Source organism: Pyricularia pennisetigena (assembly GCF_004337985.1).
Source record: "Pyricularia pennisetigena strain Br36 chromosome Unknown Pyricularia_pennisetigena_Br36_Scf_22, whole genome shotgun sequence".
Classification (NCBI taxonomy): domain Eukaryota; kingdom Fungi; phylum Ascomycota; class Sordariomycetes; order Magnaporthales; family Pyriculariaceae; genus Pyricularia; species Pyricularia pennisetigena.
Window position 1 is genome coordinate 11,794 of NW_021940934.1, and position 63,642 is coordinate 75,435.

At 50.7% G+C, this 63,642-nt stretch overlaps 12 protein-coding genes across 12 annotated transcripts; 6 read left to right on the plus strand and 6 right to left on the minus strand.

Annotated features, from left to right (window-relative positions):
- Nucleotides 1–941: 941 nt before the first annotated feature.
- On the plus strand, nucleotides 942–2,474 carry PpBr36_11400 (uncharacterized protein; the record flags this gene model as incomplete). Its single annotated transcript, XM_029898502.1, has 5 exons — nucleotides 942–1,395; nucleotides 1,456–1,831; nucleotides 1,930–2,121; nucleotides 2,186–2,332; nucleotides 2,393–2,474. 5 exons carry the CDS (start codon nucleotides 942–944, stop codon nucleotides 2,472–2,474), a joined length of 1,251 nt encoding a protein of 416 aa, XP_029743202.1.
- Nucleotides 2,475–3,368: 894 nt separating this feature from the next.
- On the minus strand, nucleotides 3,369–4,481 carry PpBr36_11401 (uncharacterized protein; the record flags this gene model as incomplete). The annotated part of the gene is made up of 1 exon (XM_029898503.1): nucleotides 3,369–4,481. One exon carries the CDS (start codon nucleotides 4,479–4,481, stop codon nucleotides 3,369–3,371), a length of 1,113 nt encoding a protein of 370 aa, XP_029743203.1.
- On the plus strand, nucleotides 4,017–4,667 carry PpBr36_11402 (uncharacterized protein; the record flags this gene model as incomplete). Its single annotated transcript, XM_029898504.1, has 2 exons — nucleotides 4,017–4,266; nucleotides 4,645–4,667. 2 exons carry the CDS (start codon nucleotides 4,017–4,019, stop codon nucleotides 4,665–4,667), a joined length of 273 nt encoding a protein of 90 aa, XP_029743199.1.
- Nucleotides 4,668–7,137: 2,470 nt separating this feature from the next.
- On the minus strand, nucleotides 7,138–8,024 carry PpBr36_11403 (uncharacterized protein; the record flags this gene model as incomplete). The annotated part of the gene is made up of 2 exons (XM_029898505.1): nucleotides 7,138–7,880; nucleotides 7,979–8,024. 2 exons carry the CDS (start codon nucleotides 8,022–8,024, stop codon nucleotides 7,138–7,140), a joined length of 789 nt encoding a protein of 262 aa, XP_029743204.1.
- A 1,619-nt stretch (nucleotides 8,025–9,643) lies between these two features.
- Nucleotides 9,644–9,962, minus strand: PpBr36_11404 (uncharacterized protein; the record flags this gene model as incomplete). The annotated part of the gene is made up of 2 exons (XM_029898506.1): nucleotides 9,644–9,877; nucleotides 9,930–9,962. 2 exons carry the CDS (start codon nucleotides 9,960–9,962, stop codon nucleotides 9,644–9,646), a joined length of 267 nt encoding a protein of 88 aa, XP_029743205.1.
- Nucleotides 9,963–15,592: 5,630 nt separating this feature from the next.
- Nucleotides 15,593–16,390, minus strand: PpBr36_11405 (uncharacterized protein; the record flags this gene model as incomplete). Its single annotated transcript, XM_029898507.1, has 2 exons — nucleotides 15,593–15,886; nucleotides 15,968–16,390. The coding sequence occupies 2 exons, from the start codon at nucleotides 16,388–16,390 to the stop codon at nucleotides 15,593–15,595; spliced, it is 717 nt and encodes a 238-aa protein (XP_029743206.1).
- A 2,415-nt stretch (nucleotides 16,391–18,805) lies between these two features.
- On the plus strand, nucleotides 18,806–18,940 carry PpBr36_11406 (uncharacterized protein; the record flags this gene model as incomplete). The annotated part of the gene is made up of 1 exon (XM_029898508.1): nucleotides 18,806–18,940. One exon carries the CDS (start codon nucleotides 18,806–18,808, stop codon nucleotides 18,938–18,940), a length of 135 nt encoding a protein of 44 aa, XP_029743207.1.
- Nucleotides 18,941–23,260: 4,320 nt separating this feature from the next.
- Nucleotides 23,261–25,076, plus strand: PpBr36_11407 (uncharacterized protein; the record flags this gene model as incomplete). Its single annotated transcript, XM_029898509.1, has 2 exons — nucleotides 23,261–24,247; nucleotides 24,972–25,076. The coding sequence occupies 2 exons, from the start codon at nucleotides 23,261–23,263 to the stop codon at nucleotides 25,074–25,076; spliced, it is 1,092 nt and encodes a 363-aa protein (XP_029743208.1).
- A 467-nt stretch (nucleotides 25,077–25,543) lies between these two features.
- PpBr36_11408 (uncharacterized protein) lies at nucleotides 25,544–28,224 on the minus strand (the record flags this gene model as incomplete). Its single annotated transcript, XM_029898510.1, has 4 exons — nucleotides 25,544–25,660; nucleotides 25,763–25,983; nucleotides 26,813–27,781; nucleotides 27,843–28,224. 4 exons carry the CDS (start codon nucleotides 28,222–28,224, stop codon nucleotides 25,544–25,546), a joined length of 1,689 nt encoding a protein of 562 aa, XP_029743200.1.
- Nucleotides 28,225–45,429: 17,205 nt separating this feature from the next.
- PpBr36_11409 (uncharacterized protein) lies at nucleotides 45,430–45,588 on the plus strand (the record flags this gene model as incomplete). The annotated part of the gene is made up of 1 exon (XM_029898511.1): nucleotides 45,430–45,588. A coding segment is annotated over one exon (159 nt), but the record flags the coding sequence as incomplete, so codon positions are not given.
- A 1,527-nt stretch (nucleotides 45,589–47,115) lies between these two features.
- Nucleotides 47,116–47,373, minus strand: PpBr36_11410 (uncharacterized protein; the record flags this gene model as incomplete). Its single annotated transcript, XM_029898512.1, is given in 2 exon segments — nucleotides 47,116–47,155; nucleotides 47,168–47,373. 2 exon segments carry the CDS (start codon nucleotides 47,371–47,373, stop codon nucleotides 47,116–47,118), a joined length of 246 nt encoding a protein of 81 aa, XP_029743198.1.
- A 6,671-nt stretch (nucleotides 47,374–54,044) lies between these two features.
- Nucleotides 54,045–54,596, plus strand: PpBr36_11411 (uncharacterized protein; the record flags this gene model as incomplete). The annotated part of the gene is made up of 1 exon (XM_029898513.1): nucleotides 54,045–54,596. The coding sequence occupies one exon, from the start codon at nucleotides 54,045–54,047 to the stop codon at nucleotides 54,594–54,596; it is 552 nt and encodes a 183-aa protein (XP_029743197.1).
- Between the last annotated feature and the right edge of the window lie 9,046 nt (nucleotides 54,597–63,642).

The following is a 63,642-nucleotide window of genomic DNA, read 5'->3' on the forward strand; positions in this document are numbered from 1 at the left end:
CCCCCCCCCCCCCCCCCCTAATGTGCCTCAACAGTATAGCAGTCAAAGTTTTGCACAGGGAAGCTTGCTAGATTCTGACTGTGGTAATTTTCCGTACTTTTAACCAAAGAGTTCTGGCTCGAAAACTATCTGTTTCCAGCGAAAGGTCTGCCATCTACTCCTTCTCCCACATCAATTTCTTTGCATCGGCTTGGCTTCTGTTTACAGACTGACAGCCGAAACCTGTTGCTCTCCGACGTTTCCTAGCTAACTGCCGGAATGCCACCCCAAGTTACCCTTTCAAAAGGCTCGGTGGAAGGAAAGGCCAATAGGAACGAGTCTGTCACAAAACGCGCCCCTGACCAGCATCAACTTTACCCCCAATCCTTCGTCATGGACCCGTAACTCGCAACCAACTTTGTGTTTGATCACATATGCACAGCGACCTGTTGGGGGTAGGAGATAATGGCAGCGCGCCCGAGTCCTCAAAGTATCCTTGCAATCTGTAAGCGAGGTGCCCACGCACTGTAGCTCCATTGTCGATGGCTCCCCAGTCTGCATCCTTGCAGCAGGCACAGTTCATCAGGGGGCCTCCTAATGAGTGCATCTGCGGTCACAGGCAGATCTTTACACATACTAATATGGTCGTATTGCTGAAGCTAGCCGGATAGTTGTGCCTATTTAGGGATGTTCGCTTACCTCTGCGCAATTACCCATGCCCAGACATCGCGTCACCGTCGTCAAATTGACATTAACGAGGGAGGTTACAAGCCAAAGGTACGTAAAATACATTGGTAGCCTGGTTGCCTACTTTCTTCTTTGGCAGGACTCCACTTCCCTTCTATAAAAGCTTCTTGCCCTAACCTTGCCCGCTACTAACTTTTGTCTCGATCCCATCGATTCCTTCTATAGTCGCAGAACAAAGAAAATTTGTCAATTCTTCCAACACCACAAACATCAACATGGAAGATCAGATCTTTCACAACTTCCGCATCACACATTCCTACTCTGAGAATCATGACGCTGAAAACACAATTACCGGCGAGAAAGTTAGCCTGAGGCTGAGTCCTGAGAAGCACCGACTTGAAGGTGAAATCTCAGCGTACAGATCACTTGCAGGCGGCATTGGCATCCCTCTTCTTCACTTGGGTTGCCCTGAGCTGAACGGTGGCCTGATTGTTACTACCAGGCTTGGGCCAAGTCTTCAGGACCTTTTCGAATATTGCGGTAGTCAGTTATCTCTTAAGTCGATCTTGCTCATTGCTGACCAGGTAATCTCTCGCCTGGAGCTTATGCATGGAAGATCACTTGTCCACGGGGATGTCAAACCTGACAACTTCTGTATCGGCATCGGCACACAAGGCAACGTCATTTACGTAACTGGCCTCAGCTCAGTTTCGGCTATCAACGGAACGTGTAAGAAGTAGTTTTTCCTGAGTCTCTATGAGCGATATTCAATTAACGTCAGTTGAACAGCTTGTTGCCACGACATGGAAGCACTGGGCCGGATGCTAGTTTACCTCCGTGGTGGCACAACGTGGTCGGAGTTGGTCAAGACTCCCCTAAATGCTCTTCGCGATCGGCTCCCAGATGCGTTCTTCTTTTATTCGGATCATCTAAGCAATCTAGGCTCTAAAGGGAAGCCTGACTATAAATTTCTGCGGCAAAAGTTCCGGACGTTGTACACTGACAAGGGATATCTGCACGACTGGGTCTTTGACTGGACTGCGAAGAGATACATTGGCCAGAGCAGCAAGACCGCGACGACTGGAGAAGGACTTGTGGAACAGCCCGACTATGGTCCAATAAGTCAGCAGGAGCTTCAAAAAGAAGTGAGGCGACTCAACGGCAGGTGTGTATATGCATGACCTGAGATGAATTAATTTGAGAGTGCTGCTACTCAAAACTGGAAACGACGAGCGATATTTGCTAACTCGGCTTGGGTTTCAGTCTCCAAGGCCTACAAGATAAGATTGAACAGGATTATAAGCAAAACCCTGTGGCCATCCACCCGTCGCAATTCGAGGAGCTGCTTGATGGATATCTAAATGTAATAGGGGCCCTCGATCGCTTATCTGAGAGACAACCGCGGCCCTCAAACGATAAAATAGCCGAAATAATGTGGACAATTATCGAGCAGATGTAGGAGTTCCATCTATTTCCTTCCGGCTCACATTGATTTTTGGTACTAATGAACCACCTTTAGCTTTGGCCGGCCTGAACATGGAATGAAGTCGGATCAGCAATCCGCCTTCTTTAGGTTAGCATACTCGACACTGGCGGTTCTCTATGTTACGGTACCTGCTTCTGAGACCATCTGGGCTCTGTATCTCAAGAAAATTTCGGAACGCGGGTAATTAAACCATTTCTTCAATTGACAACTTCGATTTTTCATATGCTAACAGTTATACAGAGCTGAGTTTGACAGCGCTTGCCGACAAGCATGGGACACAACCAGTGGAGAATGGGCCAGGACCTCAGAGTCACAAAAGTAATGCTTTTGCTGGCATATTGGCAAGCATGAATTGGTCAATCACATGATCAACACTGAAAGGATGAAGGCAAGGAGCGCCTTGTGGCTCGTTGACGTTTTGTTTCCGCTTATTCTGATCTAATGATCTTTTGGGGTTTTACTTGCACCTTTCCCACATTGCTTTTTTACACTTTTTTCGGTAGTTGGTAGTGTCTCGAATATTTTGCAAAACCTGAACGCCGATACGTATTTGATAATCGATACGCTATTTAGAGAACAATTAGAGTACTTTGCTCGAGTTTGTTTTGAGCATTGCCAGGTTTGAATTTCATCAGATGTCGTTGGTATTTTCTGTTCGTCATCTTTTGCTTTGGCCACAAAAACTACCTTATCTACCTTGGCAGATAAAGTCAGCCAATCACCATTTTGAATGGACAGAATATTATCCTACTAGCAAATCCTCCAACCCTTATCTGGAAACCTCTGTTAGAACGATAATAACGAAAATGGACCCATCAAACCATGTATTACGCCTCGAAAAGGACAAATAGATGTATAAGAACCACGTTGCAGGTCGACGAGCTTCCATTGACTGGATTGCATCCGAAAGCCCCGCCGGTGTGTTATGGGTGGCTAAGGCGAAAATCGAACGACACACGCAGTGGCCTGCTCGCCTTTTCGCGGCCGGCTTTCCTCCCAATGAACTTTATACAAGGCATGCATCACGGGCGAGTGACTGGGACGCCTAACTGATAGCGACTTGAAACACATGACATAACGTTGCAACTGAGAGAAAAACTCCTTGAGTGCTTTAGAGTGCACGAGCTAGAATACAGAAACTGACTCTGAAAGTTCGCGCTAAAGCAGGATCAGAATAGGCCATGATGATGGGTGCAAGGCACAAAATAGGCTGTAGTTAAATCGTCTCATCGTCAAAAGCTGTTCCAAACCAAGAACCCCTAATCTCACTTGCAGTGCCCTTAATTCCCTCCAACTCCTCTTTGTCAAGGACAATTCCAAAATATAACCGAATAGCCTCAACACGTTCCGCTTCGGTGCGGAACTCAAGGCTCAGTTTCAAATTCCCTTCCCTCCGCCATTTCAACCTATTCTGATATAGCACAATAGAGCCGTCCAGCTCGCCATCCATGACATCTTTCATATTCGTTCTCCCAGGTGCAGTTAGGGGCTCATTTGATGTTGTGAATCGCTGAAGCAACAATTCACGTGATGCGAAACATGTGCGGCTCATGCCATGCGTGTTTAGGATCTCGATATCCTCGGGCAGGAACTCAAAGTCCGAGTTGAAACAGCACATTGGCTGCCACTCCTCACCAGGGCCATGTCGGAACTGATATACCCATAGCCGCCTAGTCTGATCGACCTGCTGTGCAATCGCCTGTTTCACTACTCGCATCTCCGCTTGAGGTCCTATGTGCTGTAGACCGTTCGGTTCAATGCCTCCCGTTCCCTCGAGCAATGGTACAGGCTTGGGTGGACCGTATCCACCAAAGCCCACATCGAGCAAATAGTGTACGCCACCGATCTTAACAATATTAACACAATGCACAAGTCCGCCGAATCTGCCGTTGCAGGGCTCAAAGACTCGCGAACCTGCCAATATAACGTCGAATCCCAGCGACAGGAGGACCGTATTGAGCAATTGGTTCGTTTCAAAGCACCAACCACCGCGGCGGTGGCGGACAATCTTCTCATAGAGACGCGTCGGCGAAACACCGAGCCCTTTGTGCCAGGAGTAATGAGCCTGAAGATTCTCATAAGGCACGCTGACAAGATGGTGCTTCTTGAGAAGGGTAAGGTAGGCTAGCTGTTGAACAGATGTAAGTTTGCTGACGGAGAAGATTCGCTGTGTAGGAGAAAGGTGAATTCGATTGAAATATTCAGTTATTTCGAAGTTGGCGTATCTTGGCCGCTTGCATTGCTGAGCTTGTGCTGTGCTGATGAAGCGAGCCGATAATAATTGGCGCGACAGGCCTCGGAAACAGACTGACGTTTTAGGGGTGATCATTATTGTAGCTTGCTTGCTACAGAGGGATTTGATGTAAAGATTTTTTTCTTCATTCTAGAGTCTTCGGAAAAACTGAAGTTGGTGCGGTCAGTTGAAATATGTGACCACGGAATCAGTAGCCTTTATGTCATCTCGACTGCTTGCGTTAAAACATTCTCCATAGGCAGAAAGGCTCAAGACACCTAGACCGCCATGCGCTCCGTAGGGCAGATGAAAGAATTTGATAATCCTCTAGACCCTTGACATATTGCGCGGAACGTGTACGCGTTCAGCACCATATGGGATTTACAGCCCCAGGATTTTACCGTTAGCGGAATGCTGGGGCGTCACATTGCAACCTCTCCATGTGCTACGCATGTTGACGATTTAATGCAAATTTTTGCTCATGCGTGACCAGAACAGGGACAAGATGTTGGTGATGTGATGTAAATAGCTGCAGCGAGTGATGTTGTAAAATCACAACCCTGGACGTTTTTTTGTCTCCGTGATGAGGTTGAACTGGTGCTATCTTAATGCCGGCGATGAGCATTCGGCCCAGAGCCTCGGGTTTGGCGTGAAATTGGTGACGCAGTACAAATCTCATACGGTGACGCCGAAGCAGTTACCGTGTTGGGCAGGAAAAGAAGTGTTGGTGACATGATTCGAAAAAGTGGAGTTGTGACTGATATCCGTCTAAATGCTACTTCGCCGCAGGGGATTACACGTTGCAAAGTTGGTGATAAGGACCGAAAGGCTTGGGACCAACAAAAAGACATTGCGATCCTCGCGTTCCCACCTTTCTTCGACGTGACGGGGATTGTTGCAAAAAGATAATGGGGCCAAAACACTAGGCGTTGTGCCTAGACCGCTTGCGAAAGAGGAAAGGACAAAATGTGGGACGTACATTCTTCATTCAAAAGTCGGCTGTTTGCTCCACACTGGGTCGGCCACCGATGTCACTATTCGGTTTTGCAGCCGCGGATGTGGTTCATCTGAAAACTAATAGGTTCGCCCATTGGTCAGGAGTTGTGTAAAGTGCACCTTGCATCCCTGTAAAAATGCCGCGTGGGTTATTTTCGCACATCACCAACATCAACCAGAAGCAACAAGGTTGTTGTCACAGAGATCTCCAAAGACCAAATTTGGACCTTTTTCGCGGAACCTAACTAGGCGTGGACGAATAGGTACAGGAACACCCCTTGGCAGACTCAGCCTATCGAACATGCCTGAGGCAATACGTTGTACGCGTAGGACGGAAAAGCTCCCTTCCCTTCCCTTCCCTCCCCTGTGTTTACCTGTATTTACTATGACGGTCAAAATTATCGCCTACTTCTCCTCTCATTCCCAACTCCTGCCTTATTGGTATTGCCAATACCTAAGTATTTCCTGGGACCCAACCCAAAAGCCATTTGATAGGGTGAGTTGTATGTATAATAATTTGTAGTGTTATGGCTTTTCTGTCTTTGGTTCACATTGTTTAGTCGTGCTGGTACTGCACAGGCAATCCAAACAACATCGTCTGGCAATTGAATTCCCGTTTATCGTATTAAAATGATGGAATTCACTGGATGTTTTGTTAAAAGCGTCGAATGTGGGTCTGGGACATGGCCTAGTCGCTTGCAGGTTTGTTATTAATGTGCTTCAAAAGTACAGCAGTCAAATATTTTAGCACCAAGAAGCTTGCTGAATTTTGACTGTGGTACTTTTGGGTACTTCCGGAAAGGAAGAAGAGTTTTGTCTCGAAAATCATCCGGAGGTGGGGTTTGTGATGGGAAGCAAGCACTCCACAGTAGGTATGAGCCTCGACCCCAGCACAACTTGCGGCCAGGTGAACCAAACGGCTGATTATCAGGCTAAGCTGGAAACCCTGAAACGAGTGGTTAGCCTTTCGATAAAGTAAACAAGGTGTTATGTTAATACAAAAGACCTGTATACGAAACTACCATCCGATTCTCCGTGAAGTTTAAGCGTTTGCGAATTTACAACAGCACACTTCACACCCCGCGGGCTTCTTCAGCATTTGTATGCTTAAAATAACAGATAACTTTACGTAAATTAGGAAGCGAAATGGTTGGCGACAACCCTCCGTATGCCCGATTTGTTTTCAACCACAAATTTTCGGGGATGGGTACCCAATTCTTATGCGCAGTAACCCAAGCCAATGCAATGAAATCCTGTAAGCTAAATACGGCTGCCGTGCATTAGCACAGTAATCAGGCATACCTTCACGGAGAACCAGATGGTAGCTCCGTACGAAGGACAAAGGAGCCTATCACAGATTTGGCGGGGGCCTTGTGCAGGTAACCCCGCTATTCGGCATCCTGAACGCACATAACGTAGATATGCTTATATTCCCAATGCATAAAGGCCTCATGAAACCGTTCGCACAACCTGATGGTAATTAAGCTGTTACATATGAACGCCACTGCACAAGCAATTGAGATTTAAGAAGAGTAGCGAAATTCAGCATATTCCCCATAACATATGGTTTATTGAGAGGAGTGCAGCAAATTACAAATCCGTTACAATCAGGCCTTGATTTATGCTATGAATTACACAGCCTGACAGACGAAATTTATACCAAAACTAATTGGAAAGGGAAAAGTTTGGGACTTCTTGAAGTAGATACTTTAAACTTAGTCAGGGAAGGAAGGGCTCAGATCCAGCAACAGGTTAGTCATTTCTTGTTAAACCTAAGTCGGTGTGGATTCGAAAGTTCACCCTGCTCAACCAGGACATCTAATTTTGCCTTGTTTTCCCATCTGTCGTAGCACTGCAAGTAATTATCAGGGAGGAACTTTGCTATGGGATCAGCTAGACCACAACTGCGCTTGCGGTCTAGTTTTAACGATCCTGACCACCTTTCCATGCCCACTGGGTAGAAGCCTGCAAACTCCCAATCAATCAACGCTATTGGTTGCAAAGACTGCGGATCCATGAAGATATTGTGGGCCGCCAGATCGCCGTGCTGGAATATATACGCGTTTGTCTGGATAGGGACAAATTCCCACGTCGTTTTGCCCTTCCAGGGCGGCTGAATATCCGGGTTTAGCCAGGAAGGAGGCATAACGAACCCGTCAATACCACGAGCTTGAGACTTTAGGTTGCTTAATTGGGGCAGGACGGTGTCCTTGATAAAGTTGGTAGCATTCGAATAGGCCTCCTCTGGGCATTTTGCACAAGGTGATTCCTCGGCAATATGCCGCTGCTCTCCAGGCTTTGAGCAGTCTCGGAGTGGAAACTCGTCCAGGAGCACACCTTTGATTAACTCAGTGACAAGGTATCGCCGACCATCCGGAAGGGAGCCGTGGCAAAGGAGCTTTGGTACAGGAATCTGCGTCTTTTCAAATACTATACGTAAGGCCTTAGCTTCGTTGGTAATACGTTCGTGGTTCCTGGACGAAATGTACACATTGTTATCTTATGTTTGAAAAGAAGAGAAACAAAATTCGTTGTAATGACTGTGATTCCAGGGTAAAGGTTGACTTACAATCACCGGAACCAAAGGAAGGGCGTACCGTCAAATCGATGATCGGGGATTGGAAGCCGCGAGGTTTTCCACATAACTAATTTCTCCCGGTATATGCTCATTGTCAGCTGTGTAAAGTTTTCCAGTAGGGTTGTTTACTTGGCTACATGTGAATAATAATCTACTCACAGTCGTCTTGCTTGTGTCAGACTTTCTCCAAAATTGCTTTGAAGACCCGTTATACCTTTTCCCCCGGCCTCCCCGAGATGATTGAAAATGTTGAGACAAGGCCTAGTCCCTAGCAGGTTCGCAAATTCGATGTGCTTCGGAAGTATAACAGTCAAGAGTTTAGCATTAAGGAGCTTGCTAAATTTCGACTGTGGTGCTTTTCGGCACATTTAACAAAAGAAAAAAAGCATCGTCTCGGACATAATCCGGGTCGGGGTGTGTGATGGGAAAAGCGCGCGTCTGCCTAACATTGGATTGCCCCCCCCCCCCCTTCACCCTAGTCATCCTTTCAAAAAGGCTCCATGGAGGTGAAAACCAATAGGACCAAGCCCATTAATACTCCCTGCTCAAACTTAAGGGCGGAAGCAAATTCATCCGCTAAAACAGTCTTATTTCAAGGCCCCCTACGAAGTGGTTGCCCCATTTCGGGCGTCCCAGATCCGTTTGTGAATGTTGTGGTATAATAATGATTATAGCACTTGAAGGGATATTCCGACATGGAATAACACGTGCGGGCCCATGGATGCCTTGAACCCCTTTTTCGTGCCCCAGGACAGATTGCAAATAGCTTCCTTGTTACTTTAGAAGGCAGACAGATGATAATCAGATATAGCGATTTGCACTAGTTATTTGTCTCATACCTTAATCCCTACGCGTAGACAAGGTCTATGAACAGAATGCAAGATGCCCCCATTATAAAACGCTGTATGACCAACAAACTTCAAAGCCGGCTGTCTGCTCCACACAAGGTTGCCTTACACTTAGTTGTAGCGGGGTCCTCAACTTGCCAGGCTGCCAACGGTTACGTTTCGGCCAGCATTTTCCAAGTCCCATGTAACGGTAACCATCCCAATTGGCCCCAATTCTATGCCAACACAAACCAGATTACAACGATATTAAATGGGCTGTAGTTTTGGACGGTTGTAGGGGCGAACGGCGTGCTCGACACGACGCCATGGCAGCAGCTAGAATGGCAACCATGCCAATACCACATATGATGGGAAATGCAATAACAGCAGCTGACGATAGATTGGTCATAGGGACTGCTTTCCACCTAGAGGTGGAGCTTTGCAAGTCGCAGGTCGGTTAAGTGCGGAGGCTCCACACGTTGATAATCTCAATCACTTTTGTTAATGCCTTCTCAGTACCACGGTTATTAGCTCAGGCTTGGTGGGGAGTTTGTAAATATGGATCTTTGAGCCTTTTGGAATTCTCTTTGTGCTGAGCTATGTGGCTCGAAATCGTAAAGAAATATGCTGTGTTCATGTTGAGCATCGGTGTAATAGTTCTTGTAATGTCATTGCCAATTTAAGACCAGTGAGATCGTGCTCGAGAAGAGGGATCCGAGGTATGTACATAATCTTTTTTTCAGGGATACCATGGGATGCCGGCTCACCAGGATATTACATCCGAGCTCAGGCAAATTTTATCATAGAGGCCTCCCAGTGCAGCTGCAGTCACAGGAGAATTTTGCCAAATTACATGGTTACAGCGTTACGCTTATGTAAAGCTTGCCTCTGGCTACCACCTTTGCCATTTGGTTCGGATACCTGGTGCCCCCGATCACCTTGCTTACAAGCTGCATGTAAATATGCCACCTCGCATCACCAAACATGTCCAGCCTGCGGCAAAGCGGCACGACGCAGGAGTTGACGGCTGTGTAGCCAATGGCGATCCAGGTGAGCAGCTCGGCTTTGCCAAAGTCGGCCAGGATGGGCACCTGGATGCTGGGAATAAATATCTGCCTTTTAAGGACCTTTAGTACAGCCGACCATGTTTTTGAAGTTCCATCTGAGGAGCTTCATTCTGCCCATCGACAAGTTTGACAAGCTAATCACAAAGGACGCAGTGCTCAAAAAGTTGAAGGAACGCGGAATTTCGGATAGGGATGCTGAGCAGCTTGCACGTCAGCCCAGGATTGGATTGCCATTATGGTTCTTTCGCCAATTTACATAGTGCCCAAAAATAGCAAGTGGCAATACCCCTGAAAGATTGTGTATCCTCCTTCTCTCAAACTATACATCCTTGAGAAGCAGCTAGGGAGAGCAATATTGTAACGTGCAGATCCACGCAAAAGGACATCCCAGTTGAGTGCCGGAATACTACCGTAAAGGCTCCGTGGAGGTAAAGGCCAATAGGAATGAGCCCGTTACAAAATGCACCCCTGACGGCCAGCATCAACTTCACCCCCGACTGTTTGTCATACCTTGCTAAACCTCCCTGCTCGAAATCGGGGGCCAATAACTTCAACCAATTCTATTTTTAATCACATACGCAGATGGACCAAATGCCTTACAGACAGTGACCTCCTGGGGTTAGGCGATTACGGCGGTGAGCCCGGGTCCTTAAAGTATCCTTGCAATTTGTAAGCGAGGTGCCCAGGCCCTATAGCGATTGCAATCCAAAGACCGTTTGCACACCGAGTGAAGAGTATGTATCCCGGGGGCCTGGCGCTCAGGGCTGGCTGACGATGTACCACAGCGGCTGTGCTGTAGGTTTGCGAGGTACCTTGAGCTTTCCAGGATGCGGCAGTGAGATTTGTTTTGCTGTATGTTGGTTGCTCATTCGCCATGGCACTGGATTGGGTGTGTTGTTACCTGGGCCTACTTGATTTAACAACCGTCGTACACCCTCCGTTTAGCCCCTGTGGGATCTCGCTAGGAAACCTCGAGGCCTGTGTTTGATCGGTCCGAGTATAGCTAAAGGTATCATCCATAATTGGCAGCGGGAAATGGATGTAGATTTCCCTGTCAGTCAAACCCGAAATCGACGTCTGGCCAGCTATGCAATAATAACATGGATCTTATTCCAATTAGCTTCACCCATTTCAAGCGTGAGGACGCAAGTCCCCCCGACAACCTGGATATAGAAACCGGTTCCCTTATTTCCGAGAACGGAGGAGCCCCTGTTTGCTTTATTGTACCGTGGGAATAATTTACAGCAATAAATGCCTTGGGATAAGGAATGTATTAAAGCCGATAAAATTGTTTGTTTAAAATATTATTTTGGAGCGTATAAAGCTGATAAGTTTTCTTCTTTCCTCCTTGGACATATTTGAGTTTTAACAGCCAGATCCTTAAAAAGGCTTAGCTTCAAGTGTTTTGCCAAACCGACACCAGTCCCTTTATTAGCGTTAACGACCACCGTTACACTGCTCCTCATTCCTCTGGAGTTTCACCGAAACAAGAAGCATTAGTCATTGAACACTTGCTATTTTACGCAAATACGTCTCTCTATAAAAGCCTATTACATTTATTGGAAAGCAAAAAGTGGACCACATTGCTCTTCCCTTGATTACAACTGATGACGTGTCCGAGTCCGCTTTTCGGTAGCTGTAAGGCCAATACACGACCGGGATTTGTGATGGTCGTGCATGAGACTTTCTTCGGAACCCGGCTGATTTTGCGTATTGCCTGTCCGTGTCGAGTTGAGCCTGCAACCTGACGGGCGTGGAAATCTAAAGAGTTGATTGTTGCGTGATACTTTCTAAGGTTCGCCAACGCGGCTGTGCAAAGGTTGTGAAATTGCGACGTGTTACCAAAGAAGTCCGTTGCATATTTGCCCAGGTTTGGCTTACCATTATGGCTCTTTCGCCCATTTGATATTGTGCCTCAAAGATAACAAGCGGCAGTATTCCTCAGAGGCTGCATGACCTCATTTTGTCTATCTAGGCGCAGAATGAGATAAATGTTTGCTAGCTAAGTGCCGGAACGCCACCCCAAATAACTCTTTCTAGGAACGAGTCCCACACAAATCGAGGGCTCCTGCATTTGGTTACTCGACGGCTGTGATAAATGCCTGTCAAAGGAGCTTGCACCAAAGAGAACTGAAACCATGCATACAACCAAGCCATTCTAAGTCACTTATCCCAGCCAAAAGGGCGTCCATCACGATGCAGAAGGCCCTCCATCACCGTGGCACGCTACCTATGGGGTAGCAAAACGGTCTAGCGTCGTATGGTAATGCGTGACGAAACAAAGTGGGCGTTAATTATCCATGAACTGTTGCTTTTTGAATGCCGCTAGTGTGCATTGGAGCGTTCAACCCTCATAAACCATTTGCTCCTCTCGAAACGAAGGTTGTGGACGGAAGGAGTGCATAGCACACCTCAGGCTCGGTTGTTTTGTCCTGCGAACTTTGCGGGGAAGTTATGGATGTGCTACGTACAGCTTTGGTTCTAGACCAGGCCGATAACTGCAAGAGAAACCCCTCGTTCCTGGAATGGCCACCATAACTATCTTATCAACGACTTCAAAGCTGACATTACGGAACCGAGGGCCCCCACAATTGCATGCATGCTTCCTGCAAGTCCCGTGCATATTTCTGAAGCAAGAAAGCTACTGTAAAACAGCATAGAGCTGAAGATAGTAGCCTATAGAATTCGGAAAAGGATATAAACTAATCCGTTCTGCCCTTCGTGGTGTGGCTGTAAGGTTAGGCATAGGAAGTTCCGCGTTTCATCTTACCTCCCGATATACGGAAAGAAAAGTCTGCTCTTTAATCAACTTATACCTCCAGCCTCTATCTGGTCAAGCAAAATGCCTTCAACTACCGTCAAATGCGCATCTTGTGGTGTCGAGTACTCGTCCACCCAGTCTGGTTGTCCTTTCGCATCCACCCACAAATAAAGTGTGAGTTCACTCTGAGATTGGAAATCTGCAGAGTCCACTATCTCATCTTTGGCTCGATCATTTAGGAAAAGATCACTGCGGAACAAAGTTTTTTCTCGTCTGGATTGGGGCTATTTACCGAATTTGTGGTCTTGTTGCTCGAGACTATAACCCTACTGGCAATCCGCCGCGCAATTTTCTGTCTGTGCGAGGATTTTAGTATTTGTTTGAATGTATAGTCGCCTTTAAAATTTTACACTCGTCAAACAAATCGAATCTTTCAAGTGGTAGGAAACTTTGTGTGGCTATTAATGACTACTCGAGAAAGTTTCGGTACATACTCGAACTCTAATGTATCTATTACAGCTGCGCAGTCAGTTCCTGCCAGTGCGTGCATATAGTATGTGTGGAATAGGGAACAATGAGGCAAAGGTATTGCCAAATTGCCACGAGTGCGTACTGGTTACTGTACTGGCGCTTAGTAGTAGTAGTAGTAGTAGTAGTAGTATTATTTAACGCCGGGCTCGGCCCGGCTTGTTAGCCGGCCGTTAGCAACCTCCCGAGGGGTATCTCGGCGCGCGTTCTATCTTCTTTATCTACACAGGGGGAAGACAAGGAGGGCAGAGGCGGATCGTGCCTGACCGGGTTCGGGCCCGGTCCTGCTTAGGGGGGTTAGTTCACTGACGCGACCCCGTGCCTGAGGTGCACGGAGGGTTCGTCTGTCGGCTTGTGCCGTGGAGTATGGGTGAAAAGGCAATAAGTCTATTCCTCGTCTGAGTTCGAGTCGCTTACGATCGGTGTCCCTAGGCGTAAAGTGCGTTCGTGGCGCGCGGGGCGCTGGCGGGCCGCTCTGGGGCGGGCGCTGAAATAGTTGGTGGCTATCGAAAACGCCTCAAAGCTTTTCGGTTGCCCGAGGCTTGTCTGGAAGAATTTGCGGCGTTGGCCGCGGTCTGGCGGCCCGACCGGCCGCTCGTTATCAGGCCACGGCCAGTTTCTCCACACCGCCCGCGAAAAGCGGCAGTGCACCGGGTGTTCAGGGGAGGTCCGCTTCCAGCACCAGGCACACGAGGTGTTTGCATCCTGGTGGTTGAAACGGTCATGGTAGGCTTTGAAATCGCCGTGGCCGGTCCTCATGGCCAAATAATGGCCCAGTAGGGGTCTTGGCAAACGCAGTTCCTCGGGCTCCTTTCTCGGTGTGTATTGGAATTTCCATTCCCTATATGCGGGGGACCGTTCACAAAGTTCTTTACGCCACCAGTCCTTCTCTATATTCGAAAGAATGGTTCTGAGGACCGTGCCGGCACCGCTATACGTGGTTTGCTGAGCCCTCGGGTCTGGGTCCGGCGGTCCGGCAGAGCCGGCCTTGGCCAGCTCGTCAGCCCGGTCGTTTCCCGGGATTCCCTGGTGCCCAGGGCACCAACGGACCCGAACCTCGGTACCTTGTTTTCGGAGTAGATCGACAAGGTCATGGAACTCCAAAAAGGCCCATTGGGACGAACGCGGCGCGTCGCCTCTAAGACCCCAAATAACCGAGGTGCTGTCCACACAAATCCAGATCCGGGCGCCTGGCTGGGCCTTGGCTGCCGCCTGTAGCCCTCTTAGGGCGCCAATCGCCTCGGCGTCGAAAACGTGGCTTTCCGGCGTAATAGATGCGGAGCCTGCGGCAAATTCCAGGCCCGCCCTAAAAGCGGCCCATCCGTACCCTATTTGGACGCAGTTATTTTCGTGTTTTTCCGAACCATCCGTATATACCACGATATCGTCAGGTGATACCATGTCCAGCCATTCGATAAAGCGGCGGGCCGCTTCCTCTTTTGGGACTCCTCCGGTGGGGTCAGTGCGAGAATCCGGGGCATTGCGAGGTGCGCGCAACTCTAGTCTCCGGATCCGCGGGAGAAGTTGCGCAGCCGTTTGCAGGGTCGTGGCCGAATGGCCCGAGTTGCGGGCACGAGCTGTTTCACGCAGGCGGCTGACAAGGGGGTGCCCCTTGTCCGCGAGCCTTAGTCGGGCGCCGTATTTCAGGCGGGTGTAGGCCAGCGCGACGCGGGCCGAGGGTAGTCCTGCGTCCCTGAGAACAGTGGACGAGGGGGTGGTTTTATACGCCGGGAGGATTGCCCGTGCCGCTAAAACCAGCGGTTTGTTCAGTGCTTTGAGGAGTCCTCTTTGCTTGTGCGCTGGGTTGTACCATGCCTCGGCTGCGTAGGTGGCCGAGGAACCCACGCATGCCACCGCTGCCTTGCGAAGTGCAGCCGCAGGCGGTCCGTATCTTACTGCCCCAAAGCTTTTGAGGTGAGCAGCGACCGCCATTGCTTTGGCAGCCCTTTCGGCCACGTGGCGGCGCCCGTCTAGCCGTCGGCTGAACCAAAAGCCAAGCCAACGCATGCCCGGGTAACGCTCGGCCCCGGAGGCGCTTTGTCCGCGTCGACCGCCCGGTAGTTGGACCGGGGTAACCGTTCTACCATTAATCCGGATTTCCGGGTTGCGACCGTGCCTTTTCTTAGTGATATGGATCACCTCTGTCTTTTCCGCTGCAAAATGGATTTTCTCTTCCGCCGCAATTTCGTGCATATCCCGGAGTTTATCTTCCAGCCAACGTACGTTCTCCTCCAACGAGGGTGACGATTTCCATGTAAGCACGTCGTCTGCGTGTACTGGCGCTTAGTCAGGGCACGATTATTTATCTTCCCGTTGACCAGGAATATGGCACGGAATCTTGTGTTTTCAGACAAAGGGATAGGACACAAACAACCAGGTGAATTATAACAGGTTTTAATATTGTAATTCTTGAACGGTTACCCTATACCGCCAGCAGAAGAATCATTGCTTCACTTTGCTTCACATTTTTGCAAGATACCCACCAGTTTTTTCACATCGTCATCTTCGTCCTCCAGTGCAATCGATGGGCCTGGACGTCGGAAGTATTCTGCCTCGAATTGGGGCGGGAAGAACCCGGCGTATTCCCAGTCCAAAATCGCGTTGATTTTGAGTGTGTCCTTGTCAACAAGGATATTGTGCGTGGACAAATCATTGTGACAAAACACAAGATCCATCGAATCCCGCCTCTGCATATTCCATCGAGGACGAAATGTGTCGGTTATAACACGGTAAGGCGGTATTACCTATAAAATTTGTATGCATCAGCATATACTTCTGGACCTGATCGATTTCAACGAACGTATCTAGTTAATGAATCAACTTACAATACCTGAAGGGCCGCCCCATTCAGCCGAACATAGTTTCTTGAGAGTTTGCAGGTGAAACTCCACCTCCTTTTCCACTTTTTTGCGCTGATCCTGGTCGAGTTCATTCATCTGTACCCCTTCGACGTGCTCTGTAATGAGATGAACGGCGCCGTCATCCTCAAAGGAGCCAATCAGCTTCGGTATGGGTATATTTGTATTTCTAGCGATGTATTGTAGCGTGGCAGCCTCGTTCTGAAGTCGTTCTTTGCCAAATAAAGGTACAATAATGTTACCATTAACGGGATGAATTTGCCATTCGGCCGGGCGGAGGTTGCGTTTGATCCAGATATTGCCAACGCGGAAGTATTTGCGCTCCGTAGTAATGGAAACACAATCCTTTTCGCGCCGCTCATTCAACATCCAAAAGGTAACGGGAGGCATTGTGCTAATCTGCGTCGTTGTGAGTGGATGTAAGGATTTTATGTATGAGAATTGTTAAATCATTCAAATCAGAATTGTTCAGGTATTTATAACCAAGCCGAGACTTGCGTGGTTTATGCGGAGTTGGAACTTGATTGTGCGGGGTTAGTGCCCCACTACTTCGTATTTGGTACGAATAGTTTCCGTTGGAACAGCCCAAATCCATTCTAAGTATCGCAGAAAACGTAGAGGACGATTTGGAAAGGGGACGAAACGACGACGTGATAAGCACTTGGGAATAGAATTTACCCCCGCCCCAAACCAACTCCTACCGACGAGGCCCACACGCCATCATGCAACTGTAAATTAAATAAGCTTGGGTTAGTTCGAAGGTGCCTACAGGCCTTTCGATAAAGACAAACTTATACGGCCAGCAAAAACCGCGTCTGGGTAACCCTGAGACCTTGTGAATCAGCCCCTTGTGTATAAGGAAAGAAAAATATAATTATTTAGCTTCATCCAGGCTGTCGTCGATACGTTTGCAGCGTGTTAATAAATCTGCCCCACAATTTCCACGATTTGGGCTCCATATTATAGTTACCTACCGTAGTGCTTGCTTCCCCCAAAATTGCAGACTAACTTCCTGCATCGTGATGGACGCTCTCCTGACTGGAATAAGGATAAGTGATTATCAGATCGAATACAGGGCTATATTGACAGATTATCAAATCATGGTGGCAGGTTGCAAGCTTCTTTGACAGATATTCGCCACCACCGTCAAGCATACCTAATGCAGGAGCCCTGCATCGGCGCGGCGGTGAGCAAATTCGAAATCCGATTGGCTGGCATTGCAGAGTTGATTGGCGTAGTTAGCGTTTTTTACTGGGAATAGTAAGCGAATCAAGCGGACATTCGTAAACCCACTTTTGGCAGCGCACATTATTGGGGACCCGGCAAACCATTGTTGTATTGCAGATGGCTGATAGTGCATCAAATCGGACAGGTAGGCTGCTGCCCGACGATGGCTTGAGTGGGAAAAGAGGGGTAGCTGCATTTGTGTGCTGTTCACCAACCCCTCCTCGCTTGGCTTATTCTCAACATAGCGCTGGAAAGCCCGCCTATGTTGCCCCCTGTCTACAACCATTGTAGAAAGTGATACGGGTCTCAAGGGCCAGATGGCAGGCTGATGGCTGGCCAAGACAGGATTGCATGAAGTCTGAAAACGTGTATCCTCTTGGCTCACATTCTCAAAATTATGCCCATGAAAGACCTTATCGCGAACGAGAACAGTGTTTTAAGGGGGTTTCGGTGGCGGCGGTTTGGGCACACTGGTCGTGTCGTCTTTTTATGATCGTTGTTGGTGTGCCAAAAGGTGGGAAAATGGGCATGTAGCTGGCTTGGCTATTTCTGTGTATTTTGCTCGAGCCTATTGTCGAGTTCTTTGCATTCGACGAGCGCTTGTCTCGCGAGATGGCACATCTGAAGAGGATCTGGGATGGACCGACGAAGGGTGACTATGGTTTTAAGATGAGTAGTTCGATTTGCTGTTAAAAGATCATTGTTATCCTATATTACACCAGGCTGGACCATTTCTTACCTCAATGCTACAGCATCGGAAATGATTGCACACCACCCTTGTTGACGAAGGGGTGGTGAAAAGGATGAGAAACAACTTGCGCCGGATGATGTGAATTTCCCAGGATTTCGGTCAACAACAATTCTATTATTTTGTTAGTGCGGGTGTGTTTGATCTTAGGGGAGCTAATATCCGGATTATATTTTCTATTTTCATCTCATTAGTCAGGGCGTGCATTGATACTAGGCTCCAAAGCACATTTTCCATTGCCCAGAGGTGGCAACATTGCAGTCTCAGCGAACGGGTACTCGCAGTTTTATCGCGTTGGCTGAATTTGATACGTAACGCATTGCCATGCAAGTTGCCGTCGGCTCTGCCTAACCTGTGACGCCCGACAGACAAAGGCCTTTGATGACTGCTGCTTTGTTTGCCGCTGACGTAGTTGATCATTCCGGTTGCATAACGGGATAACGGTGCGCTTTCTAGTACCGAAACGCCCAAATTTCGGTCTTCCCGCAAAATCAGCGAGGTGGCTGGAAAGGGTCTTTAACTTGGCCTAGACAGGTCTTAAAACCACAAGAACAAAAACGAAATGCTCAGTTCTATCAGGGATTTTCTGGGAGTGGATTTGCCCAGCGCTTCATTTTTTAGAATGCCTGGAAAGGACCCGAAGGTTTCCAAGAAAGACTAGGTACAAGAGTTCCCTGAAGTAAAAGCAGGACTTCGAAACGCAACCTTAAGCTGCATCCAAAAACGGCTCGGTCAAGGATATGGTCATCTTCAAAATCTAGCAGAAAATCGTATAAAGCGACTTACATCTAGCACGAACGTAGTTTATAAGCTCATCGAACAAGAAGCAAATGTTACCCGAGACTTTCAAAGACACTTGTCTCTTCCATGTCGTCAGGCTTGGGACGGGCTCAACTGTAGCGTATAATATACAAAGTGAAGTAGGTGCTGAAGGCCCGCCAGTTATCTCACTACTTTCCGAGTGAAATACCTCTCTATTTTTTTAAATCCATGAATCCAGTTTAGCCTCCCATTGTCCCTGATCGTGACAGTAGGCGCATTCATCTGGCTCCATTGGCCACCCTATCCACTTCACACACCACCTCCGTTCGACACAATACGACATCCTCGACCGTGTCACGGCCAGGGTAAGCATAGCACGGAAGCTAGTCTATTGGCATCTATCGACGAAGATTCTACTCTGAGGAGAGGAAAGGAAACAAACAAAGTTCTGAGCTTGACGCGACGTCGATAAAGGTATCACCCTGGTGGGTCGTTGGTCCATGGTCAGGGTTAGGGTCTGGTGATCTCATGGTCCAAATGTCACAGACCGTATCATGCCCCTTCTTAATCAGTCCGGGAGCCAGCACGACTAGCACTCTCGAACTGATTACCCCATCGTTCTCGACTGCCATAGTGTCTGGATCAAATTTGTGCTGTCCAGGCGGCAGAATTTGCCACTCCACGGCGCTGTTGCGCAGGTGTATGTCCCGGTTAAGGGAAATTGCCGCGTCAAAAATGGTGGCCAATTCGTCCACTAGACCTGAATTATTGCGTCCATAGTTATTCAACTGAAGCACGGAATGGATAAAATCGGCTCAGTAGGCCAGAAGGGCCTTCCGGGCAGCAGGGTCGTTGCAGCGGTCGTTGCAGCGGTCGTTGCAGCGGTCGTTGCAGCGGTCGTTGCAGCGGTCGTTGCAATTAGGGCATTAGTATTTGTGCGCCACTCATGTAATGAGATGGCGATTTTCTCAGTCGGGCCTGCTGCTCGAAATTGGTTAGCCTAATTATAGTCATGGTTGGCAGGAGTGGCTAGCCAAATAGCCCTACTACCATAAACTGCGGAATACAGCTTCTGCATCGACTCTGGGTTAGGGTTTTTGTTCGCGCTTATTTATATGGCATACATCGGAGAACCTCAGTGTAATAGGCGCTATTAACGAAAATTCTAAACTGAAGAGAAAGAGAAATTACAATCAACGACTCGTGGGAGAGACGCGCTTAAATCCGGAGTTAGTGGACCCTTTGCAAACGCTGGGCTTAGCGTGGCTGGTGAGTGGAGTGGTGATTCTGAGGGTAGGTCGGTTGGCCTAATCCTCACAAGATGGAGATTTTAATTCTGGAAGGTGAATTGCATATTGTGGTTATGGCACTTTATAGGTTTTTAATTTAATTAACATGTAAGAATATTTCGTTAACCAGTATTTGTGTTATTAGTCGCCGAGAAACAACTTCAAATTTCCATACATCAACGCGATATTTCTGCGCAGCAACTCGCAGAGCTTCAGCTGCAAAGGTTCGTAGTAATTCGCTTAATTGTAGACCTTAACTGACGGCTATTAGCGAGATACTTAAAGATCGTCCCCTGGACCTTCCTGTTGTTCCCCAAGCACGTTACGACAGCAGCGATGTTCAAAACAGCCCGAGATGTGAAGGTCAAACTCGGCTTCGCATTCGGGAAACCATACACCACTGGGCAGACGAATGTGCTAAGCCTTTATTTTGGCTAGTTGGTCCTGCGGGGATCGGAAAATCGACCATCGCACGCACTATCGCTGACAGCTTCCATGATGAGAAACGACTTGTTGCTGGCTACTTCTTCAAAAGAGGAGAACGGGACCGCAATAACACGACTTGTTTGTTTCCCATCCTCGCTGCGCAACTTGCTGGCACAATTCCTCGCTTCAGAAGCTGTCTTTAAAAATCCCTTAGCGGTCTTGACAGAGATGCGGTGGAGAAAAAGGGCCTTGCCATCCAGTTCGAAAAGCTACTGTGGCTCCCTTTGTGTGATTTGCCCCCTACTGACGCGAACCATGGATCTCGGATTGTCGTCATCGATGCTTTGGACGAATGCGAGCAACCTGAACACCTCCCGCTGGTTCTTAGCCTACTTTCCACACTGGGTACTGTTAACGCGGTGTGCCTGCGGGTGTTAATCACAAGCAGATTTACGTCTGCTGTGGTGGCTGCCCTTGATGGCGTTCGCTATCGCAGTCTGCATCTAAAGGCAGAGCACCGAGACGAAACGCGAAGCGACGTTGCCAACTTTCTCAAACAAAGGTTTTCTGGTATCAAGGACAGGTGGGAGATCCTGGAGACTTGGCCGGATCAAAAACAACTGGATCACTTGATCCGTTTGTCGACAACACCTTCACCTCTATTCATCTATGCAGCGACTTTATGTCGCTTTATCGATGATCCCGATGAACGGGACGATCCCGCCGACCAGTTAGAGCTCTGGCTTCGTCAATGCGACAGTAACACTCCCCAGCTAGATCAGATTTACCTACCGATCCTACATCACGTTTTGTTCGGCACCTATAATATCCACGAGAAACCAAAGCCACTTGCGGAAAATCTTCGAAGGGAACTATTCGATGTTTTAGGAGCCGTCACACTCGTTGCCACTCCCTTGTCATACAAATCGGTCGCGGCCCTGCTTGAAATACCTTCACGTCGAGTCACTTTGCGGCTGCGTCATCTACACGCTGTCCTCAGCGTCCCGAGCGACCCTGAAACTCCCGTACGACTCCTGCATAAGTCATTCAGCGACTTCCTTCTCGGCCCTGTCAATCCTGAGGCGAGCGATTATCGGGTAGACGCTGCACAAACACACTCTATGCTAGCGGCACAAAGCATCAAACGCATGAAGGCGGGGCTCAAACGTGATATCTGCAACATGCGAAAGCCAGATGTGCTCAGAGATGAGATCGACAAGCAAGTGATAGATACATACATCTCCGCCGATCTCAAATATGCGTGCCTGTACTGGGTTTACCATTTACAACAAAGTGCAGCGCCGCCGGGAGATGAAGTTCGCCTGTTCCTCAACACTTACCTTCTTTATTGGTTAGAAGTCTTAGCACTTTTGGGTAAACTCTCGGATGGTGCCGCGGCGATGAAGCAGCTTTTCGCTGTATGCCAGGTTAGTGAAGCTGAATCTTGTGCAACGCTTAAACTAATGCTTCCCATAGCAGTGTCCCAAAGTATCTGAAGAACTGAGCGAGCTGATCAAAGATGCCAGCAAGGTTATTGCAACTTTTGGATCTATGATTGAGCGAACCCCCCTTCAAATTTACGGGGCATTAATAATGCTTTCCCCAATCGCAAGCAAAGTGCGGCAAAGGTTTTGGGCCCAAGGACCAAAGAATCTTCTTATTAAAGGGATAAAACCTGACTGGGATGCGCATCGCCAAACACTCGAGGGCCACGACAGTTGGGTTAACGCAGTGGCCTTTTCGCCGGACGGCCAGGTGGTAGCGTCGGCGTCAAGCGACAAAACGGTGCGGCTCTGGGATACGGCAACGGGGGCGCGTCGCCAAACATTCGAAGGCCACGATAAATGGGTTAACGCAATGGCCTTTTCGCCGGACGGCCAGGTGGTAGCGTCGGCGTCGTGGGATAAAACGGTGCGGCTCTGGGACGCGGCAACGGGCGCGCATCGGCAAACACTCCCGCTAGGATTCACTACAAATCTGACGTTCCACTCGTCATCTAGCACGGTATTGTTTACTGATGTTGGAGCTGTGGATCTTCTTACAAATTCTTTATTAAGCGGATTATCGTCACCCCAGGCACTGCCCTCATCTTCAACTACCTGCAACATTGGCCTTAATCCTGAAAAAAATTGGATTATGGTAGGGAATGCAACGATTCTCTGGGTTCCTGTGGAATACAGGCCAACTTCGTCTGCTGTTCGAGGCTCGACGATGTTTATAGGTTGTTCATCGGGTCGTGTCATTCAGGTCTTATGCATAATGAATTGATGGCAGCAACATTGTGCAATTACAATCGGGAAATTTCATAATCTCATGTATCATATCTCTATTAGCGTGTCACAGGAAGGATTCAAGAAACTGATTTTTTACATATTTGACTTTTGCAATAGCTTTTAAGTGTTGCCACTGTTATTCCGTTGGATTTCTTTAGGTTTGGCGTAATAATATTTGAAGCTCAAATAACGCTACACGCCCGGTTAGTCAGCTAAGTCCGATTGAGGGCGTGGTTGAAAATCCCAGCTGTTTCAATGATCAAGTCTAGAATATGACGTATTTCCTAGTCATAGGAAACGCCCCCACTAGCGCACGCCGTTGTCCTGCAAGTCGCTTGGCCAGCACGAATGAGTATACAGTGCTTAACGCAATCATTATTAATACTGTATGGAGCAAGAGTTGAAATTTGATGTATGTTGTCGAGAGGAAGATGGTTATGCTCCTAACTGTACATGTTCTAATTTTAAGCAGATAACACCGCCTCTAATTTAGGCTTTGAAATAAAAAGAAATCTTTAACACTGTGTAACCGGAAATGGTTTCGCGAGCAACCATCCGCAGGGTAGACCCTGAGCTAAGGCTTATTTGGGAGGGAGCTCCAAACATGGATACACTTAGCGATGTATCTGCTGTCCGCGACGCATTCGCATCCCATTACCCGGACATATTCGGCCTCCCCCATCTGCCAGTCTCCACTCAACTACCCTCACACAACGTCAAGTCCGCCGACGGCACCCAAATAAAAGTTATGCATTGTATCCCCGAGGCACATGCAGGAATAAATGCGCCACCGGATCGTGCAGTTATAGTCTGTTTTGGCGGCGGTTTCATTATGGGAAACGCGGACAGCAACATTAATTTTGCCGCCAACATGGCAATCCAGACACACAGCCATGTGTTCATGCCAAACTACCGCCTCGCACCGGAACACCCAGCACCAGCGGCCGTAGAGGACGTCTACGCCACGCTGAGGTGGGTGCAGACGCATGCCGCAGGGCTCGGTATTAATGCGGAACGGGTGGTTCTTTTTGGTGTGAGCGCTGGCGGCGGAATCGCCACCGGGACGGCCCTAATGGCTTACGACAAAAGCCTCACCAGTTCGGAAAAGCTTCCGCTGCCGGCCGGCTTGGCTCTGCGGTACCCTATGTTAGACGACCGCACGGTCGGGTCGATCGAGGACCCGGAGCATTGCTACCATGTCTGGAACTGCGTAGTCAATGAAGTTGCATGGACAGCGTACGCAGGCGGCAAGGAAAGAGCGGAAAGAACGAACGATATCATTTCTATATACGCGGCGCCAGCGCGGGCTGGGCCGGATAAGCTGCGGGGCCTCCCGCCTACATTTGTGGACGTCGGGGGACTGGACTTGTTCCGCGAAGAGATTACCAAGTTTGTAGCCGCGCTGGCCACCGCCGGCGTTGACGTCGAGTTCCACCATTACTCGGGGCTTCCACACGGCGTTGAAATGATGGCGCCGGGGATCAGCAAAGCCATTGCCATGAATAAGAATACCTGCAGATTTGTTGGTAGATTTTAGCCCTAGAGAATTAGACCAATAGAACATGGCGCAATAAGTGCAAAACAGGGAGATGCTTTCGAAGGCTTGCATCCACAAAGCCGGCGGGGCCAAACTAATAGGGAAACCAGTCGCAACCCCGCTATTAAACCCTCCTGCTAGCTCCAGGTAAAATACAATAATTTCAACGCATGACGGGGGTTACAGCTGCAGCAGAACGAATTGTATTTACCAGCTGTGAGAACCAAGCATGAAAAACTAGCTAATTACCCCCGCCTATTTATTTCCCGCAGCTTCTTTTTTACAATCTTCCAATGCTTAGGATGCAGTGTACCCTAAACCCAGGCGCCATTTTCCCTCCTCGCGAAAATAAATAGCTGCATTTTGGCAAGCATGAAAAAGGAGTGCTTGGGAATGACCAAAATTCCAACCGGAGTGCAACCTTTGTGCGGCTCCATAGATGCATTAGCCCTTTTTTCCTGACCCGCAGCAACAGGCGCCATGGCTGTGGTTTTCTGGTTAACACTGCCGCTCATTTTGCTTGTAGCTGGAGATGTTACCCTGGGCACCGCCTCCGTAACTTTGCCTTTATCGACTGGTTTATTCCTTGTAATTTTTTAACAACCGCTGGCGCGAATATGTTCATTTCGAACAATGGTCCTACTTTAACTGCTAAGCTAAAGGTGACCTGAAAGCAGTCGATGCCTCCGATAACGGGGAGCCCAACTAGGCGGGAGGCGTATGCTTTCAGCTGCACCTTGGCAAAAGCGCGAAGTTGAGGCTCTGTCAAGCCGGCGTGGAGGCTCGACCGGACCGATGCCGCCGCCAGACCTAGGGACGAAAACTTCGTCCGCGCGGTGTGGTCCCCTTGGTCCTTGGGAATCACGGCTTGGGTGGAAAGCAGAGCTTGGACAGATATGGTGAGGTTGGAAATAAAAACACCGAGCTTGGGCAGTCGAGCTGTCAACGACGGAAGGTGATCGCGGATATTGAGAATAATGGATATATTGACAGTGCGGCGAGACTTAGGAGGCAGAGCGGTATTTGATTCGAAAGGCCCGCAAACGTGTAAGCCCATGCCGTCAAAAGCTTACTGAGCCCGGCACCATCCATAATTGCGTGCAGCCAGGTCAAACATGTCAGCGTGGCGTCTTCAAAAGACACAATATGAAGCCACAGCTGGGGCAGGTCCGAGCGCAGGTAATCGTCCAAAGATTTGGGTACTCCATTCGGCTGTGCGAACTTATGAAATTTCGCGGGCGATGGCGCCAGGTTAATCTCCTCTGGCTCATATGTAGGCATTTAACGACCCAGCTCGTAATTTTGAACGCGACAGTAATAAATTGCATGAAAAAAGCCAAAGGCCGGTCGTTGTTCGGTGAACTCCTTTGTTACGCGAATTACCAAATAACCCTTTTCCTGTTTTGGCCGTTAGTCTTTCGGAAATTCTAGCGACGAATATTCGGGCTAGCTAATAAAGTTTGCCTTACCTGATCTGCTTTTAATGCTGTTTGATCTTACATTCCTGCGAAGTCGTCCGCCAAGTTTCCTCCAATCCCCCGTCTTTATAACGCTGACGAGTGTCTTTTGCAGTCTGACTGGGTCGAGGACTTGGTCGAATTTAAACATGGTCCAGCCCACCATATTACTGATTGCGCCCACTCGGTCAATTGCATTAAGTTGGAAGACGTCGTCCGTAGGGACGTTGGTCACCCGCCTGGAGCCCATATATTTGAGGAAACCTCTCATGTTGACAGCGTCGAATTTGAATGGGAAATTTTAATATAATATAGATTTATACTTCTAAGGGCGATTTGCTGCTCAATTTGTCAAATAAATATCGATGTGGCATCTTTGATTTTACGGACTTGCTGAAATGATATGTTTTATTTACGGGCGTGCAATCGCACGTACGCAAAACAACTAAAGCTCAAACTTCGTAATAAGTACGATTGGATTATAAAAGTGGAGTTCGGTTTAGCGTGACCTGCGATCGATGCGACCTTAATTCGGTCGAGGAGATATGCTCCCTAAAACGGGCTCCTTCAGCGCTTGTCTTTGGTGGACAGAAAAACGGTCAACACCTAGGGACCAAACCCGGTCGCATTGAACGATAAGGCGATAAGCCACACGACGGACCAATTTCCAAATTTTTGGTGAATATCAGTGGAAACCTTTAGCAAAAAAAAAGGAGGCGTACGTCGAATTGAGGTTTAGAGGTGCATGGCGTTTACAGAACCCCTAAGCTCGAAACAAAATTCCATCCGGAAGCACGTTGATAATATAAAAATGGTATTGCAAGTATTTTTTACCTTCAATATTATTTCCATCAATTAAAAAACTGCCTTTCCATCATGTTTTAACTAATGCGAAAGCAGATGTCTCTTTTCTAAAACTTATATTTCGTCCTTGGAATTTGCCTGCAGTTTCGTTCCGTTATTTACATCTTTAAGCCCAAAAAAATTCAGAACCTTGCGCGGTGATTAAACATTTATCAAACCATTTGGCCTATTTAGTCAACGCCGCGATATTCGAAAAAGTCGGAAAACTCGCGCATTGCTCTCATTTTACACACAAGCTCTTTTTCCATAGTTACCGAAAAAACGCAGCCTTCGTCGGGGTCAGTGGACCTGACAGGGGGATATATAATAACAGCACCCTCCGTCGAAAAGCCGCCGAACAAATGTCGGTACGTAATCGGTTTCCCGAACCCAAAGTTAAAGCTGCTAACGTCGGCAGGCCTGTGATCAGTCACAAACATGCTCATGGGTGGACACGAATCTAGTCGCAGGCTGAGGGTACTTTTGTCCCGAACAGGCGCCACTTTAGCCAGCAGTTTGTTAATATGCTCGTTGTCGCAGCCGTTTGTCAGCGCGCGGATATAGGACGCCAGCTTGCTTAAAGGCGCCTCGTCCACTACTTCGGCGACCGTCAATGGGGTAACAGGGCTCGTGTTTGAAATAGCGCAGCCCAACGCGTTGCGCATTAATCCCTGGGGCAAAAGCGGGCCGTGAAGCCGCGGTCGTAGGTTAATGGCCTCGCCCCACCACAAGACTGTATCTCGCGAAGGTTCGTACAAAGCAACCCTCACTTTACTAAGGACACGCCAAAGATAGGCACACGAGGCATCATACGTCGACACCCAATCGCCGCCTTGGGGCGTGGCGAGCCTCTTTAGCTCGGCCGCTTTACTTTTGGGCAGGTGGAGCAGCACCGCCTGCTGTTTCCGGTGATTTTGGTTCCTCTGGGGTACAGGCGGGCCATCAATCAGCTCATCAGCCGGAACTTCAATGGTCAAGCGCGATGCGTCCAGGTTTGCCGGGTCGAAAGGCGGGAAGGGCGTCGAATTGGCCAGGGCTGCACAATTGGCCGCCAGCTGCATGATGTAGTTTTTAAATCCAATTGCATCCAAGGCGTAATGATGAACCTGAACGACCAAGACCAAGCCACCGGTGCACCGGTTGATCTGGTAGGCGGACACGGCAGGGCTGCTGTCTGGGTTTGCCTCAGGTCCCTCGCCCCATGTCATCGTTGGAATGCCTGTTTTGATTGTTGTCAGTTTTTTCTACACGGTAAGGAGTGATTGGATGGAATAGCTCACTCCAAAGATTGATATCTTTCAAGGTCTCGCCTCCAAAATGGCCCTTTTCGATGTCATCCAGAGTCGGAATACCGGTATTTGGATCCATATTATGGATGACAACCTGCACTTTTGACTCGCGCTTTTGAACAAATGAATACCGGCCCTGCTCATCCTTCTCAATTGTTCCGCATAAATGTTGAGCCTGAGCGAGGGTATGCATTAGCCCAGACTTTAGCAGCTCCACGGCCCGGCTTTTTTCTTCATCCCGGAGGCGGAAGAAAATGGCGTAATTGGTGTATGCGCAATTGGGGATGGTGTCAATGGTGGAAAGCTTAAATGGTTTCTCAATCAGGGTTGACTCCCGGCCTAACGGCTGGAGATAAATTGTTTCTTTAAACATTGTGTGGAATGCGAGGATATGTATTGGACGGAGTTAGGAGATTCAAAAAAAACAAGGTTGGCCAAAACACCTAATAAGTATTCCATGCAATATATTATCGTAGCAAAAGGTGACGCAGCAGTTAAAAGGTCCAAAATTGGGGTTTTGAAATAAATTTGAAATTCCGTCCCCGCCCTCACGAACCCAAATATGTTGTGATATGGACCGCGTCACAGGTGTCATCCTTCCGCAAGCGGCGAACTCTGTGGTTATCACGTCCAACTTTTGGTCCCGTTTTGGTTCTCTAATAACTATTTCGCTTCGTTAAAAACCAGTTTTGCGAGCAGTGTTATGGGAACACTCCATTGTGCGACCACCGGAAATGTGGGGCACGATAATACACTAGCCACTACTTTTCTACTGGTTCCAGACCTTTAGTTTACATCACCAACCTTTTCCCATATTCCATCACGATTTCAGCACCAACATATCGAGCTTGGCATCACATAAGGAATTAGGACCATTAATTATCAATTATCTATTCAAATCTATATTGGCACCCCTATACCACCCAATGGGGCACTGCGGGGTTTGGGATTTAGTTCAATTTCCAGGGTGTTTTATTATTTGAGCTACCTGGGAGGTATATTCCAGTAGGGAAAGGTGCGGTTATGTAAGATTTCGAAATTTCAATATCAGGAGCAGAGCCAATCTTGGGGCATTTCTCTGCAAGGCGGCAAATATTACGAAAACGATCCTAAAGAAACTAGGCTGCGATATAGGGGCGATTCTATTCGAAGATTTTAAGCTAATTGTAAAAAAAGAAGAGTAGACGCACCTAAGCGAACAAACAACCAACGAACCCTGGCGCCTTGACACGTGAGGTGGAGCTAGTCACGGTTGGCAGTCACCAAGGCACGCCACTCCGTAACAGCAAAAAGGTGTTTTTCTTTTGCCCATTTCGGTTTAATAATCAAAGCTTGCCGCGACAGATTTTTACCAGGGTATAATAATATGGTTGTTTCATATTCCGTATTTAAATAAGTACATTGTTCGAATGAAAGAAAGAAACCAACACGACCGTACCCGATTCGTGGAACATTGCTATTGTCCGGGATTTGAACGGCGCGCGCTGGGACACTCGTGTACAGGCCGCATAACTAAGGCCCATCCAGCGTTAAAACTTGACCTCGTTAAACAAGGCACTTGTCGCTGTACCGCAAACCATGTCCGAACCTGAACACAGGGTTTTTAGTGTCAAACGGCACGTCTTCCATTGACTCTTCGACGGCCTTCTGCGAGCGAGGCAAATCAAAAGGCAACTTGCCCTCCGGGGCTGCAATACCAAAAACTACATCCAAAAAGGCCTCGGTTCCGCTTCCAAAGCTGCCAAACACGGCGGCGGCGCCTTCTGCGACCTCAGGAATAGCGGCTGGCCTGTCTAACATCATGTCGACGACGGTGGGGACGGTTTTGTAGATGGCAGCCTGGCGTGCCTTCTCTGTCGCGTTGAATTCGAGCGATCCAGCATGGAACCGGGACTCGAAACCGCCCGGCCGAGGTTCGTAAGGCGCTTGTAAGCGGAGAAAAGCGTAGTCGGCCTCTTCTGGGGTTTTGACAACCAAGAAATTACGATTTTCGAGGGTGGTAGCGTTAAAGCCTTCGATGTAGAACTTTGTCGAGGTACTGACCCTGGGTCTTTTGAGAGGTAGCAACTCGTTTCTGTTGATGAGGAGAGTGTAGGCTCTGCGCTGCGCGTCTTGGCCAAGACGGACGAAATAATCGTTGCCCACGATGCTCCGAGCGGTTTCAGGGTCGACGAAAGGGTTTTCAAAAAGGCCCAGAAGAAACTTTTCGCGGAGGAGACGTTTGACGGAGACGTCGATGCGACTTTCGCTGACGTTGCCCTCCTTGACCAGCTGCACAACCAGTTCAGGCCGTGCCTCGCCGCCAAACTGGTCAACACCGGCGTCGAGAATACGTAGGGCTCGATCGAGTTCCGACAGGTGCTCCACGCCCCACGCGCGGGCCGGCATATCCTGGCCAAGGATCATAGTGTCCGTGATCAAACCCCAGTCGGAGAGCACAATCCCTTTAAAGCCGAGCGTTTCCCTCAAAAGGCATGTTACAATCTGTTTGTTGAAAGAAAAGCCGACGGGGTCGTATTTGGTACCGAGCGGGCGTGAATAGTACGGCATGATTTGCCGGGCTCCCGCTGCGATAGCAGCTTTAAAAGGTGTGAGGTGATATTCAAAATTGTTACCGGGATATACTTGGTCTTTGCCGTATGCGAAATGGGAATCCTCGCCATTTTTCATCGGGCCGCCGCCAGGGAAATGCTTCGTAACAGTTGTAACACTGTGGGGCCCAACCTGCCCGCCTTGAAACCCTTTGATGTATTCGACAAGAAGCTCAGCGGTAAGGGTGGCGTTCTCGCCCCAAGTGTTGCCTTGACGAGCCCATCTCGGCTCGGTCGCGACATCTACTTGGGGGTGCAAGGCCGCCCGAATTCCGACGGCCCGATATTCCTCGCGCGCGATCTCAGCAAACTGTCTCACCAGGTGTGGGTCGCGCAACGCGGCGAGTCCTAGCGATTCGGGCCATTGAGAAAAGGCGCCGGCCCGCACACCTGTGCCAAAGTTGTCTGTAAAGCTGTGTCGTGGATCCGACGATATGGTGACCGGAATGCCAAGACGTGTGTTTAGTGCGCGCTGCTGAACAAGGTTGACGAATTGCGCTGTCTCCTTTGCATCTATTATCTCGTCTGCGATGTTGAAGTGTGTCATCAACTTCTCGGCTATCATGTTTTCCGTGCTGTTGCGCCCTTCGCCCCCTTTGTCAAGAGTCCCACGCGGTCCCTGGAAGATCATGGTTTGGAAAAGCTGACCGGCTTTTTCTTCGATGGTCATACGCTTAACAAGGTCCTCAACGCGATCGTCGACGCAATAGGTGGTGTTTTTGTAAATGGGCAAATCATTGCTGCTGTTGGTCGGTTCATGAACCGAAGCAGAGCTGAGCAGTGGCTCGTAGTAAGTTAACAGCTCACTCCCAAAGGGAAAATCAACGCTGCGAGCTTTTTATGGAATCTCATGATGGCCAAATCTTCGGTAACAAAACTGCCACGGAGTTGGATTGACGGCGCAGGCCATACGTCCAGGCTGGTTCAAAACAGCCCTCAGCCAGATATATGCAAGTTGATCAAACAACCGGTCCTTCCCCGACCTGAATGTGATCCTGAAAATTGTGGGGTAAAAAGTTGCAGATTCGCATTGAACTTGAACAATCCCAGATTCGGTCCTATGTTCCCAAATTTGGAGCTCCTTCTTTAATCCACCCAGATTTGGGCCTGGCCCGAGGCCCACAATTGTTCCGCCCCGTAACCGCATTTTTTACATCACGGACAAAATACGTTTTTCTTTGTGTGTTTCCTTCTTGAGCAAATGATTCGCAAGAAACATGCTATTTTTTGCTACTTAAGAAATAAGCTTATCAAAGGGATTGGGTGGATCCATGCGTCAGACGTAGTGCGAATGATGTTAAAACACAAAGAACAAACGGTATTAGTAAGGAAACAGTCCAGCGGGCTACTTGCGAGACCTGAGGCGGAGCACAAAACGAAGCGACGATTGTTTAGTAAAGAAACAAGGTGTACCCCAAGGCAACGGGGGCCTAAATATTTGAACAAACCGAACAGTAGCATCGACGTAAAATGGAAAAATGAATTGGCACCTTGACGCGCGATATCAGCCGTTATTAGCCGTTGGCCACAATTTGCGTTTCGTAGGAATTTGTTTCTCCACCATCGAAGAGCCACCTGACAAGGCCACAAANGCTAAGCGCCTCATTGGCCTTCCGAAGGCTGCGGTTCTCTGCTTCAAGAAGCGTGGTCCGATGAGCAATTGATTCTAATCCTTTCGCCAATTGCTTCACTGCCTCAAAAATCGGTGAAGGAGAGCTATTTTGGTGACGGCTAATTCGAGTTTTAACAAGCGTTGATTGACAAATAGCTTCTGTCGGGTTGTGCGGCGTCTGAGAGACCCAAGATTCGGTGGTGGGAAAAGTAGGCTCTTTGGGTGAAGGCGTCCGTATTTTGATATCCAGTTTGGAAATCACGGCTTCCGGGTTATAAGGGATAAGTCCAGCTCCCCTAAAACCCCCAGCCATATTGTCTTTTGTCATAGAAACTTCGTACGCCGCTACAAAAGCCAAAAAGAACTCGACCTTACTGATGTTGTTAATGTGGGCCCGGATGAAGTTGTTGATTTCTTGTCCGTACGCCCGCTTCAGGACACCGAACACTCCGACGTCAAGTGGCTGGGTTAGGTGAGATGAATGAGCAGGCAGGCAAATTGGAATTATGTTGTTATTTTTGCAATAGCCCTCAAATTCGGGTGATTGATGACTGCCGTGCCCGTCGAGCACTAACATCCGATATGCGCCTTTTGTCCGCGACTTTGTATGTTTGTCGAAATGCTGAAGCCAGTCGAGGCCAGTTTCATTATCGGTCCATCCGTTGGCAGTAGGTTTCAGGCGCCACATGTCCGGAAGACCGCCTTCTGTATACCAATTGGCCAAATGGTAAACGCCTTTGACGATGATATATGGGGGCACATCGTAGCCGTCACTACTAATGCAGCAGATTGCAGTTGCCCATTCTCGATTGCCGGGTTGTATTTTTTTGCTTTTTCCGCGTCTTTCGGACCCAGTTACGACCATATGTCCGCAAATTTGTCCCATCATAAAACCGGTTTCGTCGAAATTGTAAATGTCGCAATCCTGGATACCATATTTGGCCTTTATATTGGCCACCAAACGAAACCACGCGTTTAACGCGTCAGGATCTTCGCATAGGGCTCTTTGAAAATCGTAGGCGCGAGAGAAACGCGTCTTCAATTCTGCACGTCGCTGGACAAAGCGATTTGCCCAACGAGTCCCGACTGGTCGCGCGTCCCGCGCAGCGAGAAGATGGTCGGCCATTGCGGCCACATCGGCAGTCTGAGGCGGAAATCCTCGGGAATCCAGGTCCAATATATATTGGACAATTGCTTCCTCTTCGCTTTCCGTCAACTTTTGAGCATTGGGTCGACGGTCGGCCAAAGACTGTACCCCGTTTATTCTGGTTTGGAGCGTCGATCGGGGCACATTATAAGTAGTAGTAGTAGTAGTAGTATTAGTTAACGCCGGGCTCGGCCCGGCTTGTTAGCCGGCCGTTAGCAACCTCCCGAGGGGTATCTCGGCGCGCGTTCTATCTTCTTTATTTACACAGGGGGAAAACAAGGAGGGCAGAGGCGGATCGTGCCTGACCGGGTTCGGGCCCGGTCCTGCTTAGGGGGTTAGTTCACTGACGCGACCCCGTGCCTAAGGTGCACGGAGGGTTCGTCTGACGGCTTGTGCCGTGAAGTGTGGGTGAAAAGGCAGTAAGTCTATTCCTCGTCAGAGTTCGAGTCGTTTACGATCGGTGTCCCTAGGCGTAAAGTGCGTTCGTGGCGCGCGGGGCGCTGGCGGGCCGCTCTGGGGCGGGCGCTGAAGTAGTTGGTGGCTATCGAAAACGCCTCAAAGCTTTTCGGTTGCCCGAAGCTTGTCTGGAAGAATTTCCAGCGTTGGGCGCGATTTGGCGGCCCGGCCGGCCGGTCGTTATCAGGCCACGGCCAGTTTCTCCACACCGCCCGCGAATAGCGGCAGTGCACCGGGTGCTCAGGGGAGGTCCGCTTCCAGCACCAGGCACACGAGGTGTTTGCATCCTGGTGGTTGAAACGGTCATGGTAGGCTTTGAAATCGCCGTGGCCGGTCCTCATGGCCAAATAATGGCCCAGTAGGGGTCTTGGCAAACGCAGTTCCTCGGGCTCCTTTCTCGGTGTGTATTGGAATTTCCATTCCCTATATGCGGGGGACCGTTCACAGAGTTCTTTACGCCACCAGTCCTTCTCTATATTCGAAAGAATGGCTCTGAGGACCGTGCCGGCACCGCTATACGTGGTTTGCTGAGCCCTCGGGTCTGGGTCCGGCGGTCCGGCGGAGCCGGCCTTGGCCAGCTCGTCAGCCCGGTCGTTTCCCGGGATTCCCTGGTGCCCAGGGCACCAACGGACCCGAACCTCGGTACCTTGTTTTCGGAGTAGATCGACAAGGTCATGGAACTCCAGAAAGGCCCATTGGGACGAACGCGGCGCGTCGCCTCTAAGACCCCAAATAACCGAGGTGCTGTCCACACAAATCCAGATCCGGGCGCCTGGCTGGGCCTTGGCTGCCGCCTGTAGCCCTCTTAGGGCGCCAATCGCCTCGGCGTCGAAAACGTGGCTTTCCGGCGTAATAGATGCGGAGCCTGCGGCAAATTCCAGGCCCGCCCTAAAAGCGGCCCATCCGTACCCTATTTGGACGCAGTTGTTTTCGTGTTTTTCCGAACCATCCGTATATACCACGATATCGTCAGGTGATACCATGTCCAGCCATTCGATAAAGCGGCGGGCCGCTTCCTCTTTCGGGACTCCTCCGGTGGGGTCAGTGCGAGAATCCGGGGCATTGCGAGGTGCGCGCAACTCTAGTCTCCGGATCCGCGGGAGAAGTTGTGCAGCCGTTTGCAGGGTCGTGGCCGAATGGCCCGAGTTGCGGGCACGAGCTGTTTCACGCAGGCGGCTGACAAGGGGGTGCCCCTTGTCCGCGAGCCTTAGTCGGGCGCCGTATTTCAGGCGGGTGTAGGCCAGCGCGACGCGGGCCGAGGGTAGTCCTGCGTCCCTGAGAACAGTGGACGAGGGGGTGGTTTTATACGCCGGGAGGATTGCCCGTGCCGCTAAAACCAGCGGTTTGTTCAGTGCTTTGAGGAGTCCTCTTTGTTTGTGCGCTGGGTTGTACCATGCCTCGGCTGCGTAGGTGGCCGAGGAACCCACGCATGCCACCGCTGCCTTGCGAAGTGCAGCCGCAGGCGGTCCGTATCTTACTGCCCCAAAGCTTTTGAGGTGAGCAGCGACCGCCATTGCTTTGGCAGCCCTTTCGGCCACGTGGCGGCGCCCGTCTAGCCGTCGGCTGAACCAAAAACCAAGCCAACGCATGCCCGGGTAGCGCTCGGCCCCGGAGGCGCTTTGTCCGCGTCGACCGCCCGGTAGTTGGACCGGGGTAACCGTTCTACCATTAATCCGGATTTCCGGGTTGCGACCGTGCCTTTTCTTAGTGATATGGATCACCTCTGTCTTTTCCGCTGCAAAATGGATCTTCTCTTCCGCCGCAATTTCGTGCATATCCCGGAGTTTATCTTCCAGCCAACGTACGTTCTCCTCCAACGAGGGTGACGATTTCCATGTAAGCACGTCGTCTGCGTATGCCAGCCGCCACTTCGCACCGTTTTTGACGAGGTACGCCAGATATAGCATATATAGGATCGGGGAAAGGGGAGACCCTTGCGGGGTGCCGCACCCAAGCCGCCTAAAGCCCGTGGTCGTACCCTCCAGCCGGACTCGGGCCTGGCGGCCGCTTAAAAAGTTAATCACGAACCTAAGGAGCATTTTACTAAACCCGAGGCTCCGCATTTTCCGTATCAATCGCCCATGGAGGAGGGCGTCGAAGGCGCCTTGGACGTTGCATGCGACAAGGGTAACTTCCTCCCCGCGAGCTAGAGCCTGCTCGATGTCGTGGGCGAGGGCACAAACCAGATCCGTCGCCGATCGATTGGGTAGGGCACCGCCGTGGGTGCAGCTAAGGAGCCCGTTGTCGTGTATGGCCCAAGCTATCCGGCGTGCAACGAGCCTCTCGAGGCCTTTTCCGATGCAGGAAAGGAGGGCTATAGGCCGCCAGGATCGAACGCTGCTCCGGTCTTTCTTCCCCGTTTTCGGTAGCATCGCGACTTCGGCCTTCTTCCAAGGCGATGGGAAATGTCCGAGTTCCAGGCAACGTTGGTAGAGCCTGCGCACCGGCTCGGCCAACGAAGCCCATCCGGCTTTAAGTAGCCGGACGGTCATTCCGTCGATGCCCGGGGACGTGCTCGTAACCCCAATGCAGGAGCGCTCCGCCTCTTCCGCACTAACCTGGGTGTCCCAAGGGATTTTAGCCTCGTCCGGCGACCAGGCCTCCAAGGGGTCTCCCTGCAGGTCATCCTCCGCCGAAAATCGGCCAAGCACCTCCCGTTGCAATGCATCCGCTTTTGCTAAAGGCTCGCTCACTTGCTCGCCGTTAATAACCAGCGGCGGGGACCGGAGGCGTGGTCCGGCTCCCAGCCAGCCCACCATGTTCCACAAATCCTTATCGTCGCGCAGTTGGTCAATCCGGTGCCTCCAGTACTCCCGCTTCGCGGCCCGCACCCCTTTCGTGTAAGCTTTCTCCTCGGCAGAGGCGTTTGCCCTATTTACAGCGCTCCGCTTAACCCGCTGAAATTCGGCCCAAAGCCGTTGGCAGTTTTCGGTCCACCAGGGAGCCGAGCTGCCCCTTTTTCCCGCCGGCGTACCCACGACCCACGTCACTTGCTCCCATAAAGTTGTAAATTCAGCTACCCACGCGTCCAATGCGTAGCCATCGGCCGCGGATCCCGGGTCCGGCATATCTTGCATGCCAAAAGCAAGTAGCTCCGCGAACTTTGGTAGCCGGTCGTCCCTAACTGAGACGTTGACCGCCTCCGGACGGGAGACGCCGCGCGTCCGCAGCGTGGTATAAAGAGATTCGTGGTCGGAGCCTGTGTAAAGACTGCTGTCAACCACAGTTACCGTGCTGGGGAGGTTGGAAAAAACCATATCCAGTAAACCCCCGTCGCGGTGGGTGGGCACGCCGATATTTCCTGTAAAATGCATGCCCTGGGCTTGCGCCCATGCCGTCAGTTGATCCCCTCCGCGTGCGTCTGTGCGGCCTGGCTGGTATGCAGCAGCCGATACGTAAAAATCGCCGCCTATCACCGTGGGTCCATTTGGCACGGTATTGCATACCATTTCCAGCGCGGCCTCAGTACCCGGAGCCCTATATACGTTAATAAACAATATTCCGTTAATTTCGAGCCAAAGTACGTCCCGCGTATTTTGGCCCTGCGGTAACCGTCGTTGTGCGGCCCCTAGGGCTGCCCCCTTCTTGACGTAGGTGAGCACCCGGGGCCGGAGCCCAGTCATGGCTTCGTAAGTGATAGCGTGCCATTCGTCCACTGGCGCAAAAACATCATAGCCCGGGTGCGTTTGTGTAGTCGTCTTTAGCCCGCACCATGGCTCTTGGACGTTAACCAGGTCCACTTCTCTCTGGTAGCATAACTCCAACAGGCTCAGATGCACACCCATCCTTTTGCCTACGTTGGCCCAAACTACGTCGAGGCGTTCCCGCTGCATGTTGCCGAGCGAATATTTCGTCATATCAATCGATGGGTTGCTTCCAAGTCTATCACATCAGCGGGGCAAGGTTCGGCAGCCGCTGCGTCCTCCTCTATTTCGGCTGCCCAAACGATCTCGTCTTGCACGCGTTCCTGTTCAGCCTGCAGGAAGTTGCGGATGTCCGCCCCTGCCGCCTCGCATGGCCGCGCTCTTTTGTTTGAAATGCTCGATCGGGAGCTCGAGGTTTGCGAATGCTGCGATGAGGTGCTTAGGACCGGGATTGCAGGTGCTGGCTTTCGGCGGGCCGCCTCAGCCCGGTCGTTGATAATCGCGGCACGGTTGGCACGTCCGATTCTGCGGATCCCCTTTAGTTTACGCTGTGAAGGTCGTTCAAGCTTCCCATTTACCACCAAAGGTCGGGCAGGGCAGTTCTCATGTCCGGATGGGAAATGGCCGTGGCAGTTAACGCATTTGGGGGCTGCCTTGCACAGCTCTTCCTCTGTCGCATGTTTTGCTTCACCACATATGCCGCAACGCGCTTGCCGTACGCAGCGACGTATTTCGCAATATCCCTGGCAGCCATCGTAGTGGTGTGTAATTTTGCGTGACTTTTCAACCTTCCGCGCACGCCCCGACACCCCAAAAAGCTGAAAAGGCTTTACGGGTTGAAGGAAAGACACTATCCACGTGCCCTCAGCCGTATGCGGGTCGTATCCATGCCTGGAAATGTGCCAGTTGACTGGCTGCTGGCCTGCTGCCACGGTAATCTCCTCCTGGATTACATCATGTACGTCCTTTCTTCCGTCCAGGCAATTGAGCGTTCGGGGCACTCCAGAGACGGCGTATGTGTGCCAGGTTGTCGGGACAGTAACTTCCCGCGCGTCCAATGCGTCCATAATGGCCTTGACTGCGTTGGGGTTGAGGAGTTTTTGCCGTGTTTCCTCAGAGGCCACCGTAACACCCCAGCCCGTGGGGGTACGTTTGGCGTTTGGGATTTCACTGTGTGGCACCGAGACCAATTCGGCCAATTTGGTGGTTACCGCGTATGGCTCCCTCGTCACCATCCGCAATTTGTCATTTACGCGGATCAGGATGCGGTTGGCCGGCTGTTCTGTCAAACGTTTCGGGGCTTGGGGGCGGTCCCGGCCCGATTGGGAGGGAGCTGCGGAGCTGTCAGGTGCATTGCCGGGCGTCGTACGTATCGGGTACGAGCGCGTGGCCGGGGTTAAAATTCGCATTGGGGCCGCCGCTGGTGGCGTGGCGGCTCGCTCGGCCCATGTGACCGATTTGTTAATGGGCGTGCCTTTGCCTTTAGAGGCCGACGACGCCGTGCCCGTCCTTGTAATTAAGATGCTGCGCCTTTCGCTGGAACTGGTCGGCGAACGCGACGGAGAGCGCGAACGCTCTTTTTCAGGGAGGGTGCGACTGAGGAACCAGCCGCTGATCACATCGTCAAGTTCGAGAACAATTCTCCTAAGCGCGGCGTCCTCCGGGGCCTGTAAGCTTTCGAGCTTGGCTGCAAAAACCTCTTCGAGCCAGCTGCCGACTGTTTCCACGTTTTCCAGCTCCTGTTGCAGTGTTTTGATGGCCAGGGCCGGGAGGCTGGAGTACCTTCCGCGGCCGGCCGGCTCAGGCGCGTTAGCGGTGCGCGTGTCGAGAGATACGTGTTCCGACTCGGCCTGGCCCTGCGGAAAAGCCTGCGGCGTGCTCTGCGGGCGCGCGCGGCGGTTTGAGACCTCTGGTGAGGCCATGACGACCGGCGCCCGGAGGGCGAAAATTCTTCAGCTGTTAAGCTTATTGGTGTGTTTGGGTGTGAATCGCTAACAAAGGTGGGTCTGACCCATGAATGTGGAGGATGCTTGNCAACGTTGGTAGAGCCTGCGCACCGGCTCGGCCAACGAAGCCCATCCGGCTTTTAGTAGCCGGACGGTCATTCCGTCGATGCCCGGGGACGTGCTCGTAACCCCAATGCAGGAGCGCTCCGCCTCTTCCGCACTAACCTGGGTGTCCCAAGGGATTTTAGCCTCGTCCGGCGACCAGGCCTCCAAGGGGTCTCCCTGCAGGTCATCCTCCGCCGAAAATCGGCCAAGCACCTCCCGTTGCAGTGCTTCCGCTTTTGCTAAAGGCTCGCTCACTTGCTCGCCGTTAATAACCAGCGGCGGGGACCGGAGGCGTGGTCCGGCTCCCAGCCAGCCCACCATGTTCCACAAATCCTTATCGTCGCGCAGTTGGTCGATCCGGTGCCTCCAGTACTCCCGCTTCGCGGCCCGCACCCCTTTCGTGTAAGCTTTCTCCTCGGCAGAGGCGTTTGCCCTATTTACAGCGCTCCGCTTAACCCGCTGAAATTCGGCCCAAAGCCGTTGGCAGTTTTCGGTCCACCAGGGAGCCGAGCTGCCCCTTTTTCCCGCCGGCGTACCCACGACCCACGTCACTTGCTCCCATAAAGTTGTAAATTCAGCTACCCACGCGTCCAATGCGTAGCCATCGGCCGCGGATCCCGGGTCCGGCATATCTTGCATGCCAAAAGCAAGTAGCTCCGCGAACTTTGGTAGCCGGTCGTCCCTAACTGAGACGTTGACCGCCTCCGGGCGGGGGACGCCGCGCGTCCGCAGCGTGGTATAAAGAGATTCGTGGTCGGAGCCTGTGTAAAGACTGCTGTCAACCACAGTTACCGTGCTGGGGAGGTTGGAAAAAACCATATCCAGTAAACCCCCGTCGCGGTGGGTGGGCACGCCGATATTTCCTGTAAAATGCATGCCCTGGGCTTGCGCCCATGCCGTCAGTTGATCCCCTCCGCGTGCGTCTGTGCGGCCTGGCTGGTATGCAGCAGCCGCTACGTTAAAATCGCCGCCTATCACCGTGGGTCCATTTGGCACGGTATTGCATACCATTTCCAGCGCGGCCTCAGTACCCGGAGCCCTATATACGTTAATAAACAATATTCCGTTAATTTCGAGCCAAAGTACGTCCCGCGTATTTTGGCCCTGCGGTAACCGTCGTTGTGCGGCCCCTAGGGCTGCCCCCTTCTTGACGTAGGTGAGCACCCGGGGCCGGAGCCCAGTCATGGCTTCGTAAGTGCTCGCGTGCCATTCGTCCACTGGCGCAAAGACATCATAGCCCGGGTGCGTTTGTGTAGTCGTCTTTAGCCCGCACCATGGCTCTTGGACGTTAACCAGGTCCACTTCTCTCTGGTGGCATAACTCCAACAGGCTCAGATGCACACCCATCCTTTTGCCTACGTTGGCCCAAACTACGTCGAGGCGTTCCCGCTGCATGTTGCCGAGCGAATATTTCGTCATATCAATCGATGGGTTGCTTCCAAGTCTATCACATCAGCGGGGCAAGGTTCGGCAGCCGCTGCGTCCTCCTCTATTTCGGCTGCCCAAACGATCTCGTCTTGCACGCGTTCCTGTTCAGCCTGCAGGAAGTTGCGGATGTCCGCCCCTGCCGCCTCGCATGGCCGCGCTCTTTTGTTTGAAATGCTCGATCGGGAGCTCGAGGTTTGCGAATGCTGCGATGAGGTGCTTAGGACCGGGATTGCAGGTGCTGGCTTTCGGCGGGCCGCCTCAGCCCGGTCGTTGATAATCGCGGCACGGTTGGCACGTCCGATTCTGCGGATCCCCTTTAGTTTACGCTGTGAAGGTCGTTCAAGCTTCCCATTTACCACCAAAGGTCGGGCAGGGCAGTTCTCATGTCCGGATGGGAAATGGCCGTGGCAGTTAACGCATTTGGGGGCTGCCTTGCACGGCTCTTCCTCTGTCGCATGTTTTGCTTCACCACATATGCCGCAACGCGCTTGCCGTACGCAGCGACGTATTTCGCAATATCCCTGGCAGCCATCGTGGTGGTGTGTAATTTTGCGTGACTTTTCAACCTTCCGCGCACGCCCCGACACCCCAAAAAGCTGAAAAGGCTTTACGGGTTGGAGGAAAGACACTATCCACGTGCCCTCAGCCGTATGCGGGTCGTATCCATGCCTGGAAATGTGCCAGTTGACTGGCTGCTGGCCTGCTGCCACGGTAATCTCCTCCTGGATTACATCATGTACGTCCTTTCTTCCGTCCAGGCAATTGAGCGTTCGGGGCACTCCAGAGACGGCGTATGTGTGCCAGGTTGTCGGGACAGTAACTTCCCGCGCGTCCAATGCGTCCATAATGGCCTTGACTGCGTTGGGGTTGAGGAGTTTTTGCCGTGTTTCCTCAGAGGCCACCGTAACACCCCAGCCCGTGGGGGTACGTTTGGCGTTTGGGATTTCACTGTGTGGCACCGAGACCAATTCGGCCAATTTGGTGGTTACCGCGTATGGCTCCCTCGTCACCATCCGCAATTTGTCATTTACGCGGATCAGGATGCGGTTGGCCGGCTGTTCTGTCAAACGTTTCGGGGCTTGGGGGCGGTCCCGGCCCGATTGGGAGGGAGCTGCGGAGCTGTCAGGTGCATTGCCGGGCGTCGTACGTATCGGGTACGAGCGCGTGGCCGGGGTTAAAATTCGCATTGGGGCCGCCGCTGGTGGCGTGGCGGCTCGCTCGGCCCATGTGACCGATTTGTTAATGGGCGTGCCTTTGCCTTTAGAGGCCGACGACGCCGTGCCCGTCCTTGTAATTAAGATGCTGCGCCTTTCGCTGGAACTGGTCGGCGAACGCGACGGAGAGCGCGAACGCTCTTTTTCAGGGAGGGTGCGACTGAGGAACCAGCCGCTGATCACATCGTCAAGTTCGAGAACAATTCTCCTAAGCGCGGCGTCCTCCGGGGCCTGTAAGCTTTCGAGCTTGGCTGCAAAAACCTCTTCGAGCCAGCTGCCGACTGTTTCCACGTTTTCCAGCTCCTGTTGCAGTGTTTTGATGGCCAGGGCCGGGAGGCTGGAGTACCTTCCGCGGCCGGCCGGCTCAGGCGCGTTAGCGGTGCGCGTGTCGAGAGATACGTGTTCCGACTCGGCCTGGCCCTGCGGAAAAGCCTGCGGCGTGCTCTGCGGGCGCGCGCGGCGGTTTGAGACCTCTGGTGAGGCCATGACGACCGGCGCCCGGAGGGCGAAAATTCTTCAGCTGTTAAGCTTATTGGTGTGTTTGGGTGTGAATCGCTAACAAAGGTGGGTCTGACCCATGAATGTGGAGGATGCTTCGTACTGGCTTGAGTAGTTGGGTGAAATAAGTGGCAAAGGAGGTTTGACCAGTTTCCATTTTCAGAGTCTCGCCAATTCGATTTCTCAACGTAGACGGTGTGGCAGGAGCCATCTCTAATGGACTCGAATCTTGTGCACTTGAAAAAGTTATATCTGATGCTGGACCATTGTCGATGTTTCTGGAAGTTCTAGTGGCTTCTAATATCATGTCGACGGGCTGAGTATGGTATGAAATTAAACTTTGTACCGTCTCCCTTTGAGTCGAGTGAAGCGCAGTGGAGAAGCTTGCGTCCGGAGGGCGATCTATGTTCTCTGTAAGGTGGGTCTGGTGGCTAGAACCAGCCTGAACATGTGCTGACGTTAGCGTTTTTGTAGTGCTGGAAATGTCAGTCTGTGGAGACTGAGATTCGTTGAATGGGATTTTTGTTATGCTTGAAGGCGCCTGGAAATGTTGGGTGGAGGACGCAGGCACATTATTCGGAGTACTTGTATTTGAATATCGCTTATCATTCATGCGGCCAGCAGACCAGGTGCCTACCAGCCGGACAAGGCAGAGACCTGGACATATACCAGTCAGGATATGTAGATTGACAAACATCGTACGTTTCCTGACTAGTATGAAATCTTTGCTCCTTTGATCATAATTCTTGATCGTTTGAGTAATGAGGTGATGGAAAGAGGATATAAATGTATTTACCACGCTTCTCCAGCTCCACGTGCTCTAACAAGCATTTTGTCACATTACAGATCTACAAATAAATGGAGGATTGCCTTGAGAAGATCTAATGTTGCTCATAGAAATTAAACATCATCACACATCGGCAAATCGTTATGCCGCTAATGTATAGCACACAAGCATCAAATTGCTTTCGGGCCCAGAAGGCGAAGATTTCCCCCAAACAGCTAAACAAGGCGCTGGCAAGCTCTGGGCGAGACGAAAATGAAGTATCTTGCCTTTCACCCATAGTCGCTTGATGTGGCCCTGTGACGACAGTTCCTTCCACAATCAAGCTCAGGTGAACCAACACTTTATCCCGTTAAAAATGCATCCGGTTATAGCTCCAGCTTCTCCGTACGTTTAGAGATAAACAACCTCTTTCTCCCATATAAAGCGATCCCCAGTGAAAGCCCAGAATCCTCACGCATATTGTCTTGCAAGCATTCGTATAAAATACTTACTCCTCGCTTTTGTCGCATAGGTAAACCGGTTTAACATGCCTCTTTTCGACATTACGACCACCACGTCGACGCATTCGTCTGTAGACGTTGGTTTGCGTTAATTTCGCGAGAAAACGAAACTGCGTATATCTGGGTGCTTGAAAAGTTGCGGGAAGTAATGAGGGTGGAAGTGATCAGTCTATCTCACGTGGCAATCACTGATTTCGATCGCGCGCTCAAAAACGCTCTTTTGAAGGAGTTTCCCGAGGTGCAGCAACAGCTCTCCACTCCATTATCATAAGTAGACCAACGTAGCAAAATAGCTAAGAATATAAATATACGCAGATTAAAACCCTAGTATGAATTATCCAGTGGAAGACAGAGCCGGATCGCTCATTGATGAAAACTCCGTCTATGTTACATCCACCACCACAGATGGGTGGGGTCCAACATTTAGACAGATAAATTTCGTACCCGACTTTGAACACAACAAAGTTCTCAACGTTCCGGACACGCACGATTTAGCGCCTGAGCCGGTGAGTCAAAAAGAAGCCCCCTTTGAGAAGCTCTACGACGTCGGAGACGCAAACGTCACCTGGGGCATCGGTGAGGCCGTTCTCAAGGCCAACAAAGGGAAGCACCTTCCATTGAAAGGTGCCTTGACGGGTGCGGAAAGCAGTGAGATATTCTGAGCCAACAGCCATACGTAACCGGCTGAAAGCCCGAATAATGTCGATTTTCGTAAACCTCTTTGCGTTGCGACAATTAAAAATAATTACGTTGACATCCGGGGCTGGTACAAATCGATCTTTCGAAAACTGGTTGATCCATCGGTAGTCGGTGCAAAAACGGCGTTGTTTGGAGTGTGGCTTAGGTACGAATAGGACAGGAGCTGAGTCGGCCTGCATAAAAGGCTCGATAAACCCAATGCGTAGCAGCTCGTCGACTGTTTCCTTTTCGAGCGGCAGGAGTTCAACAGGTGTCCTGTACGTCGGAGGCGATCCTGTTTTCGGCTTGTCTAGCTCCAAAATTACATCGTGCCCTGGACGATGGGGAGGCAAGTTAGTTAAAGATGTTTTCGAAAAATGCCCCCACGATAGCTTCGTTTGAGCCGCACTCGGTAGTTGTCCTCTGGCAGGCGTTCTTGACGAGGCTGGCAGTCCACCGAAGATCTCAAGGACGACAGATTCCTAGCCTTCACATCCACAACTGGCCTTTGCTGAGTGAAAAGGCCCTATAATCCACTGCGACAGTGCGATCAGGTTATCAGGCTACTTCGCTCGGCTTTGAAGAAGAACGTATTTGAGGAGTTGCCCTTCAGATGCTGGCAAGACAAGTCACGCCTTGTTCAGCGAGTTCAATACTGTAGCGCTATGTACTATTACAAACCTCAATCTTCGGCTAGGTAATTAGTTAAGTGTGACACTTGCAGCTACTTCGAGGTACTTTTGATGTCTGATTAGAGCCAAAAGTGTATATTTGCAGCTTATTTTGTCGCCAAATCCGTATCTCCCTCCAGCTTGGTTAGACTCAGGCTGTTGGTAAAGGATAGGGTGCCCATAGCCCCAATAACGGGCGAATGACCAACGAAGCAGTGTCTTGATTTGCTTTCTACAGTTTGGAGCATAATCATCTTCCTCTCGATAACATATATTAATTTTGCAAACCTTGTCCCGCACAGTGCGGTTATTGTCGGGATACCTATTGTATACTTACTGGGCTTGGTCGAGCGACCTCCTACCTAACAGGCCGGTGGAGACTTGGATTTTCAACTATGGGGATCAGGCCCCCTGGTCTAGCCTTGAAACCACCGATTCAGCCCGTCAGCCACGCCTCTAAGCCACGCCTCTAGCGGCACCGCCACGCCAAGCCTGGGCTGATGCAAGGAGGGTCCGCCAACCCCAGATTTAAACGCCTCTCTCCGGCGCGTCGTTGATTGAAATTTGTTCATTCGTCGGTCTAAAGTCTTCGTTAGTAGCGCCTAATACAGCGAGATTCTCCAATGTATATCTAGCCATGACATCAACCAGGCTTTCAATCGGACTTAGCTGACTAATCAAGCGACACACAGGTATATGTAAGCCCGGATATTCTCACGAGAATATATACAATCCAGGGGGACGGACAGCACCGGCAAGACTTAAAGCTACACTTAACTTAATTTGTCTTCAAATATTAGGAGAAATATTTAATAAAACATCTCCAAAATGTGGGGAGAGCCTAAAGCTACTTCAGCCTACTTTATAGCAGCATGGAAACAAAAGCGTACATTGATATTGAACTGTGCTTGAAACCGCGCAATACCAACAGAACATTGGTGAACACTTGCCTTCTGTCTACTTTGAACCGGGTCGCTATTTTAGCTTGCTTCAAACTACTGTTTTCGCTGTGAAAATTACAAATCTCACGTTTCAGCTTGTTCGATATCTTGACCCGTGGTTGTGGCTTCAACGTATTGCGTCCTCCGATTGGCCGCGTTGCAATTGGCGTGGTTACGGTTGGTGCAATTCGGGTGCTCTGATTGGACGGGAAACTGGGACTTTTCGCGCCGCGAGGCCAGATTGAACTGGTATCGAGCGAAGCCAATTGCGGATAAGCAACATTAGGCAGGATGGCGTCGCAAATGCTGAACCCACAGCCTTGGACGTGTTTTGTCCTTGTAATGATATTGAACTGTTGTGACATTGATGACGGTGATTTTGGTAATTCGAACCAGAGCCTCGGGATTGTGATGAAGTTGGTGATGAGAATTAACAAAAAGTGGAACGGTGATGCGGACAAAGTTACTGCAATTGAAAGGAAAAAGAAATATTAGCAGCATGCCTTAGATTAGTGGGGTTTTGGCGCCACTGTATCCGTCGAAATGCTACTCCGTCGCAAGGAAAATCAGGGATGGAGCGTTGCCAAGGTGGGATAAGAACCAAAACCCCGAGCCCGGCAAAGGACGCTGCGATCCTCGAGTTTGCCACTTTTCAGATGCGCAATTGGTGTTTGTGCGCCTGAAATATAGGCCGAAAGGCCGAACTGAGATTATTAACCGAAGGATAGTGGGGCCCTTACAAGGTGCTCCCTGCAAAGGTGCCAAGTTAGGAACCGGAGGTGCAACCCAAAGCAGCATTGTCATGTTGTTACTTTTGTACAGCACCAACATCGACCAAAAGAAGGAAAAAGGCGGTTATCACAAAAAAGATCGCCAAAGACCAGATTTGGACCGTTTGTTGGCTCGACTGTGACCTCATTGAGCACGGCCTCTTGGGGCTGTTCTTGGGGCTCTTTCGGCCGCTGTGACGATGAATGTGAACAGCGCCGTCTTGTTCTTCGGGGAGGCCTGTAACCGTCGCGCAGCATTTCGTACTATCGCCGTTCTTAGTCGGTGTTTGCGGAGCATTTGTATACGCTTGTGGCCCTAAGCACATACCATTTTTTGATGTTTGGTTCTTCAAAGCCCTCGGGAATGTTGACAATGCCGTCGTAGCCATAGAGTGGATCATAGAAAACGGTAAATACAAAGATCTCGCCAAGCCTCCCCAGTTGCTCGGCCTTCCTCATGAGACTCGCGCCGCGCTTCCGCACCAGCTCCTTTTGCTGTCTGTCGCGTTTCTCCGGGTCCGTGAGACGAGTCATTTTGATACAAAAAGTCGGGCAGAACAGGTGACTTGAAGCCAATTCGAAAATCCCATGGTAACCATGGCAAGTCTCTGCCATGGCTGCACACTTTGTTATTATAATCCCTTCGTTTCGTGCTTCTGTCTTTCGTGATTCGCAGACGGCCAGCGAGTGGCCTCTTGCCGACAAGGCCAATTCTGGATCATGCTTGCTATCCTTGCTTCGAAACGGGTCCCTGGGGGGGGGTGTATCTAGATGCTTGTGGAGAGCTCGCCAGTGGATTTCTATATACAGCCATATCCAGCGTTTCTCAGGCCGTCCTGGCCATCCACACTTGGTCACTCACACTTGGCCATGGGAGCCTGGCAGACTAAGCCGGGGCCTGCATATGCCAAGCTTTAAAAGTAGGGATGGTGGCCCACTTGGCAGCAGCGTCCCCATGGTGGAGGGATGCCAAGCAATTGCGAGAGACACATCCTTGCTTGGCACCCCACCCGCATCTGCTTCCGGTTGCTCGCATGGGGCCAGCTCCCACTTGTCCCCTGGTCCCAACCCTGGCTGCCGTTGCATCGCCATTTGTGGAGCACGGTCTTGGCTTGTTTGGATTGACGCCGGCCGCGAGTCATGACTTGACGATGTAACGCAGTAGGTCAAGCCTTCCCATGGTGCTACTCTTGGCTGCATCAATCCATGAGCCCGTTGTCGTTGGGTTGGGCCAGGCTTCGGTCCTGTCATTCCAACAGCGGCTTCTGGATGAAGCAGTCTGTTTGAGACGGAGGTTGACAGACTCCTATCTTGCATCGTGTTGGAATTGATACGTAAGTTATAATAGGAATTGTGCTTCCGTCCTGCAGATTTAGTTGGACACGTACCGAAACGACCGACCAAAGCCATCCATCGATCACAGCAATGTTTCAGCCATATCACCAGAGTCACTCTAACTATCCTGCACCGGGCGCTGAGGTCCAAAATCCTCCTCAGAAGGTGATCAGACGTCGGTACGTTGCCTTATCGTATCAAAACCGATTACACAGCTGAAACCAAGGGCATTAGCTACGTGGCTCCCGCAGCGGCAACTTCAGCAACGTGAGTGGCCAAAAGATGTTAAACCCTGGCCAGGCAGGCGTATCGCAGGAAGGGGCAGTCTCATTAGTTCCCGCGGGCAGCAAAAGCTAACAAATCACAGTACGGCGCGGGTCCCTCAAGGGAGTCAAGGCCAGGAAATCAAGGCAATGATGAAAGTAATCAACGAATTCGGAACCATGTAAGCGCCGCTTTTTACCCTCGGAAGACCAGGTAAACCTCAGGAAAGGTACTTGCTGACAAAGCCAGGATTGGAGGTCTTACCAATCAACTGCAAGACGTTTTAGATACCCTTCAAAAGATGGAGCAAAGCCAGGAGAGGTTGGAGCAAAATCAAGAGACGCTCAAGCAAATCCAGGAGAAAATGAAGCAGGTCCTCACAGAACTGACGGAAAGCTTTGAAATACATGATGTGGAGGTTGCACAGGATCAGGGTGCCACTGAGCTAGGTTTTTTGTCAGGCTCATCTCTATTCCAAGAGACAACAAGCACCTGACTGTTTGGTTCTTTAGCTAGGGAAAGAGCCAGGGATGCATTTTTGGAGGAATTCCCCCGGACATCAGTAGTGTGAGGGTAGGTCTTGTGCATATAGCCGCCACAACCTATGCGTACGCCATAAACAATCGCGCAGCGTTGAAAGCGAACCGCGCGTAATATGATTGCCAAGTGTACTGTACAGTCTATAAGCTCAGTGAGCCAGGGCTAGCTATCCGCGTGGAAGAAACTTGGCCCTGAGCTTGTTTGTGTCAGCACTTGTGGCTGTGTGCTGCCAGGCTCGTACATATTAGTCCGGACTCGTCTTGATTGTGTTCTGAAGAGTCGTCGCCATATTGCACACGAAAGGTTTAGTCCAACATGGGTTTGTCATTTCGAGGTTTATACGCTCCTTGCAAAGAAACAGCAAGAAAGAACGCGATCGATGACCCTTATACAAGTATAGCTCGGTTCTCTATCAAAAAGGCCTGATTAGCTGCTTTTGCCACTGCTGACAGGCCAAGTCGACTTGTTGCTCCAGCCAAGCGCCATGTTTTGCTGTTCGCTGCTGGCTTCTACCAGGCTTGACGCATCTGACTACTTAACGTTTGGCCATCTTATGATGAATGTCCTCTTTTGGGCAGGAACAAGAACTCCCTCATCCAGAGTTTTTCTACTTTACATTTGCTTAACTGTCTCGATTCAACTTGGAAACTTCAGGCGTTGATACAGTTTGGAGCAAATTTATCTTCCGCTTTCAGTACATACATTCAATCTCAAAAGTGTGGAGACTGTCTAAGGCTACTTGAGTGTACGTGACAGGATGAAGGAAGGTCCAGATTTGGCCCCATGACAAGCGATAAACATCCATTCTTGGCTAATGAGCCATCTGCCCAAGTCCCTCCAAGTACCTGAAAGTGCTCCATTTGGCTGCATAGCCGGAGATCCACTGCAACAGTGCGAGTGGGTCAGCAGACTACTTATCCCAACTTACAGAGGAACGTTTCTTATCGACGTAGGCGGCCTTTGTCAGCAATGTAGGCACTGCATCCATGGCTGCATCACGTGCTATGCCCTCAAATGGGATGCAGGCGGCGCTGAGCTGAATAGGCGATACAGAATTTGCAATGCACACGACGCGGTACAACGTTGTTCCGAAACGCTGCCGCCCTTCCGCGGTTTCCAAACGCGCTCCACCTAGTAGTACTACGGCCAGCAACCACGGCCATTCCAGCTGCGTGACCTATCGTCCCGATGACCTTCGCCTACTTAGGATGGATTCCTAGCCTTTGTTGACGATCGTACTTCGATTTTTGGAAAGAGCATCCAGAGAAACCTTGCAGGCGCAAATTTTCAGCCATGGCTTTGCCGAGCATACGCGCTAGGCAGTCCTCGCTGTGCGATTGGACCAACCGTTGCCTGCCTGCATAATCACAGCCTCACCAACCCCTCACTATGAGGCATTATCAATTTCGCGGAACACAATGTCAGCGTTTACGCGTATTATTCTACTTTGCTAACAAGGATACGGCGCAAATCCTGGGAATCTCGAGGATCTTTCGTTGTTTGAAACACTTCTTCCGTCATTGGAATAACAAACCCGATAAGCAAAGCGCAGGCGACAATCGATCGACCCGATCCGACCTCCATAATACCGGAAGCAAGCCCCTCGGTAGCCGATACGTCTTAAAACCCGTCATCTTCCCCGACCGAACGTTAAGCTCTGATCGAAGGGCTCTCTTTACAGCTTGGCCAATCCCTACGACGCCAGGAATTACGAGTTCAGCAGTGCTTTCCATCATACCGCTCTCACAGATAATGCCACCATCCAAGCGGCACCGCGAGGCAAATGCGACCGACATGCCGCTTTCACAGATAACCCCACCATCAAAGCGGCACCGCGAGGCAGATACGTCTGAGAGAGAGCCTAGAATTACACCGGAGGATTTTACAGTTGGCTGGATTTGCGCTCTGCCCATCGAGCTGGCAGCCGCGGTTGAGATAATGGACAAGGAATTTGCCGACCTACCCTCCCACCCGACCGACTTTAATATCTACTCCTTCGGCCGCATCGGAAACCATAACGTCGTGGCTGCTTGCCTGCCAGCCGGTCAGATGGGCACGAACCAAGCAGCTGTTGTGGCCAGCCAGATGAACGCCAGCTTCCCCTCGTTGCGGTTTGGCGTTTTAGTCGGCATCGGCGGTGGAGTCCCGAACCTCGATGCGGATATTGATATTCGGCTCGGCGACGTCGTAATAAGCCAGCCTGCAGGTCGCTATGGTGGAGTGGTTCAATACGATTTTGGGAAGACTGGAGCTGACGGTCGTGTCACTCGTACTGGCAGCCTCAACGCGCCGCCGACGATTCTTCTCAATGCCTTGGCCAAGCTTCGTGCCAACGATTTCCGGGACAGGACGCAAGTCGTCGCGCATTTATCGAAACTTTCTAGCCAGCCAAAGTTCGCATCCCCAGGTCCCGAAAATGACATGCTTTATGAAGCATCATCACAGCATGAGGCCGGAGTTACGTGTGTGAAATGCCGGCCGGAGGATATGGTTGATAGGGAAACGCGTACAACGACAGATCCACGGTTATTTTTTGGCACGATTGCATCTGGTAACCAGGTTATGAAGGATGGATTAACGCGCGACAGATACAGCCAGGAATTAGGTGGTGTATTATGTTTTGAGATGGAAGCGGCCGGCCTTATGAACAGCTTTCCATGTATCGTCGTCCGTGGGATTTGCGATTATGCGGATGCGCACAAGAACAAGCGTTGGCAACCGTATGCAGCAGCAACTGCGGCAGCATGCGCAAAAGAGCTTCTCTCTGTCATACATCGAGAAAAGGTCCTCGAGGAGAAGCTTGTTCGACAATTAATCCCTAGTGAGTAAATTGTTTTAGACAACTTGGGAAACGGAACATTGCGTACTGTGGTTGTAGCACTTTGTAAATTATCAATAGTGGTGTAAGAATATTACGTTAACCAGTATTTGTGCTATTAGTCGCCGAGGAACAACTACACGTTTCCATACATCAACGGGATATTGCTGCTCAGCAACTCGCAGAGCTTCAGCTGCAGAGGTTCGTAGAAACTCACTTAGTTGTGAACCTTGACTGACTGCTATTAGCGAGATACTTAAAGATCGCCCCCTGGACCTTCCTATTGTTCCCCAAGCATGTTACGACAGCAGCGATGTTCAAAACAGCCCGAGATGTGAAGGTCAAACTCGGCTTCGCATTCGGGAAACCATACACAACTGGGCGGAAGAATGTGCTGAGCCTCTATTTTAGCTAGTTGGTCCTGCGGGGACCGGAAAATCGACCATCGCACGCACTATCGCTGACAATTTCCATAATGAAAAACGACTTGTTGCTGGCTACTTCTTCAAAAGAGGAGAACGGGACCGCAATAACACGACGTGTCTGTTTCCCACCCTCGCTGCGCAGCTTGCTGATACAATTCCTCACTTCAGAAGCTGTCTTCAAAAATCCCTTAGCGGTCTTGACAGAGATGCGGTGGAGAAAAAGGGCCTTGCCATCCAGTTCGAAAAGCTACTGTGGCTCCCCTTGGGTGATTTACCTCATACCGACACGAACCATGGATCTCGGATTGTCGTCATCGATGCTTTGGACGAATGCGAGCAACCTGAACACCTCCCGCTGGTTCTTAGCCTATTTTCCAAACTGGGTACTGCTAACGCGGTGTGCCTGCGGGTGTTGATCACAAGCAGATCTACGTCTGCTGTGGTGGCTGCCCTTAATGACGTTCGCTATCGCAGTCTGGATTTAGAGGCAGAGCACCGAGACGAAACGCGAAGCGACGTTGCCACCTTTCTTAAACAAAAGTTTGCTGTTATTAAGCATAAGTGGGATATCCTGGAAAATTGGCCAGATCCAGCGCAACTAGATCGTCTAATCCATTTGTCGACAACGCCTTCTCCTCTATTTATTTATGCAGCGACTTTATATCGCTTTATCGATGATCCCGATAAACGGGAAGATCCAGTCGACCAGCTAGAAGTCTGGCTTCGTCAATGCGATAGCAATACTCCCCAGCTAGATCAGGTTTACCTGCCGATCCTACACAACGTTTTGTTCGGAAGTTATAATGTTCACGAGAAACCGAAGCCGCTAGCAGAGAACCTCCGAATGGAGCTATTCGATGTTTTAGGAGCTGTCACACTCGTCGCAACCCCTTTGTCATACAAAGCAATCGCGGCCTTGCTTGGCATACCTTCACGTCGAGTCACTTTGTGGCTGCGTCATTTACACGCCGTCCTCAGCGTCCCAAAGGACCCTGAAACTCCTGTACGGCTCCTGCATAAGTCATTCAGTGACTTCATGCTCAATTTCAAAACCTCTAGTCATTTTGATTATGGGGTAGACGCGACACAGATACACGCTATGTTCGCGGCACAATGCATCAAACGCATGGAAGCAGGGCTTAGACGGGATATCTGCAACATTCGAAAGCCAGACGTGCTTAGAGATAAGATCGACAAGCAAGTGATAGACAGACAGATCCCTGCTGATCTGGAGTATGCATGCCTCTACTGGGTTTACCATCTACAACAAAGTGGGCGGCTACTAGGAGATAACGTGCACGTGTTTCTCTGCACTCACCTTCTTCATTGGTTAGAAGTTTTGGCACTTTTGGGCAAGGTTTCGGATGGTGCCATTGCGATAAAGCAGCTTTTCGCTATATGCCAGGTCAGTGAAATTATATCATATGCTTTGCTTGGGCTAACCTTTTTCATAGCAGTGCCCCAACATACCTGGAGAATTGAGCGAGCTGATCAAAGATGCCAGCAAGGTTATTGCAACTTTTGGATCTATAATTGAGCAAACCCCCCTTCAAATCTACGGGGCATTAATAATGTTCTCCCCAGTTGTAAGCAAAGTGCGGCAAAGGTTTTGGGCCCAAGGACCAAAGAATCTTCTTATTCAAGGGATAAAACCTGACTGGGATGCGCATCGCCAAACACTCGAGGGCCACGACCGTTGGGTTAGCGCAGTGGCTTTTTCGCCGGACGGCCAGGTGGTAGCGTCGGCGTCAAACGACAAAACGGTGCGGCTTTGGGACGCGGCAACGGGGGCGCATCGCCAAACATTCGAGGGCCACGTCGGAATGGTTAGCGCAGTGGCCTTTTCGCCGGACGGCCAGGTGGTAGCGTCGGCGTCAAACGACAAAACGGTGCGGCTTTGGGACGCGGCAACGGGGGCGCATCGCCAAACACTCGAGGGCCACGACGCAGAGGTTAACGCAGTGGTTTTTTCGCCGGACGGCCAGGTGGTAGCGTCGGCGTCATACGACAAAACGGTGCGGCTTTGGGACGCGGCAACGGGGGCGCATCGCCAAACACTTCCGTTAGGCCTCACTTATACTCTCGCTTTCCACTCGTTATCCAGCACGCTGCTGCTTACTGATTTTGGAGCTGTGGACCTGCTTACGAACTCTTTATCAAATGGACCGTTACCGCCATCCGATGACATAACCTCATCTCCAATTTCCTGCAATATTGGCTTAAGTCCTGAAAAGACCTGGGTTATGGTAGGGGATGCAAAGATCCTTTGGCTCCCTATCGAATATAGACCAATTGCGTCTGCAGTTCGAGGGTCAACAATGTTTTTAGGTTGTTCATCGGGTCGCGTAATTCAAATCGTAGCTGCTATGCAGTGATATGGATAGCATTGTACAATTGCAACAACTGGTGGAATTTCTTTTTCTCATTTGTTATATCTTTACATAGCGCGCCAGGGAGAGTATTCAAAAAAGCGGATTTTTTGATATTTGACGCTTGCTGTAAATTTGAAATGTTACCACTTTTTCGCACTGCTTTAGGTGCTCGATTAGTTAGCTAAATCCGACTGAAGGTGTGGTTGGAAATCCCGGTGGGTTCATGATCATGTTTAGCGTATGACGTAAGTAGCCATGGAAAACGCCCCCACTAGCGCGCCCCGTTGTCTAGAAGTCGCTTGCCCAGCACTAATGAGTATACAGTGGTTACCACAAGCGTTATTAATACTGTATGGGGCCAGAAATGAATTTCGATGTATGTTGTCGAGAGGAAGATGATTATGCTCCAAACTGTAGACCATCATGGATTATCTCCATGATGTTGTTTGTTCGCAGGAAGCTAATCTTGAGGACCAACCCCAGCCTTGCACTGCCGAGAAAGTCTTATAAAGAATCCTTCTACATTCCCATGTATAATGACGAAACTTTCCCGTACAGCCACCACACTATGGATGAGGCTTTCACACACTTTTTTCTTGGCTATGGTTCTCTTCTTTTAACCTGAAGCTGTCCGACGGGACTTCATGGGATCCTGACTTCGATAGCATGGTTGACCTGGACCAGTTCTCGGACTAAAGTCGTCATCTGAGATGCTAGGGCTAGATGTCACAGGCTATTGGGTCGGTATGTGAGGGTAGTCAGGGTGGCAGACCAAAATAATATTGTTGTCAGTCTCCCTAGGATAGCAGCAAGTAGCCGGCAATGACTAGGGCCGCAACAGAAGTACACAAAGGTCCCGCAATAATTTTTCGTCAAGGCGCATAAACTAGAAGCCTCTACCTGTTGGTGCTGTACTTGCACGTTAATCCCGCGATTGCCAGCCAGGTCAATGATGATTATCTGGCCAGAGCCCTCTCCCACTGCTCTGGATCAGCGGGTGGGGAGGCTTGAAACCGGACTCTCATGCTTAGTAGCTATGTTTGAGACGCAAGAAAGATTGCTGGCAGCTTGGGCTGCTTGGAAATGTGCATGGTGTAAATGTTCTTTGCAGCCAATTTGAGCTTCTCGCTCGATCCAGGGGGTGTGCGTAACCTTTACAGCCAGTTTGTGCTGTTGCATTTAGAAATATGCTTCATGTGGATATTTATTGGAGCCAGTTTGAACTGCTTTTTCTCTTGGCGACTTTGGGGTGTGTGAATTCCCGTACAGCCAGTTTAATCTTTTTTGCTTGGCGATTTGGGGGGTGTGTAACTTCTATGGCCAGTTCTGGCTGTTCACGGCCTAGTAACAATGAGCTAAATTACAACAAGCGCATTCGTCCAAAGTCGAAAATGACTGCAAATCATTAGCGGGTTGTGTCTGCCACAAACGGAAGCCTTGGCGAAGATCCTGAAAAGCCAATTCTGACCAAACCAGCATTCTGCGCTTACCGTTTGTCATGGGTCGGGTTTTGTTTGACTTTCTAAATTGCACAATTGTCTTGACCAAGCGTATATTTATACAGTACGAAGCTATTGAAACACATTATGGCTTAGCTACCGTCAACCATATACAGTAAGAGGCGCAATGGCCTCGCCAAATATTGTAGTGAACACTTTTAGAGTGGTGTTGTGTAGTAATGGCTACAGAAATTCGATCTTCGGCCAATGCTTCTTGAGTCTACTTAACAAGATGAAGGAAAATCCGGGGTTGGGTAAGTTGTAGGCTACAAACATCCACTTTTTTCCCTTACTACCCATCTGCCAAAGTACCTGAAGTAGTTGTATATTCCATTTGGCTGCTTAGTCAAAGATCCATTGCGACAGTGCGATCGGGCTACCAACCTATTGAGACTGACTAACCATATGCTACAATGAAGATGTTGAATCTTGACTTCGTCTAGGCTCACAACCGTCTGCACAGCCGTGCAAGGCAGATATAAGCAACTGTACCGAGGCTCATTCTATTAACTGGATCATGAGAATTATGGCCCAGATAGCTCATTCGCCACTGGCTTTGGCTCGAGTAGTAGTAGTAGTAGTAGTAGTAGTATTAGTTAACGCCGGGCTCGGCCCGGCTTGTTAGCCGGCCGTTAGCAACCTCCCGAGGGGTATCTCGGCGCGCGTTCTATCTTCTTTATTTACACAGGGGGAAAACAAGGAGGGCAGAGGCGGATCGTGCCTGACCGGGTTCGGGCCCGGTCCTGCTTAGGGGGTTAGTTCACTGACGCGACCCCGTGCCTAAGGTGCACGGAGGGTTCGTCTGACGGCTTGTGCCGTGAAGTGTGGGTGAAAAGGCAGTAAGTCTATTCCTCGTCAGAGTTCGAGTCGTTTACGATCGGTGTCCCTAGGCGTAAAGTGCGTTCGTGGCGCGCGGGGCGCTGGCGGGCCGCTCTGGGGCGGGCGCTGAAGTAGTTGGTGGCTATCGAAAACGCCTCAAAGCTTTTCGGTTGCCCGAAGCTTGTCTGGAAGAATTTCCAGCGTTGGGCGCGATTTGGCGGCCCGGCCGGCCGGTCGTTATCAGGCCACGGCCAGTTTCTCCACACCGCCCGCGAATAGCGGCAGTGCACCGGGTGCTCAGGGGAGGTCCGCTTCCAGCACCAGGCACACGAGGTGTTTGCATCCTGGTGGTTGAAACGGTCATGGTAGGCTTTGAAATCGCCGTGGCCGGTCCTCATCCTTGCATTTCCTACAGTAAACTATAGTCACAGGGTTGGACCAGACCCTCTAACGGACAGGCCAGCTAGAGCCCTCCTAGTCGCTGGATACCCAGCCTGCCACGTAAATACAAGGTTTGCACCTTAAGCCTACCGCATCCACAAAAAGGCCTCTTGATAGACCGACGCGCGCATCCGTCCTCTCCGGCTAAAATAGCATCTCTTCCGCCTAACATGCCGACGACATCATCTGCCCCGGTGTACGTCCCTAGTGCGAGTAGAAAGCTTCGAAAAGCCGGCGACACCCCGTACATGTCCATCCACAGCTTAGTCCCCCGTTGGTTCCTGGGCTAGCCCAGCGCCACAATGTGGACATGAATGCAATCGAGTTCTTCCCGTCCTCCAGACCCGGCGCAGATTCCCAGTGCGAGTGAGAAGCATGGGGCGCCTCAGTCACACTATTCCACCACGGCCCACCGTCCACGGGGTGTACCAAGGGTGCGAACCAAGGCCGTGCCCACGTTTCTTGCTTCCCGTTACCCAAAGCCGTCTCCAGCAATGGGCCGACCACGTCTTGCTGTCGGGACCCTTTGGAGACTGCCGCGCCGGCACAGTGCTTCCGGTCCACGTACAACTAACCAACCCCCGTAACGGCACTACCTCCTCGCTGCAGGCAATCCCAGAAGGTGTGAGGGGGTGAGAGGGTGCCCTGTCGATTCGAAGAACCGTCGGGTGGTTCTCAGCCTAATTTCCCTTTCTTTTAAACCGTATTGTCTAGCCTTCCGGGGAAGGACGCCTGCCTTTCCGGCTGGCAAAGTTTTTTGTGCCACGCTGGCTCGCATCGCGAGATTGGGCCTTGTCTTGTGCGCCTCTATGCGGGTGGCGCGCCGAGCCGCCGATCGGACTCTTCCTTCACCGCGATCAGTGGAAAACTCGTCAAAGGGGAGATCTGTCGATTATACATGGGTGTTGCGAGGAAAGGCGTTCCGTGTAGTGACGGTGCTTAGGGCGACAGGTTGAAGAGTTTTTCGTGTGTGCGCGCCTGTTAGGGCTACAGGCGGAAGTCCCGCGCAAACGTTAACAGCATGGTCCGTGCGCCCATACTGAAAATTTTGTGTACGGGAGAGAGTTGTGGCTTTGGCTCGAAATCAAGCCTTTCCCACTTCATCACAAATGCAAGGCAAAAGACCACAGCACCGGCCCCCACAACAATGAAGAATGTGTTCCCAATAGCCCTGGAAATCTCTTCGACCACAAATCTTGCAAATCTCCGGTCTCCCTGGCCCAGAAACGCAGAATTCAAGCCGCCGAGCGCCTGCCTGACTTCTGCATCGGAAAGCCGAACACCAGCATCGACCAGAGCATCGTTGACATACTTGAACCCCAGGTTCTGGAATATGCACCCACCAACCGACATGAACAGAGCAACTCCGCCGAGCTGCATGATCAAGAAGACAACAACATGATCCGACTCTTTCGTCGCGTCATCCCGTGCCATGGTCTTGAGAACCGCGGCGCCTTGCTGGAAAATCAAGCCTACTCCCGCACCCACAAGCGCGAGGTTCCCCATCACGAGACCCACGGGGCTGTCGGCCGTCATGGAGGTCTGGAGCGCCCCGCCAATGATCATCAGCGCGCCGCCCAGCACGTAGAGAACTGGGTAGAGTCGCAGGCGTGGAAGCAATGCCGACGAAAGGACCGTCATGCCGACGAAGGTTCCGATGTAGGGAAGTAGATGGACGGCAGCCTCAACAGGGTTGAAGCCTCTGGTGAAGGAGAAGAACAGCGGAGTGTAGTATAATGTGATGCCGTACGCTGCTGCTGCCATGGCGGTTGACAGGCCTACCGGAAGAACTGTGCGCACCTCTCCTAGCGCGTCGGCCGGGAAGATGCGATGCTTACGGGTCGTCCCGATGCACAAGTGCTGCTGCACCGCGTACATGAAGAACAGAACCCCGGCCAAGACCCAGGCCACGATGGCCGAGTATGAATCCCAGGGCCAGTGGGAGCCGGAGAATATCAGGCTGCTGAAGAGCATTAGAAAGGAAGCGCAGTGTAGGATCCAGCCGAGCCAGTCAACATCGACCCAGGCGTGTGATACGGCTTGTTTGGATATGAAGAGAGGCGGGAGGAAGACTTTCCAGCCGGCAAAAAGGACAGCCAGAATGGGTATGTTGATAAACATGGCCAAACAGCTGTCAGCTTCTTTTGCAAGCCATGCGGGACCGAGCAGACTCACCCATCGCCATGTAGCATGGGGGTTCTCAGCGAAGGCGCCGCCGACGATTGGTCCTAGCACCAAACCTATGGCGAACCCAGTCCCAATGACGACTTGACCCCTGGGCGCCTCGTATGCCGACGAGAACTTGAAGTTGTACAGCATTATTCTTCCGGAGACCACCGTCAGTATGAATCAAGCAAGAGTCGAACGTCTTAACCTCAAAAGACGGGGTGCTCACCCCTGGTAGAGCCCTGCGCCACCGATACCGGTGATTGCCCTTCCGATTATGACGCAGTTGATGTCTGGGGCGGCGCCAGCTATTGCCGCCCCAGCAGCAAATACCAGAGTGTAAATGTAGAACTGCACTTTCAAGTTGCCAAAGGCAGACAGCCTCCGGCACAGCGGCATCATGCAGACGTTGAGCGCTGTGTACCCGATCGCGACCCAAGTAAGGAGCTCGACATGTCCAAAGGCATGATAGACAGAGGCCTGAATGTTTGCGACGTTGCTAACATCGTAGCCTATGATGATATGTCAGATGAGCCGTCAGTGGCGTTTGTGCGCGAGATGCGTACCTAGGAGCATGCTGGCAAGCCAGCAGCAGAGCTGTATTCCCGGCCATCTCCAGGCTGGCCAGCCATCTCTGGGGCTTTTTTTCGGGTTGTCAATCCGCTTCCTAGGAAGATTTAGGTTTATTTGATACCACTGCATGGCTCGTGCAAAGAAGTAGTATGTGCTGAGAATGTTGCTGAGGATGTTTTGCTGAAATGAGTGGTCTTGAGAAATGATATATGTGGATAAAGGCTTAGTCTTTAGTAAAAGTAGTCGAAGGTGTGCAAACGATTCCAGTTGAGCCGTTACACCAGTTTTGGACAGAAATGAGAGTGAACGCCAAATCTGTCCCCAGTTATGGCAACGCCGAAGCTGTTTCTGACTTCTGCCCAATCGACATGCCCAATCTTGCATCCGAAAACATCGCTAGGAGCGATGGGTGGAGCACTGTACAAAAAAGCGCGGGTGGATATGCAAAAAGAACAAAGGGAGAGAACCATAGACGCCCAGCTTACGTCTCAACCATGTCCTCAATAATCACGGCCCCCAACTGATACGACAGCTTACCGGTAACACGCTCGTTGCAACCAGCCTCCAGCTCAATATGCTCCGTTCGCCAAATCAAGGTTATCAGAGATTAGAGCGCTCTCGGCGGAACCTAGCTGCGCAAAGGCAGAAGAATCACAGGTTGAGCGCCAGCCTGGCTCAATACGAGCGTGAGAGAAAAGACCTTGTTGATCACATCAACAACTTGCAGCTAAAGTTGCGGGCACTGAGTGGCTCTTCGGCTTGGGTTACGGCGCAAAACAATGACTCACCTAGCCAACTTGTCGACACCGCCCCACCCTCGCCTTCTCATCATCGCCGGCGGGAAGAGGAGCATAGGCCGACGCAATTGCAAGATCAGCGGATGTTAGTCGACCTGACGACGGAGGATACGGGCTTCCGATGCGCCAATTGCAGGCAGATTTTCAACTCCAGTGCCAATTGCTTTGCATTAAGCGGCTGTCGGTGTGTAAGTTGTGTTCCTCCTCACTTGCCAAGATTGTTCGCAGCAGCTAACGGTAACGGCCGTAGCCGATTTGTCCGACTTGCCCAAACCGAGGTTGCGACAGCCAGCTAGGTGAGCAGAGCATATTTCGGGTGTTCTGGACCAAATGCTTTTGCCTGGAAGACAGCGACGACATGGTGGTCTTGAAATGCGGTTAGTTATGATTCCGTCTTCCGGACGAGTAGGACTAACAACATTCAAGCTCAGGCCATGTGTACCATGATGTCTGCATCCTAAAATGGTTTCAGACTTGCCAGGTCGACACAAAAGAAAGAAGCGGAGGGCCCTGTCCTCGCTGTAAGGAACACGTTGACGACATTTTGCCGCTGGAGTGGAAGCCACTCGGACTTGAGGGGATGGTTGACGTATCTGCATTTTCTTGAGGCTAAGAAGGAGAGAATCAAATAATACTATTCGGGCTGGAAGTCCAGCTCTTCTATGGAGACATCTATAGACTGACTGAGGCTTCCGTAGCTTGTCCTGGAGTCCGACCCGGCTTTTAGCTCTTGCAAGTAGCCCCGAAGAGCCCGCTTCACGTGGAGTCTGGCTTCTAGGGTGGCAGAGACTTGGTCGAGTTAGCTTGGCTCTTGCATGTTGCAGGAGAAGAAACTCACTGAGTAACAGCAGACGTCCGTTTCGACTTCTTTCTTCGCAAAGACAATCTTGCATGCCTTTTCTGATGATAGCTTTGAGGTCCGGTTTTCCTTTGTACAATCTTGCTCGACCGCCAAACGTCTTCGCCACCGTTGAGTCAGCGGCAGAAGGGGTGCCTTCCAAGGACCCTACGTTGTCGAAAATGGAGATCAAGATCATCTGAAAGTCCGGTTAGCAGGTTCTGCAGAAGGTTGAGAATAGACCTTGCCTTCTTGGTGTCCTGATCAAGGACCGGGTTGAGAAGCCACCTGCCGGCCGGGTTGACAATGTCTGGGAATGGTTAGCGCTGACATGGCCGATACGGTACTCGATGGTCGAACTCACCTCGCTTTGAGATGAGCCAGACAAGATGCGCCTTTTGTCTGTTTCCTCTGGAAACCAGCTCTCTGAGGTAAGCTGCTTGAGCAGCAATGCCGTAGCCACTCGCCAGCAGCAGCACGAAATCGAACTCCGGCAGTGAAATACGTCTCCCAAATGGCCCGCTGACGATGGCATGTCGTCCGTCCTGACTATCTACCAGATGGAGCTTCCTGGTAAACCCGCGCCGTCGCTCGACAAAAAGGTCAAGGCTCTTTTGTCTATCTTTTGACCACGAAGTCACCACAAAGGGGTGGCTTTGGATGGAGGATGACGCGTCGAGCGAGGGGATGGTCAAATTGACGTACTGGCCGGCGGCAATACGCAAAGGGCGGGGCAAATGTATGGTCACTTTGATTGTGGCCAGATGTGATGGCTCAAGGCTGACGGATACGCTTGCTAGCTTGCCCCCTTTCAGGTTGCGGCATATGAGACAGCAAGTACGATACACGCAGAGGATCAAGAAAACGGTAACAAAGCTAACGCAATACACTTCCAAATATCCGGGGTTCGAGAAGTCAAAGACCGACCGCAGGTGCCAAGCAATACCTACAGCAGCATTGGTCGCTAAGCAGTAATGTAGTACGATGAAAACTTCGTAAAACCGATTTCTGAAGAAACTAAAGGACGTAGGTATCAGAAGCTGGACGGCACAGGCAGCCTTGTTCGGTCAGTTGATGATGTTAGACAGGGTCGCTTCGAGAGGGGATTTCTTACAGAGAAGGCCAAAATATTGCTAATGCTGCTAAAGGAAAACGAGCGACCGTTGAGGACCATGCCTATGCTGTGAAAGGCTGTCAAAGCGGCGGTCGTCCATGCTGCAGCTCGATGGAAGAAAAAGTATGATTGACGGCTAGCACCAAGCAGATCGATAAGGAGATCCGAGTGAACGGCCAAAAGCAAAGGCTGGATGTTGAAGATGACCAAATACCCAGCCCGGACTGATCGAAGGGTGGGACTCTTGAAGAGTATGAATATGTTAGCAGCCACGAAGCAGAGGCTCCACATAGCAATCGGTATGGGGAGTCTCCCGATATTGCGATACAGGAATTGAAGACGAAAGGCTGTCTGAAGAGGGTGTAGATGGCCTCTGTATCTGTAGATAAATCGCGAAATCAAAAGTAGAAGAAGCAGGCCTCCGACACACAGCGCGTAACCTTGGAGTGCCGAGTCCATTTTGAAGCAGAAGACAAGGGCACAAGGACCGGCCTTTCCTTACGTCTGTTCGGCAGAGTACACTGATACAAAAATGAATGCTGCGCAGATGCGCAGGAGGGCTCTAAAAGAAACTGGAACTTTCTTTCTGGCCTTGAGATAGTGTTGTATCTGAGAATTAAGATGCTGCTTATGATATCCATATTCGGTTTCAAGCCTTCTGGCAAATGCGTTCATGGCTATTCTGAAAGTGGCTCACGATTGAACGCATCTAAATTGGAAGGCAGTCATGGAAGCTGATACCTGCTTTAAAAAATCGCATATGTATACAGAATGCGCATGATATCAGGTAATGCTACTTTTT